Source organism: Theropithecus gelada, chromosome 16, assembly GCF_003255815.1.
Source record: "Theropithecus gelada isolate Dixy chromosome 16, Tgel_1.0, whole genome shotgun sequence".
In the NCBI taxonomy this organism is placed as follows: domain Eukaryota; kingdom Metazoa; phylum Chordata; class Mammalia; order Primates; family Cercopithecidae; genus Theropithecus; species Theropithecus gelada.
In genome coordinates, this window is record NC_037684.1 from 86,785 (window position 1) to 158,873 (window position 72,089).

The window sequence follows — 72,089 nt, forward strand, 5'->3', positions numbered from 1 at the left end:
ATATGTGTCTTGTGTTTTCCAAATGTTTCACAATGAAGATTGATTACTTTTATGATATGGAAAAACAAATGTTATTTAGAAACCTAATCTATAATGGCTGTAATATTAAAATAATTTAGTCTGGGCATAGTGCCTCACACCTGTCATCCCAGCAATTTGGGAGGCTAAAGCAGGAGGATGGCTTGAGGCCAGGAGTTTGAGACAAGCCTGAGCCACATAGCGAGTCCCCCATCTCTACCAAAAAAAAAAAAAAAAAGAAAAAAATTAAAAATTAAAATAAATAAAATAATTTAAACACTTTGATAAAAGAGAGTAAAAACAAATTTGGGGAGTAGATTACATGAAGGCTGGGAATCCACTGGGCTGAGTGGCCTTTTGCTTAACATCCCAAAATGGAACAACCAAACCCGGCTTCAGGAACTCTTCCAGCACCTGCCAGCATATATGGCCTGCACTTCTCTGGAGAGGAAACCCACTGGCCCAGTTTGGAAAAGAATCTAGTATGAGACTGTATCTGATTTATCTGTTTATTGAGACAGGGTCTCACTCTGTCACCCACGCTCGGTGCAGTGGCACAATCTCAGCTCACTGTGGCCTTGACTTCTTGGACTCAAGCCATCTTCCCATGTCAGCCTTCCAAGTAGCTGGGACTACGGGTGTGTGCCACCATGCCCAGCTAATTTTTTAATTTTTCTTTTGTAGAGATGGGATCTTGCTGTGTTTATCAGGCTGGTCTTGAACTCCTGGCTTCAGGAGTTCAAGCGATCCTCCCACCTTGGCCTCCCAAAGTGCTGGGATTACAGGTGTGAGCCACCACACCTGGCCTTGTATCAGATTCAGTACTGATTATCTTTTTAACTATTGTAAGTTTAGTATGTCATCATTTTAGAATACACTGGTTCTCAAAAGAATGAAGGCTACAACAGCCTGAGTCTCTGTTTTTCACAAATTCCCCAGATGATTCTGAAACACACCAGCTCGAGGCCCTCTGCTGTTGCATGTTTGAAAGTAGTGGTTCTCAAACTTGGCTGCAACTAGAATCACTTGTGCAGCCTTTAAAACCCTCAGTGGCAAGACCATACTCCAGACCACAAAACTCAGGGGTGGGGTGAAGGGGGCTGTTCATCAGTAGTGTAAATGTCCCCAAGTGATTTTAATGAGCAGCCAGGTTTGAGAACCAGCGACCCCGATGGGAGCAACCTCATATCCAGGTGTGCCTGAGCTCTGGCAAAACCTTGCGTCTGAGTAACTTTGTGTTCTCTGTCTCCATCTGGTGGTCATCCCCCTACATTGCTGTTACTTACCTGTGCAACTTGGGATCTTGTACTTTTAAGATCAGTTTGCCAAAAGAATCAAAAAGAACCAAAAAGACTTGAAATTTCCAGAAATAAAAATGGCTACAAAATATGCCATTATAAAGATCAGAATGATCTAAGAGTTATAAATGCATTTTAATAATGCATCTGAATCTTTTGTAGTACTTGGCAACTTAAAAAGCAGTCAATAAATGCTACTTATTCCCATTATAATTAAACAGAAGTTAGACCCCATCTTTCGGGCACCAGTGATTCATTTTGAATGAATGGCTTTAATTCAACCAAAAAACATACTTAGTCTTATTATTACCTGGCATACTGTTGGCAGTGGTGAACAGACACATCTGCATGGTGAGAAAGAGATTGTGTGTGTGTATGAGAGAGAGAGACAGAGCGAGAGCGAGCGAGAGAGAGAGTATTATTTTAATAAAAAGACTGTTTGGGAGTATACCGCTCTATGAGTGTTGTAGCCGCACCCCAATCAGGATTCCGAACAGTTTGATCATCCCCACAAAACTGCTTCATGCTTCCCTGTCGTGGCATGCTTGCCTCACCCCAATCCCTGGCCACCAACCGATTTGTTTTTTGTCCCTGTAGCTTTGCCTTTTCCATAATGTCGTGTATCCATAAATATGTAACCTTTTGAGAGTGGCTTCTTTAACTTACCAACATGTCCTTCCTTCTGCTTGTTTTAAGATTCATTTTGCCCTTTTTTTCTTTAGTTTATTAAAGCTGAGGTTTAGATCGTTGATTTGAGCCTTCCTCCTTTTCTGAAACAAGCATCGAATGCTATACATTTCCATCTAAGCTCTTCTTTAGCTGCATCTACACATTTGGATGTATTGTTTTCGTTTTTGTTCAGTTTAAAGTATTTTCTAATATTCTCATTTCCTTTGAGACTATCTCCTTTGACCCATGGATTACTTAGAAGTATATTATTTAATCTCCAAGTATTTAGAGATTTTTGTCAGTTGTCTATCTCTGGTTTAATTCTATTATGGTCAGAGACCTTGCTTTGTATTATTTCAGTTCTTTTAAATTTGTTAAGATTTGTTTTACGGGCTTGGAGCGGTGGCTCATGCTTGTAATCCCGGCACTTTTGGGAGGCCAAGGCGGGTGGATCATTTGAGGTCAGGAGTTCGAGACCAGCCTGGGCAACATGGCGAAATCCCATCTCTACCAAAAATACAAAAATTACCCAGGTGTGGTGGCACAAGCATGTGGTCCCAGCTACTTGGGAGGCTGAGGTGGGAGGACCATTTGTGCCCGAGAAGTTGGGTTTCAGTGAGCTGAGATTGCATTAATGCACTCTAGCCTGGGCAGCAGAGCAAGACCCTGTCTAAAAAGGAAAAAAAAAAAAAATTTGTTTTACGATCCCGAATGTGATCTATTTGTTCTAGGGATTACTGAGAAAGGCAGGTTGGGGTCTCCAACTATAATTGCTGATTTGCCATTTCTCTTTTCAGTTCTGTCAGGTTTTCCCTCATGGATTTTGAAGCTCTGTTGTTAGGTACATAGATACTTAGGCTTGTTAATGTTTTCTTTGAAAATTGACCCTGTTATCATTGTGTAATGTCCCTCTCTATCCTTGGCAAATTTCCTTGCTCTGGTCTGTTTTGTCTGATGGTGTATAACTACTCCAGATTTCTTTTGATTAGTATTTGTATATCTTTCTTTTTTGTCCTTTCATTTTTAATCTATACTATTTACTTAAAATGAGCTTCTTAGACACATATAGTTGAGTGTTGGGTTTTTTGTTCATTAGTTTTTTACATTCAACAATCTTTTTATTAGCATATTTCAACTTTTTAAATTTAATATAATCGTTGGTATGTTTGGATTTATGTTTACTATTTTATTGTTTGTTTTCTATTTGTTTTCTATTTTTCCCTGTGTTTTTCATTCCTGTTTTGACTTTTCCTGCCTTCCTTTGGATTATTTGAGTTTTTTTGAATTCTACTTTAATTCACTGATTTTTTTAATCATATCTTTTTGTGTAAGTTGAAAATGTAGTTGCTTTAGGGATTACAAAACACGTAGGTTTTTATAGTCTATTTAGGATTATATATTTAGTGCTTCACGTGAAATGTAGAAACCAGCTTGACCAACATGGAGAAGTCCCGTCTCTACTAAAAATACAAAATTAGCTGGGCATGGTGGCGCGCGCCTGTAATCCCAGCTACTCGGGAGGCTGAGGTGGGAAGATCCCTTGAGTACCAGGAGTGTCTTCAGGAAATTGAGGTTCTCTGTTTTCTGCATGTCAAGTAATTATGGACGGTATCTTGAACATTTGAATTTTGTGTTATGAGACTCTGGGCCATGTCGGAAGTCTATGCTTTTGCTTTAGCAGACAATCATCCTGGTTAGGTTCGGTTCACAAGTTCTTACCTGCCTCCTGCGGGTTGTGGTTCAATGTCAATAAAGCTTCAGAGCCTTTTTCCATGCTGTTCAGATCCGCCCCGTGTGCGCCACCCAGTGGCTGGTACGAGACTGGGCAGTGGTTTGTCCCACGGTTCTGTTCTCAAAGCCTTTGGTCAGATCCACACATGTAAAGCCGGGGCGTGAACCCAGAAGTTCATATACAACTTGAGGGTATTACCTTCCTGCCTTCCCTCCTTTCTGGAATCTCAACACTTTCCAGTCTCAGGGGTCCCTCTTTTGGGTCCTCTGGCTAGAAAGTCAGGGTTTTAACTGTACTGCTCTGTCCTAGTTTCTGTGACTGTCTGCCTCACGACCAAGCATAGAAGGATATGTAGAGAAAAAAAAGCCATGGGCATGGCTCCCTTGCTGTTGGGACCATTCTTCCCCTGGCAGAGAGACGAGTTTCCTTCCCTTGAAGCTCTAGGCACCTGCCTGGCTGCCACTGCCGCAGTGAGATTGCCTGGGGGCTGGTATGGGGAGAAAAGAGACAGCAAACACAGGATTTCGCTGTATTGCCCGGGTTGGTCTAGAATTCCTAGGGTTCAAGTGATCCTCCCGCCTTGGCCTACTGGGATTACAGATATGAGCCATAGCACCCTACCTCAGAAGAGGTGCTTTTCTTGAGTTCTGGAAGGGGGTAGGAATTAATGTGTGTGTGGTTTTTTTTTTTTTTTTACTGGTCACAGAAAAGGTTCAAAGAGTAAGATAAGCAATATCTCTTAATGCTGTAGTCTAGTGGACAAGGGCCCTAGCCATCTGTGCCTGGATGACTCTTCCTCCCAAGTTTTAAGTGTCAAAAGATAATTTAGAATCTGGTATTCTGCATTAGAAATCTGCATCAGTGGGGCTGTCTGCTGATTGTCACCAGCTTCAGGTGTCTTTATTGTCTGTGGCTTCCTTTCCCCACAGCAGCTCTATGGAGGCGCGTGCCCAGGCATCTGAGGAGCGTCTGTCCTCGGGTGTGCGTCCACTCACAGCGCTGCAGAGAAGACAATCAGCGTACTGTTGGGACACAGCAGGTACCACTGCCCTCTGAAATTTCTTTTTTTTTTTTTTTTTTTTTTTTTTTTTTTTGGAGACGGAGTCTCGCTCTGTCGCCCAGGCTGGAGTGCAGTGGCCAGATCTCAGCTCACTACAAGCTCCGCCTCCCGGGTTCACGCCATTCTCCTGCCTCAGCCTCCCGAGTAGCTGGAACTACAGGCGCCCGCCACCTCGCCCGGCTGGTTTTTTGTACTTTTTAGTAGAGACGGGGTTTCACCGGGTTAGCCAGGATGGTCTCGATCTCCTGACCTTGTGATTCGCCCGTCTCGGCCTCCCAAAGTGCTGGGATTACAGGCTTGAGCCACCGCGCCCGGCCTGCCCTCTGAAATTTCTAGAGGTGCTATGCCTTGGTTCTTTTTGTGCACATGAACATGAACATCCACATCAGGATCTGGAAACCTTTACAGAAGCTAAAGTTTTAAAAAGAAAATGAATGGGATTTTATTCAAGATAAGGAAAGGACAAGAGTGAATCATCAAATGAAACCATGAGGCCACTTCGCAAATATTTTATCAAAAAACTCACCTGAGAAAACTCAAAAGAACCACAGTAATAAGCTACATATGCCATATTTTTCCTTTTTTGAAAAGCCAAGAAGCTACTACTAAGAATGTATTCAAGAGAAGGAAGTTCCAAGATGCGTCACAGGGTCAAGTGGGCTCAGCTTAGTTTCCCGGGCCCTCTATAACACTTTATGTTCAGAATCGTCTCTAAAGAAAAGCAGTTTAAAGGACCATTCATTATGGGTGTCTTTGCTGTGCTTGCAGTCTTAAGTCTGTGGACACTGATACTCTATCAATGGAAAATTGAGCCTTTAGTGAACTTGAATACCCTGTTCCCCAGTCACTGCCCAGAGAGCAGTTCCTGAGCTGCCAACATGTCAGAGGCAGGAAAAGTGCAGCTAAAAGGCAAAGGAGAAAAACAGAAGACACACGCCTTTACACGTGTATGTTAAGCTAAATAACCGTGATTAAATATCACCAAAACCCATTTTTTGTATCTTCTTAATTGTCCCACATCACGTTAAGTATGGGCTTTAATTGGTTCTTATATATCCCTAAATTTCTAATTGAAATCAATTCCAATAAATTGTCGGTGCTCAATAGAGAAATGCAAAATTTAACTATACATATTCAGTAGAAATTACTTTCATAACTTTTGGGGCATTATCAAAATATAATTGGAAACCCCTCTTTGTAACCAACTAGATTAATCAAATGATCTTTTCTTAAAGGCACAAATTAAAAGATGGCAAAACTATAAATTTCGTGTGTGGGATCACATTCTCCTAAAGGGCATCAGGAAATTGAGGTAGAGGTCGATGTTGTGGCCTAGGTTAGAGGGCCCTGCTTGCTGGGAGTTAACTCTGGTTATTGGATTGTGGGGAGGTGCGGCAGGGAAGGCGGTCGGGAGAGCACGGGCACTCCAGCAGCTCAGAGCAGCAGCTCCTCATCCACTGTGAGGAACTGTCAGTCTCCTTGCATCCCGTGCAGCTGCGCCAGTACAAACCGGCTGCACTGCAGCTCTGCTTGCAGCTTGCCAGAAATACAACTTGGTAACAACAGGAGATTGTGGACACATAATTCTTCATTAGTTTATTACAAAACTACAGATACAATATATAAAATTCTAATTCCTAAATCCTTCTACTTTTTTTTTTCTGAGACTAAATGCCCTCAAAGCCCCTGTCTGCTTAGCCCATATTATAACCTGACTCCTCGGCTCCTGGATGCACAGGTCAGACGTTCCAACCACCCTGACCATGGCCAGTGCCATGGAACCACTCCAAAGGTGGTTGAGCCCTCTGTAAAAATTTAAATTGCTGCTAAGTCATTCTAAATAAATAGTGAATGGATTGTTTCTGCCCCTAAGATGAAATCCCACAGATCTTACGCTCAAGCTCAGGTCTTCCTATTGCCACCTTCGACACCTAGAAAGTATGGTGGGATCCTCACTGATTCCTTAACCCTGGGAGTGCCCCTTGTGATCCAGATGACTCAAAACAAATGGCCAGGATCTCTTCTAAAAAGCCCATGATGGTCCTTCTGGCTGTGTCTCCAGCTGGTGCCTGGATGCTGCCCACGTGCTTAAGGGCCATTCTGACCATCTGGTCTGTTTCCTGTGGACTGTGAGGTGCTCCAGTGTCATCTCCCTCTGCTCCAGATTTTAAAAACTGTACGATATAGGACTGGACCATATTCCCATTCAGTTCAAGGATTTCTTTGATACAAGGGAGGTCCGAGGCACTGGCCAAGCTCAAGAGGTGAATCAGTGCCTCGCAGATTTGGGTCCGTAGGCTGGCACAGTACTTGAATTCCAAAAAGTCTATGGTGTCTTCGCTCTTCTGTAAGGCGGTGACCAATGCATTCCAGATCCGAGCATACTGTTCAACAGACCCATACTGCTCTCTCTTCCCCGGGACGGAAAGGGCAGCGGCAGATCTGATGCGCACTTTGAAGTTCTTGCATGATGTCACGACCGATGTCAGGGCACTGTAGGCCTGGGAGGTCCATGGGGCTGTCCCTAGAAAGAATCCACAGTCACTAAAACAAATGCAGGCTTAGAACTAGGTGGGGTGAGAGGGAGAGGGGCGGAAGGCAGCATAAACACTAGTGCCCAAAACACTCATTTTATATGTTCACTTCATTCTCACAATCATCCTGTAAGACAACGGTGGTGACTGACTGTAGGATCCTAGGTAAGTGGCCAGGTGCCAATCCCCAAACCTCCCTCTTTCCCTACCTCAGCCTGTGACATGCTTAGAGCCTCTGCTACCCGATATAGGGCCTTTGGTGACTCAGAAAAAGGCTTCTTCTCTGGGAGGATTCTGTCCCATGGGGTATGGCTTCGTGGGCAGAGCGTGGACTGAACTGCAACCCCACCTGTCCTCTCAGTTGGGCCCTTCTGAGCTGTGTGCAAAGCACACACTGCATGTGGCAGTGCTGTTCATGCTGGCAAAAAGAATTATTTCCTCACTTGCAACAGCATCCAGACACTGTTCTGGCCATAGCAAGTCATGCATTTTATTGCAAAGAAAAAGAAAACTTACAGTTTCAAGAATAACATGCCCAGATTTCTATTCTTTCTCCATACCTGTAGGCCCTAGGAAATCAGCCTGCTTTCCTCCTTACCAGAGCTACTGCTACCCACTCCATTTTGGGGTGTCCTTACTCAAGATGGGTGACAGAGTAGAATGCAGCTTCTCTTAACTCACCCAGCCCCTCCCGGCTTCTCTGTTGCCTCCGAAGACAGGCAAGCAGGCCCTTTCCATTTGGTGTTTGCCACTGCCATTGACAATGGGCCACTGCTAGACCTACAAGACACTCACAATCTGACCCGTCAGAGTTCTTTATCAGTTTCTGGCTCCCTTTTCTTATGTGGCTCTTGACATCTCTGCTACTGGATGCTTTCTAGTTCTCAAACTTCCTGCCTCTTTGGAGCTTCCCTTTCCCTCCAAGTCATGCAGGTCAACTTCTCTCTCTAGTAGGCTGAGGGCAAGGGCCATACAGGAAGGCAGGTAGGAGCCAACCACCACTGAGGTGCCCTCGTTTCAAGGACTTCTTGGCTCTCCAGAAGGCAGACATCCACCTCAATGAGCTCCAACCCCAAAGGTCACCCTTAGGTGACTTCTCAGTGGAAGAAGCCAGGAGGCTACTTCTCCACCTGCTCCCAGCTGACTGGTCGGCCTGGACGCTCTGGGCAATAAAGGGGAGCAGAGCCAGACTTCCCTCACTTGATGCATGAGCTCCTCTCCAGGAACACATCCTTAGGTCTCAAATCTTCTGAGAGAGAGAGAGAGACACAATAAAGTGAACACTGGCATTCAAAGTGAGCGAGGTTTGGAGGCTCCGATCCACACACCTAAGCAGCTACTGGTCCTGAATGACATATCAAGGTGCATGGCATGCCGCTACTTAGAGACAGATGCCCTCCTTACATTTATTAATGGCATCCACTTCTGTACATAGCTCACAGGGGATTTCCAGTTTATATCCCCTCTCATTCCAGTTTTGTTTCCTTCCTTTTTTCTTGACCATTAAAACAATATATGCTTATTGTAGACAACTGAGAAAATGAAAACAGAAAAAATCCTACTCAACCAGAGGCAATCACTGTTAATAATTGGTCCAATTTCCTTTCAGTCTTTTTTCTACCCATCGATTGAGGTCATTCTGTAGAAATGATTTAATACCTGCTTTCATTTGTTTAACATCAGAAGTATTTTTCCAGATTATAAAATTATTGTAAGTAATTTTAAATGGCAACAAAATATTCCATTATAAATCTCATTGTATAGGTAATGATGTATTTCAATGTTCTCCTAAACTTGTTTTCAGTATGTCTCCATTTTTTCCTCATACTGTGATAAATGACATGTGACAAACATCTTTAACAACAATGTAGATTGGTGTGTATTGTCCAAGAGGCTTTCCACCAGGGAGGGAAGGGAAACTTTCTTACCTAATGGAAGGGCAGGATTTTTAAATACATTTCCCATTGCATAACAAGCATTCCATCGGACTTTCATGGCAGCTTCTGTTAGAACAGTAGAAATTAGGGCCTGGATAGACTCCTCAATTATTTCTGCAAATGTGGGTTTTTCTATATGAGAGGGTTGCAGAAAATGAAGCAAATTTCCAAGGGCCCGGACTGCATTGCTCTTTACCTAGAAAAAAATGTAAATGCTTTAGAAATCTGTTTTGCCAAAGAGATGTTTTCAAAAGTCTAATTTCAGCTTTTAAAAAACCCAGGAGGTCTTCAACTTCTTTTTTTTTTTTTTTTGAGACGGAGTCTCGCTCTGCCGCCCAGGCTGGAGTGCAGTGGCCGGATCTCAGCTCACTGCAAGCTCCACCTCCTGGGTTCACGCCATTCTCCTGCCTCAGCCTCCCGAGTAGCTGGGACTACAGGCACCCGCCACCTCGCCCGGCTAGTTTTTTGCATTTTTTAGTAGAGACGGGGTTTCACCGTGTTCGCCAGGATGGTCTTGATCTCCTGACCTCGTGATCCACCCGTCTCGGCCTCCCAAAGTGCTGGGATTACAGGCGTGAGCCACCGCGCCCGGCCGTCTTCAACTTCTTAAAGCAAGTCCTTGGAACTCACAAGGTCTGCCCTGGTTAACATCCTGAGCCATCAGAAAGGTGAGGTTCTACAAAACTCCTCTCTCTGATTATTTATTTATTTATTTTATTTAGTGCTAGAGAGGACCTCAGAGAGGTCCATCTTCCTTGTTTTACTGAGATGGAGTATAAGGACCGGGGACAACAGGACAAGGCTGGCTGATAGCAAGATGACAAGGAGAAGGTAGGTTCCATAATTCCAGTCCAATACTCTTCTACTAGACTAGAGTCTCAACCTCTGCAGTCTACCAGAATCATTTGGGGAGGTTTTTCCTTTTGTTTTAAAACCAATTTGTAGGCCCTAACCTCAGAATTTCTGATTGAATTACTCTGAGGCAGGGCTTCCTGGGTGATTACCAGATTTTCAGAAGTAGTATTAAAGTGAGCACATGGTATGGGTCAGGTATTGTGCTAGGTGCTTTAACATAAGGCATCTTCATATCCGGTGAGGTATATAACTTCCATGTTACAGGTGAGGAGCTGACCTTCAGAGAAGTTACATAATATACCAAAGTCACCCAGCTACTAAAGGGCAAGCCAGGGCGTGAATCCATGTATGTCTGACCTAAAGCCCAGACCTGTGCTTTTTAAACTGATTAGTTTAACAGGTAATATTCAAAGCCAAGAGCTACTCATTTTTCTGACTTGTCAATTCTACTTAAAATTTTTTTTGGGGGGGAAATAAAAAAAAGTTAATTTAAAAGGAACCTGAATATGTCATGTAGTATTACAACGGGCACTGATATTTTTCAGGAGGCAGGAGACAGTAAAGAAACCATACATGTGTGGAATGGGCCGTTTACATCCTGAGCACACGCTCAGTCTCCTTTGAAAAGGAGTACATTTGGTGGGATAGTCTGAGGAGCATCAAGTCACACTAAACTACCACACTGCAGCTACAATACATTGATTATCTGTTTGGGAGATACCGGGTTTTGTTGTGAGTCTACCTTGTCTTTATCCTTGGATGCTTCTATAGCTGATCGCAACATTTTCAAGAGCAGGAGACCAGAGAACTCTTCCTGGAAACTTGGGTCTGGTGTTTCCCTGTTCCACCCAAAGCAGGCAACACATGTTAAAAGGTAAATCACTTAAATATATACATATAGAAATATATTCACTTAGTATAAGCATAACAGTTTAGGAAAACAGTTTAACAGATCTGCTTAGATTGTATCAAGAAACTTACAGTATATATATTTTGACCCAATAGTTCCCCACCTAGGAATGTCTCCAAAAAAAAATCTCAAAATGCAGATTTCGTGCACAAAAATATTCACTGAATATAAAAACCTACAAGCCTAAAGCCTAAAACAAATGTTCAGAAATAGAAAAATGGTTAATCATCACACAGTGATAATTATGTAATCATAAATAAGGGTTTCTAACAAGGCAATAATAAAAGAGAATGCTTACACATGTTACATGTCGCTTATATGGTGCAGTGACGAAAAGCAGGACACTTGCACATGAACAACCAGCTACCTCTGGGGAGGGAACTAAGGTGTCAGGGTAGAAGACAGGCTGCACACCGAATGCTGCTTTGTACTGTTTGGCTTTTTTTTAGCCTGTGAATATACCACTTTAAGAAATTTTTTAAAATGCATTTTAAAAGTACAATAACCATTACTAAGGTTTTGCTTTTATGTTTTCTATAATGTGGACATATTACTTATATTGGTATACAGTATTTTTAATACATATATGTCTTAATATATTCCTAATATATATTAAGAACAGCTTATTTTATTTTCTGAAAAAATATCAGAAAAAAACAAAGCAGGATGCGGGATAATAAGCGGGAACTACTGTTGATTCTTTCATGGTAGGGATCGAGGACATTCTCTTGGGCCCTCAGTCTCAGAAGTCGGCTGGAGAAAGCAAGGTGAGTCACCTACATGTTGACAATCAGAGTGTCTGTCAGGTTGCCCAGGGACCAGGCTGCTTTGGCTCGAACATTCAGAGACTTGTCTTCAAGTGACATCAATATTGCATTTGCTGTGTCTGCAACAAATATGACATCCTATAAGACAAAACAAAACACTGCCATTACTTCAGCAGGTCAAGTCGCTACCTTTGAAATTCTCAAACTTATTTTCAGATAAAGCCATAAGCCTTCACGCAAATTTCTACTTGGAAATAAAAATTCATCTACTCAATCAATTTACTGTTCTTATATTTTACAATTTGGACACTCAAAAAAATCCCAGGGGAAGCTCCTATGATTTTGGTATGTGCCATGGACACCCGAGAAGCCTATGGATTTTGCCCTTATGAACATCGAATATATAACCTGGCCTGGGACAGTTATCTGTGAACTCTGTGCTTGGTTGATTTCCATTTCAGGAAATAATGTTCTGAAAAAGAAATGCATTTATTTCCAAAACACATCCTATGTACTACACATCTCTCAGTGAGATAAATGTCACAAGTAAGAGTGAAAGAGGACATTATGTCTTTTTGAATAAAAACGATGTCAGCTTTCTAAATGATGACTACCACCTGGTAATGTCCCATTTCATTTTTATTATATCATTCATTCATTTAAGCATTTATTGGACGCCTAAGGTCCCAGGCAATGTGCTAAGCAATTAAAAATTAAAAATAAATACCATATTTATATATGGTAATGCCTCAGTTCATTTATATATATGATCTATGTATGGTAATGCCTGTAGTTACATATATACAATTATATTTATGTATAACTATATATAGAGAGTGTGTATCTGTGTGTGTGTGTGTGTGTGTCTGGCTCTGCCACCCAGGCTGGAGTGCAGTGGTGTGATCTCTGCTCACTACAACCTTCACCTCCCAGGCTCAAGTGAGCCTCCCATCTCAGCCTCCCAAGTAGCTGGGACTACAGGCGCATATCACCATGCCTGGCTAATTTTTTTATTTTTTGTAGAGACGGGGTTTCGCCAAGTTGCCCAGGCTGATCTCAAACTCCTGAGCTCAAGCAATCCACCTGCCTCGGCCTCCCAAAGTGCTGGGATTACAGGCATGAGCCACCATGCCTGGCCCATGACTGTATTTTAGTAGCAATTAAGGAAATCAGATTACAAAGCAATTTAGTTTCCTTTACTGTCCAATGCAGGAGCTCTATATCCACAGAATAGGGGTGTCATGGACAATAAAGGGGCACAGAAGAGCTAAATAGGCTCACTCTGACCTGTCTGAGACAGGGGAAAAGCACATAGACTCCCAGGGCCCGTGAGGTTGCAGCTTTCACTAAGCGATTCTTGCTGTCATTCAGTCCGAGCAGCACTGTGATGCACAGGATCTGCCTGTCATTCTGCAATGAGAAGGTTGACAAGGGAAAAATGAGAATGAAATAACTACGAGCCAAAGGCTTCCATAAAAGATGTGAAATATCTGTGTCTGAGACCATATTCAAGAGTTGAATACCAGTGCAACCTTGAGGTTACCCTGGTAAAGAGCAGGTTCAATGCAGATTCCATGATTATCTGAGCACCCACTTTGTGCAAGACACACACAGCATCTCATCACATTTAACCTTTATTAAAGTTGCCTTCTTTATAGAAGCTCATTTATATAAATAAGAATGGATGCAAATGTCACTGAGGACTAAAGAAAAAGAGCAGTCTGCATACCGCTATTCTGAATAGCAGTATTCTGAATGTTTATGCTCCCTCAAAATTCCTATGTTGAAATCTTCACTCCCAGGGTGATGGTATCAGGAGGTGGGGCTTTGGGGAGGAGATCAGGTCATGGGAACAGAGCCCTCAAGAAAGAGATGAGTGCCCTTATGACTGAGGCCCCAGAGAGCTGCCTTGCCCCTTCCATCACATGAGGATACGGCTTACATGGTGCCACCTGTGAGCCAGAGAGTGAGCCCTCCTTGAGGCACCAAATCTGTCAGTGACTTGATCTTAATTCCAGCCTCCAGAACTATGAGAAATACATTTCTGTTGTTTAGAAGACACCCAATTTATGGTATTTTATGACAGCAGCCCAAACAGACTAAGACAAATACTATATGTGTTGGACAACGAATCTGTGTTTTCACATACTTTGTTATTTTTCACATGACTGCCATCTAATTGATGATAATACCACGTTTTAGAGAGGCTAAGAGTCAAAGAGCTAGCAAGTCGAAGAGCTGGGCTTTAACTCAGGCCTTTCAGAGTTTAGATACGAAATCTTCCTGAAATCTCCCTGCTTTCCAAGCTTCTGCTACCCTTGCCTCTACCACCTACATTCTAACGCATGGGGGAAACAGCTTTCCTGCTATATTAAGGCTTCAAGTTTTCCTATTTGCTGTTCCCCAGTGCTCTCATCCCCAACTCAAGTAGAATTAGCACCTTTTCATGAGAGATGATGCTCTATACTGGTTCAAAATGCAATAGCATCAAATTCTAGCTCTGCTGCTCCAGCCATGATTTAAGGGTGAGAGAACACCCTGACGTTACCGGCAGACTGCTGAAGGCCTCTGGCAAGATGGAAGACAGGGCGTCACAGGCGCTCGCCTGGAGAGTTGGGTGCTCCGAATTCTGCAGGGCTCTGGGTAAAGGACCATTCAGCATCATAGTCCAGAACATCACCACCTGGAACAGAGGCAAAGGAAAAGCTGCAGCCCAAGACATAACAGGAGAACCAACTCGGAGCTAAGCCTACCAGAAATGGCCTTAGTAGTGAAACATTTTTCCTTAACGTAGCAGCTTTCTGTAAATGTTTTCATGGGCTCTTCTTCCACAGTGATGGAAAGGACTTTAGAAAACAATGGCAGTGTTTAAGCCTTCCTTTCAACTCCTATTGATTAGGGACTGTGGTCTGATAAAGTTACGCAACAACAGTGATAATAATCAAGAGGAGGCTGAAGACGGTGATGACAGTAAGAGCAACAGCAGCAACAGCTCATGTTCTTCAGAGAGCTCATTCCATGCAAGCCATTGCTCTAAGTATTTACACGTATCAACTCATGTTATTCCTTGGCACAAATAAATGGGGTCTGTAGCATTATCCCTGCTTTTTCACAGAAGGAAACTGAGGCACAAAGAGACAATACAACTGCTAATCAGCAGCAGGGGTGAACTAGAATCCAGATCAGTTGACACTCGGCTAGGGCTTTTTCAACTACTTTGCAGAGTCTGTGTGATAATAAAATGCAATGCTCTGTGTAAGGTTTCTAGCGCAGGGTCTGATACACAGTGGACACTCTTAAACTGGGCAGTAGGTTCTGTTTTCAGCACTTTGAAGAACTATCTCACTTCACAGCCTCTAAAGTAGCCATGTGAACAGTTTCCTTTCCATGCTTTATACATATCCTGTGATTTCATGTTCATTTGCGAATCTCTATAGTTTTGGTATGTTTTGTTTCTGTCCCATGGACCTAGTCCAGGGTTTTGCTGTGTATTTCACGCACCAGTTCTGTCTTTCTCCTACTTCAGCTCCTGGAAACCCAGTCTGGGCCCTCCCTACCCCACTCTAGAAGAATGTGGACAAAAAGTGGTTGCCAGTCTCCAGGATGGCACACAATTACACTCACCTACTAATATTTACACCCTTGTGTAGTCCCCTCCCATACTGAACAGGCTGACCTGCGTAACCAATAGGATGTTGTGGAAAAGACGGCATGAAACCTCCAAAGCTAGCTCATAAAAAGCACCACAGCTGTCTTGCTTTCTTTCCCTTGGATCACCTGCTGTGAAGGAAGCTGGCTGCCATGTCAAGAGGATACTCAAGCAGCCCTCTGGAGACGTCCTCATGGGGAGGAAATGAGTTGAGGTTCTGCCAGCAGCCAACACTAATTTGCTAGGTCTATGGGTGAGCCACCCTGGAAGAAAATCCTCCAGCCCCATCAAGTCTTGCAACCCATCAGTTGACTGCAACCCTGGGGGCATCTTGATCCCAACCTCATGTGAGAACTAAGCCAGAATCACTCAGTCAAGCTAATTCCTGACCCACAGAAACTGTGAGGAAATAAACATACATTGCTTTAAGCTGCTAAATGTTTAATTTATTACTCACTAATAGACAAGCAATACAGAAAACATGTCTTTTTTTTCCCCACAGATGAACAATACCTGAGTGTGAACAGTTAAGAGGCTTGCCTAAAGTTATTTATCTAGCAAAGGGAAAAGTTTGAATTCAAACCTAGTTCTGTCTGATAACAAAGCTCAGCTCACCTCCCTGCATATGTTACATGGAAGCTTTAGTGGCAGTCTAAGGCAGGGACTAGGGTTAGAATCTTTAACTCATTGCAAGGATGGCAGAAACTGTGAACGGAAAAGAAGAAAAGAACAGGCAGCATGTGGAGGGCAGAGGAAGCAAAGACCACCAGCACTGAGCTGATTTGGCTTTAGCACTAAGTAGAAGCCTTTTCTGGTGTGGTCACGTGCCCTTCATCCATCTTTGGAACTGGCACAGTGTGGGGGTAGCAGAAACAACCTGAAATCACAGGAATTTAATAGAAACATGGTGGGGCTGGTGGGGGGCAGGGAGGTCACGGGTACCAGAATTACCTCCTATGTGTTAGCATCTTTACATGTCATTCGATTTTTCAACAGCCTTGTGACTGAGGGGTTATGATTTATTATTCCTTTTTACAACTAGGAAACCATGCCTATAACCACATATCCATTAAGAGGCTGATATGGTTTGGACGTGTGTCCCCTCCAAATCTCATGTTGACATGTGACCTCCCATGTTGGAGGTGGGCCTAGAGGAAGGTTTTTGGGTGATGTGGGCAGATCTCTACTGAATGGCTTGGTGCTATCCCTGTGGTAATAAGTGAGTTCTTACTCTGATATTCAAACGAGAGCTAATTGTTTAAAAGAGCCTGGCATCTCTCTCTTGCCTCCTCTCTTGCCATGTGACATGCCTGCTCCCCTTTCGCCTTCCACCATGACTGGAAACTTCTGGAGGCCTCCCCAGAAGTAGATGCTGGCGCCATGCTTCTTGTATAGCCTGCAGAACTATGAGCCAGATAAACCTCTTTGAAAAATAAATTGTCCAGTCTAAGGTATTTCTTTACACAGCAGAAAAGAGACTAATACAGAAAATTGGTACCAAGGAATGGGGTGTTGGTATAAAGATACCTAAAAATGTGGAAGCAACTTTTGGAACTTGGTACTGGGCAGAGGTTGAAAGAGTTTGGAAGGCTCAGAAGATAGGAAGACAAAGGAAAGTTTAGAACTTCTCAGAGACTGATTAGATGCTTGTGACCAAAGCGCTGATAGAAATATGGAGAGTGAAAGCCAGGCTAAGGGGGCCTCAGATAGAAATAAAAAAGTTGGGAGAACTGGAAGAAAGGTCACCTGTGTTACACCTTAGCAAACAACTTGGCGGCATTATGCCCATGTCCTAGGGATTTGCATAAAGTTGAACTTAAGGGTAATGACTTAGGGTATCTGGTGAAAGAAATTCGAAGCATCATTCAACAGGTGATGTGGCAGCTTCTCACAACCTATAGTCGGATGTAGGAGCGAAGGAATGACTTAGAGTTGGAAGTTACCATTAAAAGGTTAGCAGAGCATAAAAATGTGGAAAATTTGCACCCTGGCCCTGTACTGGAGAAGGAATCCAAGCTCTGAGCAACTACCTGCTAGACAGATTAGCATGACTAAAAGGGAGCCAGGTGCTAATAGCCAAGCCTTGAGGGCATTCTAGAAATCTTTGAGGCAACCCCTCCCATCACACACCCAGAGGTCCAGGAGGAAAGTGGTTTTGGGGGCCACGCCCAGGGCCCCACTGCTCTGCATAGCCTTGAGACACTGCTCCCAGCATCCCCAGCCTTGGCTCAAAGGGCCCCAGATACTGCTTGGTTTTCGGCTTAGTGGGTACAAGCTGTCAGCCTTAGCGGTCTCCATGTGGTGTTAAGCCTGCAGATGCACAGAATGCAAATGTGAAGAAGGCTTGGGAGCTTCTACCTAGATTTCAGAGGATTCCCTAAGCCTGGGTGCCCATGCAGAAGCCTGCCACAGGGATAGAGCTCCCACTGAGAGCTTCTACTAGGGCAGTGCCAAAGAGAGATATGGGGTTGGAGCCCCCAAACAGCGTCTCCAACTGAGCACCGCCCAGTGGAACTCTGGGAATGGTCACGGCCTACACCCAGCAAAGCCACAAGGGCAAGGCTGCCAGAAGACTTGGAGGCCCACCCCTTGCACCAGTGCGCACTGGATGCGGGACATGGAGTCAAAGGACTGTTGTGGAGCTTTAAGGTTTAGTGTCTGTCCTGCTGGGTTTCGGATTTGTGTGGGGCTTGTTGCCCCTTTCTTTTGGCTGATTTCTCCCTGTTGGAATGGGAGTGTCCACCCAATGCCTGTACACCACTGTATCTTAAAAATCAATAACTTGTTTTGGATCTTACAGGCTCATAGGTGGAAGGAACTTACCTTGAGTCACAGCTGAGACTTCGGACTTTTGAGTTCATGCTGGAAAGAGTTAAGACTTTGGGAAACTATTGGGAAGAGATGACTATTTTGCAATGAGAGGAACATGAGATTTGCTGGGGCCAGGGGCAGAATGATATGGTTTGGATGTGTGCCTCCTCCAAACCTCATGCTGAAATGTGACCTCCAACACTGGAGGTGGGTCTAATAGGAAGTGTTTGGGTCATGGGGGCGGATCCCTCTTGAATGGCTTGGTGCTGTCCTTGTGCAAATGAGTGAGCGCTCACTCTATGACAGCTGGTTGTTTAAAAGAGCCTGGCATCTCCCTCTTGCTTACTCTCTTGCCATATGACATGCCTGCTCCCCCTTTGCCTTCCACCAGGATTAAAAGCTTCCTGGGGCTTCATCAGAGGTGGATGCTGGCATCATGCTTTTTGTACAGCCTGCAGAACTGTGAGCCAGATAAATGTCTTTTCTTTATAAATTGCCCAGCCTCAGGTATTCCTTTACAGCAACATAAAATGGACTAATACAATCATGTTCCCTAAATTTGATCCCATGGCTTTGGATACAAAATTCCTGGCTCTTTGTCTCTTGGGCAGGCTGAGTAACCAGACTGGGTTTTATGCAAAAGAAATATTAGTTTTACTATTGCTGGTTATATGTTATACACAAGCCTACCACATACTAAATTGCAAATAAACTGAAATGTAAAATAAAACCCATTTATACTAGTTTCATGTTTTCCTGGATTATAAAACACAATTTTTGACACTGGAAGAAACCATATCATCTACTCCACTTATCACTGAGTTTCAAAATAAAACTGTAACTGAAGCACTAATAAAAGAAAACTATGAATTGACATTTATTTACCAAGAAGACTGGCACTCTCTGATCAGGTGCTACAGTAGAATCCGGTTTATACTGCTGTATTAAGCCTATGCCCAGTTCTTCCAGAAGCTGCCAAGAAAAAAGAATTACCAAAGCAGAGAATTAGGACTAACAACTTCACTTTAGTTTGGAGATCACCTCAAATCAAGGAGAAACATAATTTGCAACTAATTTTCTTCCTTTTTTCAGTCACTCTTAACAGAGGCATTCTTTCAAGGACTGAAATCAACAGCTGTATCTTATTCATTTGTTACCGAATCAATTCTTGGGGTTTACATGTAAGAGCTGAAAACAGAAGAATGTATAGTCTTCCTCACCTGAAATCTCTTTAAGAAATCTCAGAATTGAAGGACATGTGGCAGAAGAATGTAAAGTGAAGAAAAGGAGGGATATAAAGTGATGAGAAGGAAAAAGCGTTGTGGTTTTGATGAAAATTACCTTTGCTCCATGAAGCTGAATGGATGGATCTGCTTCCCCCATGCACTTGCAAATCACCTCTCCAAGCTCCATCAAGTAGGCTTGAGTCATTGAAAAGTAGCCCCTTGCCAGAAGAGCCAATACCTGCAGAGAGGGCATGGAATTAACCCTCTAAGACCTGAGTGCAAGGCTGCAATATCCAGAAAAATGTTATAATATTTCAGAAATCGCTTATGTTTAACACGGGTTGAAATCTGTTGAATGAAATTAAGAACCATGATCTTTATTTCATGACTAACATCAATTAACTGTATCATAGTTTTATGGTGCTTTAGTATATGATTGCTTTTCATTAATGGAATCTCATTTAAGTCTTGGAACTATTCTTTAAGTTAGGTATTAACTGAATTTTACGGCTAAAGAAACTAAGCCTGACAAGGTTAAAGGACATGTTTCATATTGTCCAGTTAATTAGCAGCAGACCCCAGGACCAGGCCTAGTCTCAGACCATATTTGTATAGAAAAAGTAAACTCTTTTATCTAGGATTGTTTTCTTTCTTTGAAGGAACAATTATTTTGTTGCTCTAAGCAGGTACAAGACCAAGGAGAAGCTGATAAAGAATTAAACATTTAAGTTGCAAAAATCGAAAATTAACTGTACAATTTCACTCAGAATTATTCTACCATCTATTACATCCACCTGTCATGTAATACCTGAAGTGACTAAAATAATTTGCAATCAAAGAACAAAAAGGAATGAATCTGCTATTTTGCAACCACGGAACACCTCCCCAAAACAAAACAACAAAAACAATAGACCACCCATACCTAAAATACGACTCCCGCAAACACAATTGACATGTGGCTTGGTTTTACCTGCTTGCTCCTCACGGGCACTCTGAAGGAAGAATGGTTCCTTCCACTTCAGACATGAGGAAATGAAACCTCCTACCTGTAAGGCCTCCAGTCGCATGGGGGATGGTTCGTAGGCACTTCCTGCTGCGGAGCCAGCATCGCTACCCGAACAGGAATCCTCCTTGGGCAGTACCACAATGGAAATGCAGAGTCGAATGAGCCAGCAGGGCTCTGAAGACCCCTTAGGTGAGCTAACTGACGTTTCTTCCAGAGAGGGTCCTGCAGGGGCTTTCTTCCACCAATCAGGAGGGCTGAGGTGAGGGGTTGCTGAATTGCTATTACCGAGTCCAGAAGAACATGGCTGTTGCAGAAGTAGCTGGACCTCAGGTAAAGGTGCGTGGGTGGACACTATAGCTCCCAAGAGTGTGAGACTTGACACACGAACATTAACATCTGTCAAAGGAAGCAATAAGAACTTATCACCATGGGAACAGCTACCGTAAAGATGGTAGTTATCCCTGCAGGCAATTAAGAATAGTTCCTTGTGTAACCTGAATCTAATCAAACTTCTAGACCTCATTTCCAGTTTGGAAATACATAGGACAGGAGAATAAGTTAACACCATAAAGAAACAATCTGACAAATTGAGAATGTGGTTTATTTTGTTATCTTTGGTGACGAGCTTAGAGTTCACATTCTATAAGACAATTGGGTTGGATTCTTTCCTAAGTCCGTTTGATGTAAAAAAGATGGGTGGGGGAACTCTAGATGTAAAAAGACTACAGTGATATGATAACTAAATGCAATGCATGTACACTGAATGAACCCCAGATTTTAACAAGAAATATTTTTAAAAAGCTAAATAAAAGGTCTGTGCCTAAACTCATTTTTTTTTTTTTTGCATGTGATGTCCAGCTGTTCCAGCACCGTTTGTTGAAAAGTATCTGCTCCTTTGTTGTAGATCAGTTGACTATATTTATGTGGGTCTATTTCTGGGCTCTCTATTCTGTTCCACTGATCTGTTTGTCTCTTCCTAGGCCAATATCACACTGTCTTAATTACTGTAGTTTTATAGTAGATTCTGAAGTTAGGGAACGTCAGTCCTTCAGTTTTGTTCTTCTCTATCAATATTGTGTCGGCTATTCTGGATCTTTCGCCTATCCATATACATTTCAGAATCAGTTTGTTGATATCTGCAAAGTAACCTGCTGGAATTTTGATTGAGACGGCACTGAATCTATAGATCAAGCTGGGAAGAAGTAACATCTTTACAATATTGAGCCTTCCTATCCATGAACATGGAATCTCTGTCCATTCATTTAGTTATCTATTTCATCAGAGTTTCACAGTTTTCTTCGTATAGATCTTGTACATATTTTGTTAGGCTCATACCTAAGAATTTCAGGGTTTGAACATTTTAATGAAAAAAAGTTACTTGAGGATAAAGTCAGATACTTGAAAGGAACCTTTAAGACATGGTGCACTCTCTTCAGCTGAAGATGCAGATAATGAAAAGCTGGTACAGTGGAATGAGCAGGGGTTGTTTTCATCTTATTTCTGCCATGAATGTGATGGGAAACTTTAGGGTAAGACTTATCTTTCTGGGTACCTTTTTTACACATTAATGTAAGTAGTGAAGTGGACTTAGTTTACACCTCTTATCTCATTTGAGCCTCATAAAAATCTTATGACATAGTTATAATTCTTGCTGTTAGCAAGAAATTAGGGTTCAGAGAGGGCCATGGCCATGAGGTGGCAAAAATGGGAGTGGGCTCCAGACCCTTGGATTGACTTCAGGTCCCATGCTCTTCCCACTATGTCACCAAAAACAGCCACTATTCCTTCCTTGTTACAATCCTGTCTGAAAAACTGAACTCATCAGAATGTGGTGTGATGTGAAAGCTTGCAAACAAAAGAAAAGCAAATCTACGAAAGGCAAGTGTTTATAGCACATACACATTATGTGTGGGAGGAAATAATAAGGCTGCAGTTAGTAAAGATTTGAAGTTCTGGGATTTTATCTGAACTTACAGGAAATAATGTCAAAGAAGTTAAATTCTGTATTTGTTTTTCTTTCCAAAAAGTAGATAGTATCTATCTGTCCGTCTGTCTGTCTATCTAACCATCTATCCATGCTCTACTTATGCCTAAGGGATATAAACTATCACACCTCTGAGTGGGGCTGCTTGCACCCGGCTCAGTCTTAATTGTAAAGGGATACTCTGGTCACTGCCCTGAACATTAAACAGGCATTACACTTTACAATTAATTCTCTAGCTCACTTCCATTGGGACTTGAGGGGTCAATTCTTGCAACAGCTGATACCCCTGAAAAGTTGAGAAGAATAAGCAGAGATCTCTTAAGAGTTGTAAAAATGCTTTGAATATATACATATATCTATATCTATGTATTTTGACTAATAGTCTGTATCTGACTGATATAAAGAAGCCATCAGGTTTAAGACACTACCAACCTTTGTGGCGAATATAAGGCTTTATCTGGTTCCAGACTTTGGTCAGCAGGCTGAGTTTTAGACGATTATAAGGTGCATTTGATACTAAATTTGCAAGGCACTGTAAAACACAAAAAGTAGTTCATCAAAAGGCTTGATTAAACCACAGCATAGAAACAAATTTTGCAGCGTTTAATTAGAAAAGTTTTCACACAACTAAAAATTAGTTCTTTTTTTTTTTCTTTTTTAAATTAATACTTGTATTCTCATTGGTACAACTAAAGATAAAGTATTATTTTTAGCAAATCATTTATTAGGACATACAGAGATACAGAGATTATAGGTAAGATCACACAAGTAGGTACAGACTTCCAAATAGGGTATTTTTAATAAAACTATTACTTAGTTATATTCTTAAGTCAAGTTACTTTTGGGCTATGTAAAACAGTATACAAAATTAAAACAGAGAAGCCCCCTCTGGAACCCGCAGTTGGTACATTACCTTAATTATCTGAGTAAGGGTCTGTGAGGATGACTCTGCCACCAAAGCTAACAAAAGACATCTGTGCAACTCTCTAATGCTGGAAGCGATCATTACAGAGAAGGGGGTAAAAGCCCTTCTGTGGTCACTGGTATCTTCAGCAACAGAAAGAAATTGCTTTGAGCCTTCCAAGATGGCAGATAAAACTTGCAGAGCACAGGCACGTGTCTGAAATTTCGGGATGATTCACACTGATTAGTTGAAAACTAGGAGTCAGATTCCCTTCTTCCTATACATGCTTAATGTTCAAAGTATTTACTATCATTTTAATTAGAAGAATAAAGGTAATGGGATTATCTGTTAGTTCCTAAAAACTAGGCCACTTGCATCCCACACCTAAGAAAAGAATCTTTATTTTATTTTTATTTTAGAGACATAGTCTAGCTCTGTCACCTAGGCTGCAGTGCAGTGGTGCAATCATAACCACTGCAGCCCCAAACTCCTGGGCTCCAGCAATCCTCCCACGTCAGCCCCACAAATAGCTAGGACTACAGGTGTGTGCCACCACACCTGGCTAAAAAAAACTCTAGAAACACATTGCTGTTAGATTTCTTACAGTAAGAAGTAAATCTAAGCTACACCATAGCACAAAAATCTGAAATCCTGAGCATGAGAACAAGGATTAGAGGCCTGCTTTATTCAAGCAGAATGCCAACTGAAAAGTTAGAACTAAACAGCCCACGGGGTAGAAAAAATACAAGTGCCTAGAGTCTGTTTCCTATCAAAGTTCCTGAGAACATTATGCCTCATCTTCCACTCTTACGTATGTGTTCAATGTTAACTTAAATAGGACTTTAGGAACTTGGTGTACATACAACTTGGCAGACATCATTAGTGATCCAACTTTTAGAAACAGTCTCAGGTACAGGAAATAACACTGCCTGCAGTGACAGTATTTGACAATTCAAAAAAGGAATACCGTTAAGTACAATCTTATGAATGGAAAGGACAAAAAGTACATCTTTGTCATGGACTGCTATATTTGTCAGGAAAGGTGTCACTGGCACCAAGATTCTTAATAAGGTTGAAAGATTACTTTCAATTGGTACTCTGACGATTTTGCAGTATTAAAAATCAGAAAGGAAAAGAAAGTCCAACTTTACAAAAACAGGATACAGGTAATAAGCAAAGGACTATTAATACAGAATAATATTGTACTCTCTTTGGCCAGCTCATCCAAAAATGACAATTAACATTTTTAGTCAAAAAATTTAAAAGCAGGGAATCAACATTACAATTCTAGAATCTAACCTAAATAGTTACCCAATATGAAGCATATCTGAGTTTGGAGCAAAAAAGCTTTTCCCAAAAGCCTTCAATTATATTATCTCCAAACAACCAGATGATAAATCACCAGGCAGGCCTTTTATAGACTGGAATCGTAGAAATCTAGACTTACTGCTCTGAAAAGAAATTTGAAGTACAGTAGCATCAGACTTCAGAATGAAGCATAATCCCCTAAGGTGGAAATCTGACAATGTATTAGGAAACCGTGTGTATATGTGTGAAAAAACGAGACAGCAAGAGCATGAACACAAGTCGGCTGATCCAAAAAGGACTCAGATCAGGGGCTGGCAAACTTTTCTGTAAAGAGCCAGTGGTATGCATTTTATATTTTAGACTCTGCAGGTCAGTTTCCGTCACAACCACCCAACTCTATGATTCTAGCATAGACACGTAAAGGAGTAAATGTGGTTGTGTTCCAAAAAGACTTGATTTACGGACAATGAAATCTGAATTCCATATAATTTTCACATGAGATATTATTGTTTTATTTTAAGACCATTTAAAAGTGTAAAAACCGTTCTTAGCTCACAGGCCATACAAAAACAGGTGGTGGGCCAGATTTGCCCTACAGGCCACAGTTGGCCAATCCCTACTAGAGGCTGGTCCGAACTCAACAAGATAGATCTTATGCTAAACTTTTATTTCTTTAGAAGACAATTAAAATTCACAATTCCAACAGCTCACAAACTGAATAAAATTAAAAATCGAATGGAAAGAAATGAACTAACATTCCAAAAGTCAAAAATTTTAGCACAATTTTGGCATCTTAAGGGGAAAATCACGACTATCACAGATGCAAACAAATGTCATAGAAATTGGTTATTTTTTTCCACCAAGTTATAAAATCTACATAGAAATGTGATACTACATCATATTGTACTTCTCACAGTTCTGAGTTAATTTCCTTTAAACTCTGTTTAACATATCTTTGTTGTTATAATTGTTACTTAAGATACTGAATCTGGTACAAGTTTTGCTTTATTTATTCTTATATCAACATTTAGTATCTTGTTTGCCAGTTCTAATCAGCACTTTCAGCAGAAATTACTAATGTGCAAGCAAATCATAATAGGTGTAGCTCTCCAGGGAGCTCATTTTGTTAAGTTCTTATTGTCTGAATATTTAAAATGATGAATGAAAGGCTTTTCAGTCTTACAAAAGTCAGTGTGCTTGGTTTTACTAGTGTAGAGTTTCATCTCCTTGGTCATGAAGGCTTATCTAAAGCTAATAGAACAGAAAAGTACTTTTCCTTTTTTGCTACTTAAGAACGTAGCAGAAATGTTTGCTGAGGCAGCTTAGTCAATCCTAATTTGTTTTCTTCTTTATGTGTGTTTGGTCTCAGAATATTTCTGGAAGGGTGACAAAGAAGTCCTTGCTGGGAGTGGGTACCACTGAAGTTTCCATACAGGGCACCTGACTGTTTACATGTTATTTTATTGGATCTCACTTCCAAAGTCAGTTGTCTTTTACGTAAAGGCATTTCAACATTGTGTCAGGGACTCTGGATTGGGAGGTATCTAAGTGATATGGTTTGGCTGTGTCCCCACCCAAATCTCAACTTGAATAGTATCTCCCAGAATTCTCACGTGTTGTGGGAGGGACTTGTGGGAGGTAACTGAATCATAGGAGCTGGTCTTTCCCCGGCTATTCTCGTGATAGTCTCACAGGATCTGATGGGTTTATCAGGGGTTTCCGCTTTTGCTTCTTCCTCATTTTCTCTTGCTGCCGCCATGTAAAGAAGTGCCTTTTGCCTCCTGCCATGATTCTCAGGCGTCCCCAGCCATGTGAACCTGTAAGTCCAATTAAACTGCTTTTCCTTCCTAGTCTCGGGTATGTCTTTATCAGAAGCGTGAATACAGATACACTAATTAAAGACTGCCTGTTCTTTGCTAATACACTAAGCAAAGATTGCCTGTTCTGGGCAGGCCATATAAGAGAAAATCTACCATTCCATAACGGTTAACAATTCCAACCTTTTCATTCTCTTTTCTAGTTAAACCATCTATTATCTTTTTTTTTTTTTTTTGAGACGGAGTCTCGCTCTGCCGCCCAGGCTGGAGTGCAGTGGCCGGATCTCAGCTCACTGCAAGCTCCGCCTCCCGGGTTCACGCCATTCTCCTGCCTCAGCCTCCCAAGTAGCTGGGACTACAGGTGCCCGCCACCTCGCCCGGCTAGTTTTTTGTATTTTTAAAGTAGAGACGGGGTTTCACCGTGTCAGCCAGGATGGTCTCGATCTCCTGACCTCGTGATCCGCCCGTCTCGGCCTCCCAAAGTGCTGGGATTACAGGCTTGAGCCACCGCGCCCGGCCTACACCATCTATTATCTTGATTTCTATTTGTTTTCACTTTTTATAGTTATCTAAAAGAGCAATAAATCATCATCCTAAAATTTGTAAATCAGGATAATTCTCAAGGTACCAAGATAAAGGTTTGCCCTGTAGTTTGTTTCTTAGACAAGTCTTGATGATATTCTCCATAATATGCCTTTATAACACCTAAGAAAATCATATAAAAGAAATTATTAAATTAGTCTTGTTCTTTTTATTGATAATTTGCTCTGTCCCTTTTGGAAGCATATAAGATGTGCTCTCTGAAGCACATTTCCAACATGGTGATCATTTCCCAAGTACCACAACACTGCCAAATCCTAATGGACATTTCTAAGTTTTCTTCTCCCCAGTTAACCATTCTAGCATATCATGTTGCAATTTCCTAAAAGTAGCCTCTGTTTATTGTTGGCATTCTGACTGGAAGAGTCTAATCACCTTTCCTTCTGTCCATTAGTCTTTAGAAAACTTCTCAGTACACCAGTTAAAATTGTGCTTTCAGCTGAGTATGCCATGGGTCATATCAGACCTGCCATAAAGTCAAAACTAACCACTAAGCACTTCAATGACAAGATAAACTATTGTTGTCTTATTTAATCCTGGCTAAAAGGAACTCCAGCCATCTAACTCTACATGCACAAGGAATACCTGAGATGACCACTTGGCCTGAAATCATGGCAGCTCTTTTAATCTGGTCAATCCAGAATGCTGTTCTATTCTAATTACATGATCTGTTATTTTTAATTTTAATGCACATAACTTTCTAGAAGTCTTTATTTTAAAAGCCTGTCCCACTGGGCTGGGTGCGGTGGCTCACGCCTATAATCCCAGCACTTCGGGAGGCCGAGGCAGGTAGATCACCTGAGCTCAGGAGTTCCAGACCAGCCTGATCAACATGGAGAAATCCTGTCACTACTAAAACTACAAAATTAGCCAGGCATGGTGGTGCATGCCTGTAGTCCCAGCTACTCGGGAGGCTGAGACAGAATCACTTGAACCCGGGAAGTGGAGGTTGCGTTGAGCCGAGATCCCACCATTGCACTCCAGCCTGGGCAACAAGGGCGAAACTCCATCTCAAAAAAAAAAAAAAAGGCTGTCCTATGACATCACCTACCACAACACTTCCTTCTAGTATATGTCTTGGTGCACAGTTACTTACACTATGGACAGACTGCAAAGGTATGTTCCAAGCTTTGTTGTAAACAATAATCTCCACACTTATTTAAACCCTTCCAAGTTAACACTTGATTTTAAAAATCTCTCAAGTACAATCATTTCACTTGCAATTATACTGAACTAATTTAATTTCTTTCATCTTTTAAAATCCTCTTTAAGTAGGACGACTGTTTTTTTGTTTTGTTTTGTTTTGTTTTTTATTTCTCCAGGAGTTCCTTGTGGCTTTTTGTACTGGATCTATGACATCTCCAGAAGGAAGTTCTGTATCTTTTTTCCTCAGCACATTTCTTGCATTCACCAAACTTAAGTACCTAGAACAAGTCTAAAAGGTACGTAAATCAAGGGGATGGATAAGACCACTTTGCAATATGTGAAATTTCTCATGGCACTTTAAGTGAAATGTAAACATTTTTAAAAATATGAAGATATAAATGTCAGGAAAATTATTCCAATTCATTTTCATCAGCTATGACCTCATAACCTTTATGTATTCATGTTCCAAACCCCCACGTCCCGCATCCCCTTGGCTGGGCAGCTGTGATACAGGTGATGAAGCTGGGCTGCTGCTTGCTCCACAGCACCATCTCCTTGGCCACTGCTGGCAGCTCCCCCAGCTGGAGTGTCTTCAAATATATGTTCTCAATATTTTTAGCAGCTTTTATTTCAATTACTCTAATGGCTTCATTACTGATTTATTTGCCACCACTCATTTTCCATTTTTCTCCCAGGTTCTCATTCACTATTGATTTAGTTAATTTGTAAAATTTCTGCCAGTTTAATTTCCTAGGATAAGGAGTATTTGAAATACCCCACAAGTCATTTTTTTGCGGGGGTATAAAATTGAAGCTAACTTATTTTTCTTTACCTTGTAAAAGCTTCTGATGGGTCATCCAGAAATGTTCTTATATAGTAAGTTACTCAAGGAGATGACTCATATGGAATTCCAACGTATTGTGGGTTACCACCCCTGACCCCTTAATAATCTTTAAAATAGAAAAGGAACAATATGCTGTTGGCCTAATTAAAACTTCTCTCTTTGTGGGTAGTTGGTTACCTGAGGACACCCAGATGCCATTCGGCATGACTTTTTAATATTCACTGTTGTAAACAGCAGGCTATTTTCCTTACTTGGTTAAGTGGCTAAATTCTGGAGAGGAATTAACATATCTAAGCAGAGGCAAATATTTGATCAGCCGTGAGATATCTTGCTATAGGTATCCATGCCTGCCAATCATTTTCTTCTTCTTTTTTAAAAATAAGTTTTTCTCATTAAAATATGTAAATATTTATTACACATGATTTGAAAACTGGAAAAGTTACAAGGAAAAAAAAACATGTTTGGGATCCTACTGTATATTTAATTCCATATCCTGTGTTTTCACAGAACATTTTGAGCATTTTTCTAAGCCTTATGCATCCTTCATAGCCATTAGGTACCATAATATTCTACTGAGTTGTTTAAGCCATTTCTGATGTTTTCTTATTATAAATACCACAGCAATCAACATTTCCACAAAACGAAGAGAAGCACAGCTGCTTCAGTGCAGTTCAAGGGAGACACCAAAGGTAGAATTCAGTGTGCTCAGGCTTCAAGCAAGCCCTGGGGCAGAAGTGATCCTATATGATCAGCCTCAACATATTATTCACAAAAGCCCACTTCCTATTTTCCTGTCTGTCCAGTGGTTCTCAAGTCAGAACTTGGGTCAGTGTTACTAAGAGCTATATTCAGATCAGATAGGATAAGGCAGGGAAAATAATAAGGATCTGTACATTTTTTCTTCCTATTATAAAGCTTAGAGTTTAAATTCTCTTACCTTTGCAGAAGGGTCTTTCAACGTAAGAGTCATCAAGGACACTGATTGTGGGCTGCCAAGTTCAGGCGTATCAGGAATAAAGGCTGACCAGTAGCCATAAAGAACTTTTTTTTCTATCGATTTTATAGTAGAAAGAAAACAAACTAAGGCTCCTTGGCGAACTTTGGCTTGGTAAGACCTTTCATACCCAAAAGAAAAAAAAAAAAAAAATTTAAAAAATCATTTTTTTTTCAAAATGCAAACATGAAACGGTATTTGGTATTTATTTCCACTAATTCAAAAGATACATACAAAAATTAAACATTCTAAATAATTCCTAAAGATGTCAATGTGTTATTAAAATTTTTCTTTCAAAGTACAATCAAAACATGTTAAGACAATTTGTTTCTATAACAAGTTATTAAGGCTGACAATTAAAAAACACAACTGGAGAACAAGAGGACAACATTTTGATATCAGGAAACTAGTGTTAGACACGAAACACTGCCGAGTATCCATCCATCCATTCAACGAGTATTACTGAATGACCTGTGTATGTGCCAGGCATCATGCTGAGGCTGCTAGACATAAACAAAGCCCCAGCCTTGACAAGCTAGGCAGCGAGGAACAGTTAAGGAGATAACCATAATATGTCACGAATAACACTAAGGCAGAAAAGGCTTCCCGGGGAATATGATTTCAGAGCCTATATCAAAGATGAGTAGTGGTTCGCAAGATGAAAAGGCAAAAAAGAATATTCTAAGGAGAGGCATGACATGTGCAATGGCAGATCAAGACAGCAAGTCATGTTCTGAATAACACCATGCCCCCAGAAATCAGGCTCTTCAAGTTAAATCACACGCAGCAGTCAAGTTTTTCAGGAAAGTTATAAACTTACATGCAACTTAGAATACAACATATAAAAATGTAACAAAATACTACTACCTCATTTTACTCTGCATGCCTCCTTCAGCATCAGAATAGTCTGACTCACTACTGCTGACCCTTTTCCAACTGGAAGAACTGAAGGGTGAGGAGACTCCATCTTTTCCTGCAGCTCCACTTCCATCTAAAGGCAAACTCTGGACACCCAGGGAGGAGGGAGACCATGCGTTCCCTTCATGCAGGTTCACTCTGCCTGTGCCAGTGACTGAGGCTGCCTCTATTTCACCACTGGATTCCTTTTCCTCCTCCTCTCCTTGCTGGATTTTCTTTGGTTTAACTTTGGATTTTTTCTTTTTATTCTGATTTTAGGAGCAAACGAAGACATACGTAATAGCTACTTCAGAATGGCTTTTCACTGAATCATTACTTCTTCATGTTAAAGTGACTAAATATGTCCCCAACATGTAGTTTAAAGAAGAAAAGAGAAAAGAAAAAAGTGGAACTTCTTTAATACCCTAGGCATCAGGCACGATGCTAAGTGCTGACTGTCTACTATTAGAAAGAAGGAATGAAATACATGAGACACAGTAAAACACGTGGCCTGGGTTTAAATTGTACCTCTCTGACTTGAGGCAAATCATTTAGCCTCTCTTGAGCTTGACCTTGCTTATCTGTAAGTATGCGGCTAATACCACCTACCTTGCACAGGTGTTGGGAAAGTACTCAGCCTTCTCAATTGGAATTTCTCAAAAGCATTAAAGCCTATAGAAAATGACTTGAGTGTCTATTTTATCCGTTCTCCAAGTAAGATACATAGCTAGTATCACTACATGCCCGCATAGAAGAGACGGTAGTCCATTACATACAATGCATATTTCAGGGCCTTGGGTCTCTGTACAAGTAGATACTAAGTAGAAGCCAGTTTTCTTTCTTTCTTTCTCCCTGTTACTCTCTTTCTGATATCCAAGTATATCTGGAATCTGGGTCTTCCTCCACGTTCTCAAAGTCTGTGGCCTTGGGGAAGGAAGCTCCCATTACTTCTATCTTGGACTACTTATTGTGGCCCCAGACCCATACTTTTTTATTTGCTACCACAGTGATTTTTCTAAGACGCAAATCTGATAACGTCATTCCCCTATACAAGATTCTTTAATGAATCTCTATTGCCTACGAGATAAAAACCCAAACTCCTCAGCCTCCTGTACAAGAATCTCATCATTCAGCCTCTGCTACACAATGGCTCCATTCTTTCTCTGCCGCACTGAAACTCTAGTCCTGCTAGTTAACAAATGGGCAATGTGGCCGGGCGCGGTGGCTCAAGCCTGAAATCCCAGCACTTTGGGAGGCCGAGACGGCCGGATCACGAGGTCAGGAGATCAAGACCATCCTGGCTAACATGGTGAAACCTCGTCTCTACTAAAAATACAAAAAACTAGCCTGGCGAGGTGGCGGGCGCCTGTAGTCCCAGCTACTTGGGAGGCTGAGGCAGGAGAATGGCGTGAACCCGGGAGGCGGAGCTTGCAGTGAGCTGAGATCCGGCCACCGCACTCCAGCCCGGGCGACAGAGCGAGACTCCGTCTCAAAAAAAAAAACAAAAAAAAACCAAATGGGCAATGTATACTCTCATTCTCTATGTCTATGCGCCTTTCATTTTATCAGCATGAAACACTCATTCCTCCTTGTCAGTACTGCTACTCACTCTGAAATCTCTGTTTAGCTACCACACCTTTAAAAAGCCTCCTCTTCCTCCTCCATTTAGACTGGGTGCCCTCAACGTGTTCCCAGAGTACTCTGTGAATATTCTAATGAGAGAAACAATAATATTGCATTGTAGTTGTTTATCCATCTTTGCCTTCTCCCTCAAACTCCTAAAAGCAGCCAGTCTATATACTTAGTGCTTAGCACAGTGTCTGGAATACAGCAGACGTTGGGTAAATGCTGAGTGAGTGAATGAGTGAAACAATTTCTAATAAGAAGCATTTTGATCAGGTATGACATTTCTGGAAGTGAATCCTTGGCCATACATCTGTATGCTCCAGGTTCTCCAACCTAAGCATGAGGCAGATGGCAGCTATCTGGAAAGGCTGGGAAATCAGGTGAATGTAAGGTGTGGAGATGGCGCACTGACTGGTAGATGGGCTTCTAACGATCTAGAGAGGGGCTGGCAAATTATGGCCCAAAAGCCAAATCCAGCCCAACACACAGCCTGCTTCTGTAAATAAAGTTTTAGTGAAACAGTCATGCCCATTTATTTACATAGTGTCTATGGCTGCTTTTGCTCTGTTACAATAGAGTTGGCAGTTATGACAGAGACCTAAAGTATTTACTAGCCTTGTAGAGAAAGTTTAGAAAACTTTGTTGACTCCTGGTCTTGGGCATCATGGGGATGACAATGCTTGGTTTGGGGTATAAAGTTGATGCTCATTTTTATAGCTGTCACACTGACTACACCTCTAAGAAGTATAAGATGCTTAACTGGTACTTTGAGCATCAGATGAATTTAAATTTACTATGCTAACAACCCTAAACTGAAATAAAATTCAAGGTAGGCTTTTAGGGTAGTAGTGATGCAAATCACAGAAAACACACATAGCAATCTATTAAAAATACGCCACAACTTAAATCGAAATAAACATAAATGTACCAAAGTTGGTCGAGAAGCACTGGATTCTGATTGCTGTGGTTTGATAGGTGTTCGCCCATCATACTGAGGAAGCGGAGTTGGGTACAACACCGTGGGCATCTCTATGTTTAGTCCGGGGAGTCCGTGAAACATGAACTTCTAATAATGATGAATCAAGGACACACACACACACACATACACAAAACCAAAAAAACCATTAATCATAAAACAGAACTATTTACCATGTCTGGATCAGACCACTCACAGATTAATGTTCAAAAGACTACTAAGGAAATATAAATGAGACAGAAAATAGAAACCTTGAAGGCGTAGGGCTTAAAGAAGAGCTGAAGTTTATCTGGCCTCCAGCTGGATCTGGTTTAGTCAGATCAAATCAGGTCTGGTTTTAGTTTCCTTATTTATTCATAAAATTTATCCAATTACTTTATCTGTCTACAATTTTTTTAAACCAATTTATCATTTTTATTTACCTATCTCCACCTATAGCTATCTCTCTATTTGATGTGGGAGCAAGAGACTGCCACAAGGAAAGAATTACTTCTTACTTTGCTGGCTGAAGAAGCTGGGTCCCCGGAGATGCTGGCCTGACTTTCCGACTGACTGGCACGCTCAGAAGCTGCCCACTGACACACGTCTTGGTTGGCCTGCCTACTACTTGGAGGAGAAAGCCAAGGAGAAGCACTGGCTCTTCTTGCAAGTACAAACAGGTACAACATAATCTATAATTAAATCTTCTACAGGTCATACCCCCCTACCTATTCCCTTCCTAAGATTCAGAGATAATTTTAAAATGTTGATGCATTTATTAAATGGAGATTTATTATTTTCTGTTCTTAAGTGTCTTTGAATATGAACATTTTAGTCTACTTTCTCAAAATATATGTAAGAACTTTTAATACCTCAAAGTTAGCCTTAGAATAAGGATGTAAAGTGGTCCTTGTACCATGGGTTGAAACAGGAAAGACAATGATCATATGAAGACTTGTCTTACCTTTAGCACAGCTAAAAGTGCTCCAAGTTCATCAGTCTGTGTTAGTTTCATTCTCCCACCATTTAGAAGTGACTGTATACCTTTTAATGCATTTTGCAGTAACTAGGGGGAAAAGGGAGACCCAGTTAGAAGGCAGAATAAAATCTGGTTGTCCAGGAATCAACTTACTAGCGCCACTTAGGAAGGAAGAGAGAGAGTCTCTGGATGATGGAAAAAACCTTTAGACACACACATACACACACAGAGCAGAGATGAAGATCCAAGGAGACCTGGTAAACTACCATGAATTCTTTTCTAGAAGAAAAGAATAATGAAGTGGTCTTATTGTACACATTTATAAATCCGTATGTACAAATGGTAAGAAAAAAGAGAGAAGATGTTTAGCAAGAAAAATGTGATAAGTGATAGAAAAGATATAGCACAGATCAGAATTGGGGAAGCTCTGTAACATGGCAAACCCAGCCCTCTTAAAGGAAAGGGGATGTATGTGGGAACAGATGATAAATTATAAAAACTTGGTTTCTGGAGGGCAATTCTGACCAAGATTGATTTCTTGACTCAGTAATCTCATTTCTAGAACTCTGTCCTTAAGAAATACTTCCTACATTGGGATGATATGAACTGTAGTCTTGTTTGAAATAGTGGGAAAATTTTAAAAACTTCAGTTATGATGATTATGATAATAATTAGAAGCTAACCCTCTGCTAAATGTAAAACTCAACAACAAGAACAGCAGACCCTTTGAATGCTTTATTTCATCTACTTCTCTTAAGAACCCCACAATGCGGTTATATCAGTCCCTTTTCAGGGAGGAATATGGAGGCTCCAAGAAGTTAACTAATTTGTCCAAGGTCTTCCAGCCATAGCAGTTAGAAAGTATGAGGTATATTAACAGGAACCGAATAGATGACCCAGATATATTAAGTTTTAACAAAACAAGAAAGTTACAAAACAGTATGTTAAATATGACCCCATTTAAAGTTGTAAATATACTCATTTACATACATAAAAAAAAAAAACTGAGAGCACATAGCACAAATCGTCTTCAGTGGCCACATCTGAGCAGGAGACTAGAAGGAACTTTATCTTAGATATATAACATTTGAAATGTGTTACTCTAAATTTAAAGGATGTTAACAAACTGTCATTTGCATCATATTTTTTAAAAAGAAATAAAATATTGCAGATATATTTGGTGAAATCTCTCTTCACTTCCATCTTAAAGATAGTCACTAGCCTGCAACTGTTGGTTTTATACTCAGAAGGAAAAAGAATAGTTTCCTCTAAAAAGCTAGAATTGTAAAATGTAGCAAATAAAAAGCTTCTTATAATTTAAACCGAAACGGTATGATTTTAGTCTTTCTAGGTTACAAACATTTCATATATGTGTATTGCTCTAGACAAAGCTAATAGTGCAAATTAAACTCATTAGTAACACTTTTCCAATCTGCTGCTAGACACATCCACGACATTCACTAGATCAATGCTAGTCCACTTACCATGCAAAATGTGATATCATCCATATCAGATGATTTTGGAGATTGTAAAATAGTCAGGAAAGCTTGGAAACAGATATTTTGGTAGGGTTCCTCCAAATATGGCTGTCCGGGCATACTAAATGCGTATAGAGAAAACAACTCAAACTCAGTCTCTTTTGAAATGAGGCTTGCAAAAGACTAATTAAAAATAGCAGTAATATGGACTATTAGAGCTGGAATATACCCTTAAATGCAACTATGCTATGAAAAGTTATTATTTTGGTTAATTAGTTACTGCTGGGGGACAGGCACAGGGCTAGAATGAGTAAGAGGAAGGGTGGATTCCATAAGGAAAGGTTACAGAATTTTGTGGCAGAAAAAGTATGGAGAAAGAAAAATCTTGTTTTAGTTCTGCTGTTCAGTCCCAAGAGGGAAATAATCCAGACAGGTCCTGTCAAGCTAGAATCACACATCTGTACCTGCCTTCCTACTCACTGGACAGCACCGTGCCATGCAGAGACGAGTTCACATTTGTGCTGCTCGTTTTCAATTGCCTACTGTGAGAATCTAGGGGGAGCAGCTGGGGCTGTTTCTGTCTTCTTCAAAGAAAAGAAATTGCCCTTTACAGATACATCTCGCCAGCACTGAAATTTGCATGAATATATCCTTTTAAAAACTTAATATCCTTAGAAGTTATACCAATAGAAAACAAAATTTTGACATACTGCACATTATGTCACTATTACCACATTTTAGGAATATGGTCCTAGTCTATTTTTTCCCTCTTTACAAGCAATATTAAAATTAACTAACAACATAAGATGATTTTATTAGTAAAGTACATGGGAAATGCAAAGTTAGCTATTTGTCTAAGTCGGCCCCGGCTTCAGGCAGAGGGAAATACCTACAAAGGGCCCAACAGAGGAACTATCTTATGATTGTTGAGAAACTTGACTGGAGCCACATACCTGAGACATAAATTTGCCATACAATGTACTGCAGCTCTCCTGACTTCAGGATCAGACTGAGCCAAGTCACTCAACTTCATTAAGAGTCCGGTCTTGCCTAGTAGCTCTGGGAGGTACTAAGACAAGTAAGAGTCAACATAGGTCAAAGAAAAGCTTCTAGGAAAATATTATGTTTTACACAGATTTCCTTCCTTCCTTCCTTCCTTCCCTCCCTCCCTCCCTTCCTGCCCCTCTCCCTCCCCCTCCCTCCCCCTCCTCCCTTCCTTTTTCTTTCTTTCTTTTTCTTTCCTTCTCTTTCTTTTTTCTCTCTCTCTCTCTTTTTTTTTTAACTAAATGGCAGTTAAGCACCAAAAGACTAGCTGTTAGATAAATGTCTCAGATGGATATGCAAAGATATGCCAAAAAGCATCAATAAGGATCATTACTCCCAGCCTAGGAAGCAGCTGATGCTCTTTAGTGTGGCCGAATGGCTGATGGGTAATGATAATATTAAGAATAATGGTTACTATTTACCAAGGGCCATGAACTTGACAAGTATTGTCTCACTTCATCCTCAGAGTAACAATTTTATACATGAGGAAACAAGGCCCAGAGTGGCTAAGTAAGAATTGCTAGAGATTAGTAGCAAGATAGAAACCTGAACACAGTGTTGGCACCAGAGCCTGTGCTCCTGGCCTTTCAAAGGAAGGATAAAGCACTTTAAACTACCTTTTGACATTTTGAGCCATTGCAGTACACCAGAGCTGCCAGGGCTTGAAGAATTTCCATGTGTGTCCAGGAACTACACTGATGAATAGCCGAAATAGTATACGCCAACAGGAAATCCAAGTGCTGTTCATCCACAATTACCTAACACAACAGGAAAAGATATATTCTGATCTAAATTTTAAAAGATATTATGCTTTTATGGACATGTATGCTCACCTGAATCAAGCTGTATAAAAGACAGAGTGTGTGTCTGTCGTTTACGTGTCAAAAGGATCACCTCTAAAGGGCCTGAAAGTTTGATCAACGTAGGGGCCTTCTCCCCGCCCTAAGGTCTTGCTCACTTCTTCCTCTTTAGTAAAGTAGAACTTGATAAAGTCCTTGTAACTTTTCCTTGAACTAACCAGACATTGGCAGCTGTGAATACACAGATTTGAGTATTTCAATGCACTGAAATTTAATTAAACTGCCTCATACATAATACACTCAACGAATACACAGTGAACCAATATAACTGCTAAACACCTACTGCATCTCTAACATGACCTGAGTAATACCCCCTAAAGACAGGGCATATCCCTGCTGTCACGGAGCTGATCATCTTGTTGGGACAGACCAGACTAATCCAAGTGTCAATTCATGGACAATTGAGACTAACTGGCACCAAATGCTGGAAAGCTGGTAAAGGGTGATAGGTGCCACAGGTGTTCAGGAACATCTCCAATTGCCAGTGTTACAAAGACGATACGCCTGAGAATAGTAAACATACAGGAGCTACCCCATGTTAGTTTCGACGATTCTAAACGGAAAACAGCCTTACTCCATGCAGCAGAGTTGGTTGGTTACCTACCAGCATCCATTTCTTCCTTCCCTGCTGGCAGAGTACTAATTTAATTTGGAAGTCCACCTCTCCCACATGAGACCTACGGGTAAACGCTAATTAGTTTAAGAGAGTGGGGCAACCTGGGGCAACCTTAACCCCCAAGAAACATTTGGCAATGCCTGTATTTTTGACTGCCACAATTGGAGAGCTGCTACTGGCGTCTAGTGGGCAGAGCCCAAGGATGCTGCTAAACATTCCACAATGTGCAAGACAGCCCCTAAAACAATGATCTGGGCCAAAATATCAATAGTGCTGAGGCTGAGAAACCCTGATGTAGGCTAATTGTTGCTGCACATTGTAAGCATCGAGGGAGCTTAAGTCCTCCTCCAAGTGATTCTAATGTGTAGTGAAGACTGAAACTACTGGCTGGAGCTATTCACTAAGACCATTCTCCTGCTTAAAGACTGGTTTAGAGAGGTATTTATATGACCTAAGTCTCTCCAGCAAGATACTGGGGAGTCTAGTAGAGAGTTTATGGGACACATTTCCTTACTCTTAAGTATAAGAGACACAATATAAAATACAGTTATTTAGCTTCTGCTGAACATTAATCGTTTCTTTGGCAGGGGATGTCCAGAATTGGCATAGCCATCTTATGACTGTGAGAGATGCTAGCTGAGGGTAACCCACATGCTGAGGATGGTGAAGGGAAAGATGAGCCTCTTATTATTAAGGGGCTACAGATGCCTCCCTTGGGACTTGGGACATGGAGTGATTCCTTTTTATTTTTTTTAAAGTTGTTTAGTGACTCTGGGATGGCTTTTCTGTTCCTTGCAGCCAAAAGCATCCTAATTCACATAATGCTAGTTGATACGTTTTGTGCTTTTAAATATATGCACATATTCATGTGGTAATAGTCTTAAATAAATAACTGGGCTCTTTTTATCCTTCTGTCCCCTTGGCCCCAAGCTACTTCTTATATTTTAGAAGCATCAAAAGTAGACCACAAAAATGGTAGCTTCAGGAAAGGGGAAAAATATTGGTGGGAAAGAGGTAGGGAGTTATTTCAATTTATTCTTAGATATATTTTGTTCAAATATATCTTCCATAAGAAATTATAAATTAGCCAGGTATGGTGGTGGGCGCCTGTAGTCCCAGCTACTTGGGAGGCTGAGGCAGGAGAATGGTGTGAACCCAGGAGGTGGAGCTTGCAGTGAGCCAAGAGAGCGCCACTGCACTCCAGGCTGGGCAACAGTGTGAGACTCTGTCTCAAAAAAAAAAAGAAAGAAAGAAATTATAAGGTTGGGAGCCTGAATGATACTGGTTAACTGAACCAAACAGAAAGGCATACTCCTAATGGACAAACTACTAGAATTCGACAGAATAATTTTTTTTTTTGGATCAGAGTTATATTTGCTTTAAAAGTATTATTATTAAGGCATTTGCTTTTCCTACAGCATCTCAAAAAACAGTCTATCATACCTACTACAGATGTAGTATTTCAAAGGTATCTACTTAGTCTCAAAAGTTCATGATCTGAATTCTAGAGTTACACACATGATTACCTGTAATCTGTTAAGTAAATGGTGGATAAGCTGGGACACTTTGCTGACAAGATGATTCTGGTTAAGAGGTACCAGTCGGCAAGCCTGGACAAGAAGAGCACTAACGTCCTACCAAAAAAAAAAAAAAAACAAAGAGGAGGTAAAATACTTATTAGTCAAGTGAGGATCCTCAAAACACAGCCAAATGGGAAAACAAAAGTAAATATTCACATTCAAAATGGGGAAAGAAAATGTGAGGCAGGAAGGAAAAAAATGAAGTGACAGCACAAAAATAGGATGTGCTAAAAAAGAAGGAAAAAGTCAAGCACAGTGGCTCACACCTAATCCCAGTTCTTTGGTAGGTCAAAGCGGGAGGACTGCTTGAGCCCAGGAGTCCAAGACCAGCTTGGGCAACATAGTGAGACTCCATCTCTACAGAAAAAAACTTTAAAAAAAAAATTATCTGGAAATGGTGGTGTGCAGTCCTAGCTTCTTGGGAGGCTGAGGTGGGAGGACAGCTTGAGCCCAGGAGTTCAAGGTCACAGTGAGCTATGATCTTGCTGCTGCGCTCCAGTCTGGATGACAGAGTGAGACCTTGTCTCTTAAAAAAAAAAAAGAAAAAAGAAAAAAAAAGGAAAAGAATCAACATGGTTTTGGTCAGGCTGAAGACTCTGCTCTCTATATATGTAGAGACAATATAATTAAACAACCAAAGAAAGGCTTCTAGGGTATAAAAGCACAAACTGAAAGTTAAAAATACCAAAAGGTAAGTGAACCAGATTTTCAATGTCATTGGGAAAAATCAGACCTAACACTTCTATGGATTTTATGCATAATTAGGGAATTCGTAAAAAAAAAAGAAGAGGGACCTATTTGCAAGTCACACTCTTCATTCGTCCATTGATGTTTATAGAATGACAAGGTTCCGAGCACCCACAACGTGCCATAGTGTGCTAGGTCCTTGGGCTCCAGAGGTAAAAACAAACATGTTCCCGAACCTCAAAGAGCTCACAAACTAGTGACAGAAAGAAACACAACAAATAATTAAAATAAGGTGAATAAAGTGCTGAAAGAATAAAGTACAAACTCTGTCCAGAAACAGTAATTAGGGAGGCCTTGTGGAGGTGACTGTAAAGCAGAACCTGGAATGATTTGAAGGATGAGGAGAAATTTGCCAGATAGGGCATCAAAAAACACTGCAAGCAAAGTGGTCAGAGTATGCAAAAACCTGGAGGTGTGAAACACCAGTAGGTGCCTGAAGAACAGCAAGTTTTAAATGACTGCACACAGGAACAAAAGGAGTAACAGGAGAGAATGGAAAGGTAGGAAGTTTTGTTGCAAAAGTATCGAATTATACAAATACAGCAAAAGTCCCCGACTACTGCCTTAATCTCACTCTGCTTCCTAATGACATACACTATTATTCTGTTGTCAATTCTTTCAGACCTTTTACTTTGCATACATAAACACACATATTTTAAAATCCCTCCTCCAGCTTCATACAGATCTCATTCTGTATGAATTGTTCTGCAACTTGCTTCAACCATTTACCGATACTTATTGAAGACTTTTCCAAAGCAGATTTTAAATTTTATGATCAAATTTTTTTCCTCCTAAAGAAAAGATCATTCTGGCATCAGAGGAATGACTGGCTTGGAGAGGAGCTAGACAGGAGGCAGGAGATCAGTTAGAAGAGACCAGTGGAACAGTCCAGGCATAAGACGCCTTGCCTGAGGTCTAAGGCACTCGCTATGGGAACAGACAGGAGGGGATGAACTGAGAAATATGTATGAGACACATTCTGAAATATCTGAATTGGACAGGATCTGGGATGAAGGAGGGAAGAAACAGTGTTTGTGTCTTGTGTGACTTGGTGGATGGTGCATGTGTGTTGCAAAGTGGGATGGGTTGTGGACGGGAATGTGAGTTTGGAGCTAACGAATTTCATCTTTAGGAACTGTCTAGTTTGAAATGCCTGCGCAAGCAGGCAACTTGCACCACTTCCCTCTTTCCTACGTAGGGCCAGAAGGCCATGGTGTCAACAGTTCAGAGAATTCATTAATTTAAGGCTTTATGTGTGTAAGATTACTCAAAAAGACGGCAGAGGGGAGGAGCCAGTGTGTAGGAACACAAAACGTAGGGGCTTTGTGGCAGAGTTTTGTATACTGTATTTTTATGAGCTTCAGTATTTTCATCAGCAAAAAAAGACCTAATACTACTCAAGTTCTAAGATTCCCACGTGGTCCGTGTACCATGTACCCAATAAACAGTACTAATGATGCATTTTGTCAACAAAGTGTTCTGGGTGCATAGAGAGGGAGTGAAGGAGGGTGCGGACAGATGGAAAGGTGGTATCAGAGAGAAAACCCGAGGCATTATCAGAGCAGGAGTCGTCAAGTTGGGTTTTGAATGAGTCGAGCGTGCCAAGCACTGCAGGGTCTTCCAAATGGAGAACTAAGAATGTGCCAAGGTAGGAGGGGGCACGCCAGCCTGAAACTAAATCATCAGGCGCGAGAGTAGGAACAGCAGAGAAAGGCAGGCGAAGGCCACCAGCTGGGTTCCCGGAGGGGTGGGGCTGGGGCCAGCAGGCGCCGCACCAGCTCTCTCCCGGGCGCGCCGCCTACCTCCGGAGCCACGCCACTGCCCTCGCTGTAGTTCTCGGAGATGAGCTGATCGAAGAGCAGGTGGATCTCCGTGCGGGCGGAGCTGCTGTCATCCGGGCGAAGGGCGCAGAGCCTGGCAGACAAGCGGCGAAACGCATTGCCTCGCTCTGGGATTGCTTCCCGCGGTGCCTCCCGCGGCTGCCCGGAAGGCAAGGAGCTGGCAACTTGCACAGCAGCCATCTTTCCTACGTGTGGGGGAGGGGGGAGGTCCCAGGGAAATACTTCCGGGGCATCCTCCCGCTCCGCGCGCTAGTTCCGGAAGTACTTTTTTTGGACCGGACTGGGACTCAGAGGGGTTTGCGTGACTGCGGGACGCCTCCGACTGGTACCCTGCAAATGCTTGTCAGAAATTGGCTTGGAGGCCGGGCGCAGTGGCTCACGCCTGTAATCCCAGCACTTTGGGAGGCCGAGGCGGGCGGATCACGAGGTCAGGAGATGGAGACCGTCCTGGCTAACACGTTGAAACCTCGTCTGTACTAAAAATAAAAAAAGAAAAATTAGCCAGGCGTGGTGGCGGGCGCCTGTAGTCCCATCTGCTCGGGAGGCTGAGGGAGGCGGAGCTTGCAGTGAGCCAATATCGCGCCACTGCACTCCAGCCTGGGCGACAGAGCGAGACTCCGTCTCAAAAAAGAGAGAGAGAGAGGAGAGAAGAGAGAGGAAATTGGCTACAGAAAGAAAGAATTGGCTTGGAGATTTTTCGCTGGCCACTCCTTCTTGAGCCCTGACTGAAAAGTGAGTTCTCAATTTGTGCTTCCAGAAAGTTTGCCCTCCCAGAATTTGTTCCTGGACAGGGCTGAAGGTACTCTATTAAGTACTAGAGTTTCAGATTCGGCCTGGAGTTGGAGAGGTTATGCTGTGGATGGCAGTAGCAGAAACTGCTAGTTCTAAGACACCCTTCTACTCTTCTAAAATCTTGCCCCAGGCACAAAACCACCCGGAATAAAGGCTACATTCCCCAGCATTCCTTGCAGTTGGCTGTGGCTATGTGATTACAATCTGGCCAGTGGAATATAGGGCAGCTTTCCCTACTTAAGTGACAGCTGGCTGCACTCTTGGTTCCTTTTTCTCCCCTTTTCCCAGTGTGAATCCTGTCATAGATCATGAGGCACCTTGCCCCACTAGAAGAGTAATTTTGGAGTTCAGCTGAATCATGTAAAACATAATCTGCCCAAGGGTGACCAGGTTGAGTTGAGACACCCCAAGATTTTTTGAAGTCAAGAAGCTGGAGAATACAATGGCCATTTAAAAATCTGTGATCAGTTTTCAGTCATCCAGGAAGTGGAGGCTTGGCTTTCACAGTTGGGCAGATTGGGAAAACCGTCTCTAGGGCCTTTGAGTTATGCAAATATAAAGCAAAACCTCACCCTTGGCCCTTAGGGAAAGCCTTGAAGTCACCTGAATGTATATTTTATCCTGAGAATAAAACATTTCTGTTCAGGAATGAAAACTGGGGGTATGCTTTAGCAGTCTTCAGAGGTAGTTTTCTGAAGACTTTAGGCTTGGAAAGAAATGTTAATTTTTTTGTTTGGATTTAGATTCCATTGTGCTGGTATGTTATTTCTTATTCCTGGTCTGTGTCCATATGTGCATGGTATATGTGCATGTATGTGTGTGTATTCGTGTAAAGAAATGTATTCAAGCATTTGTTCAGAGAAGATCAGGAGCTGAAACCTAGTCGTTGGATATTTTAATCTGGGTTCCCTGAAATCAGAGCCTCAGACAACGTTGATAGGTGAGTGGTTTATCCAGGAATGAACAAGGAAGGAAGGAGAATTAATACCAATATGTGCTATTGAGATGGCCGTTGCAAGGGGTGACTGATTGTTCAGTCCTCAGGAGTTTCTGAGAAGCCTTGTGAAGCTCTCAAAACCCTTCTGAAGGAACAGAGAGGGGAAGCATTTATCTGTCAGCTTTTGGCTCTATTGTCAAAAGTTGCCCACAAGGCATTGATTCACTGGTGTTCCTGTGTTGAGCATGTATCTGTGCTTGGTTCCTGCAGGAGTCCTATGTTGCATAGTCAAAGAAGCCCTGAGGCAACAGTGAGGAAACTAGGGTGCATATCTGAGGCAAGGCTCTCACCAGTTAGACCTATGCTAAGCTAGTAGATGCCTGTGATAAACTAGTTGCTGTAGCAAAGGCTAGAATAAGAATGTAAGACCAAGATTATGTGAAGTAGTACTAAAGAGCTGTCTTACACATTGGGCTAGAAGGATGTGAATGGTCATTTCCACAATGCAGGTGGTTCAAAGAGACTGTGGGAAGGATCTGGGTTTGGTGTGGTTGACCTTAAGTTGCAATATGGATGACCTACGTATTGTGTTATTCAGGTTGGAATGGTCCAGAAATTGTAAAATACAGTATACTGATGCCAGTCTGTTGAGTTCTGGTAGAAAATACCCTTGTGGATTAGTGTGGTTCCTTTAAGGAAATGGATATCCCTACTCTGCAATGATCACCAACTGAAGGAAACATATATCAAGCTCTGAGGGAGGTCTTTGAAGGCACCCTACATTGGCTTGAGTTTATACAGTAGCACTCCTGCTCCCATCTCCCACGCTGAAACTGTGAAAACACACCATGGCAAAAGCCTTCTTCCAAGAAAATCTCCTGTCTCCTCAATTCTCCACATTTTCATAGTCCTGCAGTGACTGAGGGGCTTTAAGCGGTGCTAAGCACGTTTGCATCGGATGATCTGGAACCTCAATGGAATTTCACTCCTTTCATGTTTGGAAACCTCTCAAGACTTCATTTTTATCCCTTCATGAGAGTCTGGGTCATCCTAACTCATGTAGGCTTGCATACCCCCATTTCACTCTAATTCACATCTTTGATTATTTCCTTCAGAAAATTTACCATAACCTGCAGTTATCTTGTTTATTTGCTTACTTTATCATCTGTTGCTTCCTCTAGAATGTTAACTCCATGAAGGCACAGATCCTGTTTGTCTCAATTGCTGTTGTATCCCAGGGCTAGCACAGCCCCTGGAGTGTGAATGAACTCACTAATTTTTTATTCAGGGTACCCTATTTGCCATTGGTTGATGCGCAAATCAAATGGGATTTTTGTGAAAATGCTTTGTAAACTATAAAGTTTTATAAGTCTTAGCATCAAATGAGGTAGATATTATTTCCCCCTTTTACAGTTGAGAAAATGGTGCCAAAGAGTATAAACGGTTGGTCAAAGCTGCACAGGCAGCAAATTGGTTGAAATCAGATTGCAGCCCAGGCTGGCTGTGATTGTGAAGAACATAGACAAGAAATTATAAACACATTGTTTTTTACTTCCCACATTTTGTAATAGGGAAAACCAGAAGAGAGGAGCTTGATTTCAGTATCCAGATTACACATTTAACCAGGAGAGGCTAGGAAGGAGGATTGGCCTTGAGTTCTGTTTCAGGGTCATCAGAGTATCTATTTGATTACATAGTAGTCCGCACTTATCGGTAGTTTTGCTTTCAGCCTTTTCAATTACCCGTGGTCAATCACAGTATGAAAATATGAAATGCACTGGGCGCAGTAGCTCATGCCTGTAATCCCAGCACTTTGGGAGTCCGAGACCGGCTGATCACTGGAGGTCAGGAGCTCGACACCAGTCTGACCAACATGTTAAAACCCCATCTCTACTAAAAATACAAAAATTAGCCGGACATGGTGGCACACGCCTATAATCTCAGCTACTTGGGAGGCTGAGGCAGGAGAATCACTTGAACCTGGGAGGCAGAGATTGCAGTGAGCCGAGATCGCACCATTGCACTCCAGCCTGGGTGACCAAAGCAAAACTCCGTCCAAAAAAAAAAAAAAAAAAAATACGAAATGGAAAATTCCAGAAATAATTCATACATTTCAACTTGCTGCTGTTCTGAGTAGTGTGGTGAAATCTTGAGCCATCCCACTTCATTCTGCCTGGAATGTAAATCATCCCTTAGTCAAGCATACCCACACCTTATATGCTACCCACCCGTTAGTCACTTAATAACCATCTCAATTATGAGATCCGCTGTCCCAGTGCTTGTGTTCAAGTAACCTTTATTTTGCTTAATAATGGGTTCAAAGCATAAGAGTAGTGATGTTGGCATATTGTTTTATTTGTTCTATTTTATTATTAGTTATTGTTAATCTCTTACTGTGCCTAATTTATAAATTACACTCTATCATAAGTATGTATTTATAGGACAGAACACATGTATATAGAGTTTGATGCTATCCATGGCAGTATATGTAGAGTTTGATACTATCCACGGTTTTGTGCGTTCACTGGGGGTCTTGGAACATATCCCCCATGGATTAGGGGTACTACTGTGTTAATAATCATTGTAGTTAACACTTACTGAATGCTTTCTATGTGTCAGTACTCTACATGACCCTCTTTTATCTTTGTAGTTTTATGAGGTACTATTATATATATGAGAAACTGAATCACAGAAAGACGAAGATTCTCACTGAAGGCAACGTGGCTGTGTGGTGGGCCTGGGTTTGAAATCCAGAGTCAGGGCTCCTGACTACCATGCTATAATGCATAGGCCTTATGTGGCATTCGACATGAGATTATAGTTTAGGCCCTGACACTTACTTGCTATATGACTTTGCCCCAAACCTCAGCGTCCTCAAATGGTGATGATAAGAAGTGCAGTCCTGTAATCCCAGCACTTTGGGAGGCCGAGACGGGCAGATCACGAGGTCAGGAGATTGAGACCATCCTGGCTAACACGGTGAAACCCCATCTCTACTAAAAAACACAAAAAACTAGCCGGGCGAGGTGGCGGGCGCCTGTAGTCCCAGCTACTCGGGAGGCTGAGGCAGGAGAATGGCATAAACCCGGGAGGCGGAGCTTGCAGTGAGCTGAGATCCGGCCACTGCACTCCAGCCTGGGCAGCAGAGCCGGACTCCGTCTCAAAAAAAAAAGAAAAAAAAATAAAAAGAAGTGCAGTCAAAAGGTTGTTAAGGATACTTAGATAATGTCTGGGAAGAATTTAACATGGTCCTTGTTGATAGTCAGTACGCAACAAATGTCATCTGTCCTTCTCCCCCCTCCTCCTCACCTTTAACCAAAAACTCAAATAGTATGAGTGCTTTTAACAGTGATGATTTATTAAAAGAAACAACCCCTCTTCCCTGCCTCCCATATCCCCTGTAGTCCCTATCCACAGGCTCGCCATTTTCATCCATCTTCCTGGTCGAGGAACTCCAGACAGTCACATCTTGGAAGATAGGAACTCCAGGAAGGGATGCTTATCTTAGAGAAAGATGATCCTTAAGATAACTCTTCATCTGAGAAAAAGACAAAAAAATTATGCCCCAGACCTACTGGTTTGGGGACCTGGGTCCACAGAATACAATCAAGAGGCAACAGTTCCTGACTTGGGAAATCAATCACACCTGCAAAGAGCCAGCCAGGCCCTAAGCACCCCAAGGATTGCAGGTGGATTGGCCAAATAATACATTCTGAACACAAAGGGTTTTTATTTAAAGTGTGTGCTGATTCTTTTGTGTTTAGTGCAACTTAGTTTATAATCAAAACTGAATTATGGTAGCTTTTTATTATGCATTTTTCAACTAATGGCTACTGAAAACAAATAAATTATCCTGTGAGGCCCCCGAGACATTTTCACAGAAAAGGGGTTCTCATAAGTCAACATGGTAATGTACGTCACAGGGTTAAAATGAACATACTTTTTTAGGCTGGAGTACAGTGGTGCAATCTCGGCTCACTTCAAGCTTCGCCTCCCGGGTTCACACTATTCTCCGGCCTCAGTCTTCTGAGTAGCTGGGACTACAGGTGCCCGCCACCATGCCCGGCTAATTTTTTTTTTTTTTTCATATTTTTAGTAGAGGCAGGTTTTCACCGTGTTAGCCAGGATGGTCTCATCTCCTAACCTCGTGATCCTCCCGCCTCAGCCTCCCAAAGTGCTGGGATTACAGGCGTGAGCCACCGCACCCGGCCAATGAACATACTCTTTAGTCATCAATTTTACATCTTAGAATTTGTCCCAAGGACAAATATGTATACAGTTTAGTACTTGTTACAGTCCTATTCATAATATCAAAATAAGAAATATCTTAAACATGTATTACTAAAGGTTGCTAAGTATCTGAGCATAGATGATGAACTTCTATCAAAGATGATGGGATAGAAGCATTAGTATTGACATTAAAGTTGTTTGGGGCTGGGCACGGTGGCTCAGGCCTGTAATCCCAGCACTTTAGGAGGCCGAGGTGGGCGGATCATGAGGTCAGGAGATCAAGACCACAGTGAAACCCTGTCTCTACTAAAAATACAAAAATATTAGCCGGGCACGGTGGCCGGCGCCTGTAGTCCCAGCTACTCAGGAGGCTGAGGCCGGAGAATGGCGTGAACTCAGGAGGCGGAGCTTGCAGTGAGCCGAGATCATGCCACTGCACTCCAGCCTGGGGTGACAGAGCAAGACTCCATCTCAAAAAAATAAAAGGCACAAGATTATCTCATTTTTATATAAATATTATATATTTGTGTATGTTTAAAATATGCACCAAAGTGTTAAGCAGACGTTTTGAGGTGGGGGATTATGTGTGATTTTTATCATTTTGCTTAAATAAATAGTCTGATTTTGCTCCAGGACATACTGAGTTAGGGAATTATTTTAAAGGTCTGGAAACCACCATCCTGTGATGGATGCATCTTTTTCTTGGGAAGGTTGGAGGAAGAGGGAGACAGGTTTCTGTCCTACTCATTTCTGGAAAGTCCTACTGAGGCTAAGTGCACAACCCTCCTAGACTGAACAACGTTTGGGAAAGCAGAGAGGGCCGGGTGTTTTTACCTGTCCTTACTCTGCAACACACTCATGACCACACCCATTGCTGACACAGTGCTCTCCGGGATTGCAGTCCCAGTCACCTGTGCAGAGCTGGATGCAGGTACCTATGGAAGAACAGATGTGCTAAAAACCACTGTACTTTTGGGACAGATGCTACAAGAACTGCCCTTGATTAAGAAGTCAGTTCTACATTTTTCTTTTCATTCAATATGCAGTATGATTTATTACTTGCAGAATAATATCATTAACATCTTATACATTCTAGTTAAAGGCAATGCATTGACATGATCTCAAAAAAGTAAGGCCTACTTTAGAGATGGGGATAATTGTGTTTGTGGAGGGGAAGTGCAAAGAAGCCCACTTAAATGTCTTCACTTTCCCCACTCTGCAGGGAATAGAGTGGAGAAGAGACTCACACTTACCACATGCCATCGGGAGTCCCTTGCAGTCACCCCATGCAGTGAGTCTTACTAGGCCCACTTTACAGGTGTGGCAGTTGGGGCTCAAAGAGGTGACTTGCTAGCCAGTGGGTACAGAAGTGAGATTCAACTGAGATTTGCCTGGCTCCTCGGTCTGAGCACCTTCTGCTATCCCACATGGTGAAGCTCATCCTGACATAAGTGCATATCTCCAAATTTCAAGGAGTCATTCCGGACCTGATTGGAGGCTCCCAAGTTCCCAGAACATCAAGCTCTTTGAGGACCAATGAAGTAGGTTCAAAGAGTTGGTTAGGATCGCACAGGCTTCTAGGAAAACATACTCAGAACTCTGGATGAATATGTACTGTACTTTGATTGGCTACTCAGCTGTTAGCAGGAATTTCTTTACCTGATTATGTCCCTGGATCTTTCTGGGACTTTTCTCATCTGTAAAAAGGGGCCCCTGGAGTCAGCAGGGGTAATGAGTTTTATTCTCCATTGTCAACTTCAGTCAATGGAGGTGGCTGTCTGATGCTGTTTTGAGAAGGGTCAGACACCTTGTCCAGGTTCAAAGAGAATGAGTGCTAGGACTGATTAGCAGTATCTGAGGGGTGTAAGAAGGGGACCTGGTGGGATATCTTCAATGTAGTTGTAGACCTCAGAGAAAATCAATACCATCCCCTCATGCTTCCCGTAGCTTTTGTTGATTTGTGGTGAGCAGGCTGAATATCCCTCTTTACCACTCACAGCAGTTTGACTTATTAAATCAATAATATCTACTTATTAAGTATATATCTATTGATTTCTTACTATGTATAAAACAGGAAATTATTCAGCAAATACAAAGATGTAAGACAAACAGCTTAGAGTCTAACAATATGGATAAGACATATTCAAAGTACTAAAAACAAAGCAATATGTAACAAGTGTCCTAAGAGTGGTATATTTGAAGAATTAAAGAGTCTCAGCTGGGCGTGGTTGCTCATGCCTGTAATCCCTGCACTTTGGGAGGCTGAAGTGGGAGGATCGCTTGAGCACAGAAGTTTGAGACCCAGTCTCTACAGTTTTTGATTTTTTTTTAATTAGCCGGGCTTAGTGGCACATGCCTGTGGTCCTCGCTACTTGGGGGACTGAGATAGGAGGATCACTTGAGCCCAGGAGATTTAGGCTGCAGTAAGCCATGATTGTGCCACTGCACTCTGGTCTGGGCAACAAAGCAAGATCCTGCCAAAAAAAAAAAGACTCAGAGAATATGACATTACTTCCAATTAGATTAATCAGAAAAGGTGAGTTTTGAAGTGCAGGAATCTTTTTAAGTCAGAACTGAGGGACATGGGTGGAGTGTTGTGAGAAGAAAAAAAGAATTACTAGCAACAATTCACAAGGGGAAATGCAGGGCCGGGATTAGGGTGAGGCAAGTGAGGTGCCTAGGGCATGCGATTCCAGGAGGCCCTTGCATAATGCTGGTGGTGAGCACCCGTTTAATGTTTGCACCCTGGGTACCTCATCCACTTCACTCCTCACCCTGAAATACAAGGAACACAGGAGGAGTGGCAAAGGGAGGGCTGGGTAAGTGTTAGGGAACAGCTGGAAATGAAGCAGGAAAAGTAAGTAGGGGATAAAGTTACGGGGCGTGGGGGGTGCAGATCTTGAGGGCCTTAGGAGTTTGGATTTCATTTGATAGATCAAGACAGGGATGTGATTGATGTTTAATTAGGAAGATTATTCTGGTGTGAGAGCCTAGAATGGAACAGAATGCAACAAGCAAGTAAACTGCAGCAGAAAGACAGGGGCAGGGAGAGCTGTTAGGAAGCTCCTGGCATGGCCCAGACATGAGGTCATCGGGGCTGGAAATACTGTGTGACAATGGGAGATGGCAGGGGAACAAAAGAACATATGCAAGAGACACTTTCAGAGAATGGACAGTATTTGGCAACCAGTTTAATGTTGAGGGAAGGAGAGCGAAGAAGAAAAGAAAGTAATAACTGAATCCAATAATCTTTAGAGAGAAGAATAAAATACCATGAAGGATAATGCAGGAGAAAAGAAAGTTTGAGAACTGAGGAGGTGGCAAGCAGTGTCAGACACAAGTCAGAGGTTAAAGACTTGGCGACTGAGGAGTCATGAGATTTGTCCACAGAATCTGGAAGAGAAGTTTCAGGAGAGTGATGGGGCAGGGCTGGAGGCTGTAGGCCATCTTCGAGGGGTCAAGGAATGACTTATTGGCAAGTAAGGACAGAGAACTAAGATTACTCCTTTGAGAATGTTGGTAAAAGGAAAAGAAGAGATTGAGATGATTAATGTTTAACATGATTAAGAAAATATTTTCTCTAGGTGATCCAATTTATTTGTAGCAAGAGAGGAAGAAGCTTATGGAGAGGGAGATGGCAGGAGTCAGAGGGTGGCTGATGAGGGGGTAAGAGGGGAGGTACAGAGAGTCCAAATGGAGCGGTGACCCAGGGAAAGGAGTGGGGGAAAGTGGAGGTAGAAGAAAAGAGATTCTGCTCCGGGGAGCTGGGTAGCACTGGAGGGTCCCTGCAGTGGCCCTTTAAGACCTTTTCTTCTCTCCTTTCTTCCCCTCTCCTCCCCAGCACACACTGGTCCCTGATGTCCTACTTTCTGGCCCCCTCATTCAAGGAAAAATGAACTGGGCTACTTTTTGCCTGGACTTACCCAAAAGTCGCAATGGCCTCACTGCAGCCTGAAGCCCTTGTACCTCTAGGCTGAAGATGATGAGGATCACAAGGAGGAGGAAGGCTGCCAACCTCATGTTGCTGTTAGAAGGCTTTAGAAATCACAGCAGGGCTGAGAGCAGCTGAAATTTATACCTTCCACCTGCTGAGCTGGAATGCAAGGCCAGGGGTGGGACTAGGAACTGCAGACACCTAAGCCCTGCCCAGAAACTGACATTTCCGGAGAACAGCCACCTACCTTGTGTACCCTGGGTCCTTCCACGTTACCTAAGCAAGGCTCTGAGCCAAGGGAACACCCTCCTCTGACAGACAGATAGGACTACTACACCAGGCCGGGTGCAGTGGCTCACATCTGTAATCCCAGCACTTTGGGAGGCCAGGGCAGGAGGTTCACTTGAACCCAGGAGTTCAAGACCAGCCTGGGTTACAAGAGCAAGACCCTGTCTCTACAAAATTTAAAAAAAAAAAAAAAAATTAAATAATGTAAAAGACTCCTAAATTTAAAAAGCTGTGAGTGACTGAGAAAAGGGCTGGCGTAAGTATTGAACATAAGTATTGAATGTCTGCTATGGGCCAGGCATGGGCTCGGCATGAGAGAATCCCAAAGAGAAATTACAGTCTGGGAGCTAGGTGCCAGGTAGCAAGGGTGCAGTCTGCTCTTTCCCTTCTTCCCCCGACCCACCCACCCCCAACTTCCAGGCCTAGCACCTCTGGAAATGAGGGTAGGGAAAAGCAGTACAGTACAGGCAGGGATGTTCCTTATCACCTGCTGGTGGTACAGAGGTGACCTCAGTCTCCCACTGCCTTGGTCTGATTCTCTCTGCTTCTGGGCACCTAGGCAGTGATGGTCTTTGCCTATAGGAGCTATGTAATTTTCTTGAGATAAAGCTCTGCTTCCTTTCATCCAGCTTCATTTCTGAGAACCCAAACTCAAGTTATGCATATTAAACTCTTCTAGGATATCTCTCATCCTGCAGTTCTGGGGTGGGAGTGGGGGTGGGACCATAGTAACCAACCTGCTGGGGAGTGAGGTTTCATTTCCCCCTCCTTGTAGCACTCCTAATCTAGACGAATGATTTTCTTAAACACACACTACCCTTTTTTATTTTTTTTAGGGGGGAGTGGGGGTGGTGTCAGGTAGCGAGAAATATGCCCTCTTCCCTCTCCAATGGCAAGGAAGCTGGAGACATGTATAACCTTTGGCCATGTGTCCTGTGTCCCAAAAGATATATAATGTGAGACAAGGAGGATACCTGGGCTGGTAGAGGGTAGTGGGATAAGTTTGCAACCTTGTGATAGTCCCCCTGGGCCACTTTCTAAAGTGAAGTCAACTTTAGACTTCACTTGTAAGTCTAAAGTAGTTGCTGTTTCACTTCTGGTTCCTAATTCTGGGTCTACAGGAAGAGACCCCCTCTGTACTACTTCATGTATCACAGTTCCTGAAATGCTATTAGTTAGAGGTCCTTTGGGCAAACAACTGACCTTTTCTGCAAATCCTTCTTATCTAGCAAGACCCAGCCTAAATGTCACCTCCAAAACTTGCCTCAACCTCCACCCCTAGGAGAGTAACATTCTCTTAGTACTTATCTTGTCATAGGGCTTATCAGACTCTATTGTAATTAATTATTATGATGATTTTACATTTCTCTCCGGTATCTTGATGGCTAGCATGGGGTCTTGCTGATCTTTCATCCTCAGCGCTCAATCATGGGCACTTATTGTCCTCACTAATGTGTGTTTTGGGAGGATGAGGAGAATTCAGAGAGCCATTGTAATTAGGAAGACACCTCACATGGCTTTCCATACAGATAGGCATTATTATTGCCATGTTACAGTTGAGGAGACTAAGCCACGGAGAGTTTTAGTAGCCCCAAATAATAGTTAAATGCAGAACCACAATCAAACTCCAAAGAGAGTGGTCTAAACTAGTCCACATGACTGTCAGGCTACATCCAAATTCTGAGAAAATAATTTGGACTCATCTCTGGGTACAGATAAATGAGGTTTTGAGGTCAGAGAATTCTGCTGTATCGAGTGTGGCACTCATAATCACGATTTCTTTAGCGTAGAACAACTGCTTTGAGCAAAGCAACTCACTCTAGAGGCTTCTGAGTGCTCAATCAGATTAAAAATAGGTGTCATCCACCCAAAACTGTTACTTTGGATTTAAGTGAGTTGAAGAACAGTATGTTGCCCTTATTGCTGGCTGTTTACTAAAGCCGTTTCGAGCTTGTGAAAAGAAGCCTGATCCAAGTACAGCACAGTGGCTGAGAGTGAGGACCCCGGAGTGTGACAGGTCTGGTTTGCATCTGGCTCCACTACTTGCTAGCTGTGTGACCTTGGGAAAATTAACTTCCCTTTCTGAGCCTCACTTCTCTTTTCTGTAAAGGGAGGAGTATAATTCCTACTTCAATGTTGGACAGACCAAATTACCATATATGTACACGTACATACTCCTGGCACAGAGCCCTCAACACTAGCAGCTACTATGTTTGTGAATTTCTGTGAAAGGGGATGCGTGTCTTTCTATTCCCTAGAGCGGGGCACCTACAGACAGCTCATGCAAAGTGTATCATTTCATTGAGGAAATATCTCAAGATAAAGAAAACTCAGAACCTGTCCCTATTTTATTCTGCTGGATATTGTAAACTGAACCATGAAGAGACTCCAAGGCCGAAGCTAGTATTACTGTCACTTCCATAGCTCTGTATGGGCTCATGATTTCCATATGGAGATCAGGAAGCTTCGTATGTGACCAATTCTGCCTATAGAGTGATTAGCCAGGGGAGGGTCAAAAAAAATCACAGTCTTACATAATTTCCTCACAAGGTGACAAAGAGCATAGCAATTATCTACAGGGGACAGTCACCACCCAAAGGGCTTCTGCTCCCAGTGAGAGCCTTTACAACGTGAGAGGGTCATTATCAGCAATGGCTTGTGAGTACTCAGCTCTTCCAAATATCAGCTCCACTGCTCCTTATGCTCTGAAACTAGAGCATGAGACCAAGACCTGGGTTTCTGGGAGGGGCCTGCAAGAGATAGCTAGACACCACAGTAAGTATGCGTCCTTCCACCTACACCTCTTCATCTTGTACCAGATCTAGATAGTGTAACAGGTAAGCCTAAGAATCTGAGCTCAGGACCCAGATCACCTGGACTCAGATCCTGACTCCAACTTAGTAGCTGCATGACTGAGGACAAGTTATTTAACCCCAACATCATGTTGCCGGGGGAAGTTTCCTTTGATGACAACACAGATGGGCAGAGATGGGCTGAGATTTATGTCTTCCCTCCCAGCATGTGCGTCCTGGCTCATGACACAGGTATTTGGAAGCTTAAGCCACAATAGGAAGCTGACCTTTCTGGATTCTATAGACCTGTGTTTAGCATTAAGTATTTTCAAACAAGCTTTCTAAGCCAAGGGAAACAGCTTCTTCCGCCTAATAATTAAGACTTCTAAAGAATGGTGGCCACTTTGAATGACAGAAACAAACGGGGCAGGGAGAAAGGAACTGGCATATACTGGGCCAATTCCTTCTATGTGCTAGATTTTACCCCCCAACTTTTAAAGATCAAAAACATTGTCAGAGGTTGTCTTCATTTCACACCGGAAGAGACAGTAGCTTGCCCAGGTTTACACAACTTAATTCCCCAAGTTTTTCTGATTTCAAATCCCAGCCTCTCTCCTTCACATGACACTGTTTATGACTCTTCTTTACACACTCCCATTTACCAGATTTAGATCCAAATATTAATATTACAGGGCTCAGGTCTTGGCCTAGGAACAAGGACTGGCATCCTCTTTTCTTCTTCCCCCAATCCTCACAGAACTATCTAGAATTCCTCATTCAATCACACTATCTGAAATGTTAACAAGTAGAGACTTCCTAGGGTAAAAAGCCTCTTGGCATGTTCAGATGTAGGGAAAAATCCCATTTGATTATGATAACATTTTCTTCTTCTTTCCAACTTGAAGAAAACTTAAGTCTTCTTGTATTACAGGTTCTCAGAAATGTTGATCCATCTTTTGTATCTAAGTTTTGTGTTTTTTTTCTCCTATTGCAAAAGCTGCTCCAAATTCAGCCCTGCTGCTCCGTAGGCTCTGAATGTTCAGAAGAACATTCACATTACGAGGATGACTCCATGGAGTGCTTGATCACTAAGTTTGGTAACTAGCTGGTCAATCTTTTTCACTTTAGCCACGGTTGGAGAGGAAAGCCTCTATATGAGTGGCAGAGGCTGGCTGGCTGTTTAGCAGACTCATTTTTTCTTTCTGAGGACACAGTAGCTTACATTTCCTAGCTTTCTTTGCCATTGGTTTGCTACGGCCAAGCAATTGAGTTCTAGCTAATGGAATATAAGCAGAAGTGATGTACCCCACTTCCAGGGTGAGACGCCTAACTCCCCTGCTCCCCATGCACAGCCTTCCGCTCTCTCCTTCCTATTGCTGGCATGAAGCACATAAGCAAGCTGTCTTGGAAGCCACGTGTTGAAGCTAGTGAAGACTACAAGATGGAAGGAGCCTGGTCCCGGAATCACCACTTGGAGGAGGAAAGCTGCTTGCTGTTCAAGTACACCAGTTTTGGATTTCACACGGGAAGGGATAACCAGTAAGGGATAACAAGTTAAACCAGTAAGATTTGGGTTTCTGACCCACTATCTGACCAGCAGATCAGCTGACCCCCTTCTGATCCCGTAGCTGACTGACAGATTCATGAGAACTATTGGGGGAACCTGCCCCCAGTATTTCAACGTAGGTTCTTTCTGTTTTCCATAAGTGTCGGCCAGCTGAGAAATAAAGAGTACAAAGAGAGGAATGTTACTGCTGGGCTGCCAGGGGTGACATCACATATCGGTAGGACCATGATGCCCACCTGACCCTCAAAACCAGCAAGTTTTTATTAAGGATTTCTTTTTTTTTTTTTTTTTTTTTTTTTTTTTTTTTTTTTTTTTTTTTTTTGAGACGGAGTCTCACTGTGTCTCCCAGGCTGGAGTGCAGTGGCGCGATCTCGGCTCACTGCAAGCTCCGCCCCCCGGGTTCACGCCATTCTCCCGCCTCAGCCTCCCAAGAAGCTGGGACTACAGGCGCCCGCTACCGCGCCCGGCTAGTTTTTTGTATTTTTAGTAGAGACGGGGTTTCACCATGTTAGCCAGGATAGTCTCGATCTCCTGACCTTGTGATCCACCCGCCTCGGCCTCCCAAAGTGCTGGGATTACAGGCTTGAGCCACCGCGCCCGGCCTATTAAGGATTTCAAAAGGGGAGGGGGTGTATAAACAGGGAGTAGGCACAAAGATCACATGCTTTAAAGGGCAAAAAGCAGAACAAGGATCACATGCTTCTGAGGAAACAGGACAAGGGCAAAAGAACTCCTGACAGGGGTTTATGTTCAGCGGTGCACGTAATGTCTTGATGAACATCTTAAGAGAAAACAGGGTTTGAGAGCTGAGAACTGGTCTGATCACAAATTTACCAGGGCCGGGTTTTTCCCCACCTTAGTAAGCCTGAGGGTACTGCAGGAGACCAGGGTGTATTTCAGTCCTTATCTCAACTGCATAGGACAGACAGTCCCAGGGTGGCTGTTTATAGACCTCCCCCCAGGAATGCAGTCCTTTCCCAGAGTATTAATATTAATATTCCTTGCTAGGAAAAGAATTTAGCGATATCCTTCCTACTTGCACGTCCGTTTATAGGCTCCCTGCAAGAAGAAAAATATGGCTCTTTTTGCCCGACCCCGCAGGCAGTAAGACCTTATAGTTGTCTTCCCTCATTCCCTAAAAATCGCTGTTATTCTGTTCTTTTTCAAGGTGCACTGATTTCATATTGTTCAAACACACATGTTTCACAATCAATTTGTACAGTTAACACAGTTATCACAGTGGTCCTGTGGTGACGTACATCCTCAGCTTACAAAGATACCAAGATTAAGAGATTAAAGTATGACAGGCATAAGAAATTATAAAAGTATTATTTGGGAACTGATAAATGTCCATGAAATCTTCAAATTTATGTTCCTCTGCTGTGGCTCCAGCCAGTCCCTCTGCTTGGGGTCCTGACTTCCTGCAACACTCTCCCTTTCTTTTTATATAAATGTGCCATGGCGATGAAGGCTTGTTCATTCTCTCGGTTTTGACACAGGATTCTTTGACTGGTCCGGCACACTAAAGACAAGCTGATTAAACAGAGAAACATAATTCCAAAATTTACTACAGTGGAGCCCTCAGTAGACTTAATCCAAGTCGTGGGGTTTAGCCCATATTTTCTGCCACCTGATCTAATGCCTCAGCTCCAGGCACAATGGATAAATGAGCTTAAGAGGCTTCAAAGGCCGGGCGCGGTGGCTCAAGCCTGTAATCCCAGCACTTTGGGAGGCCGAGACGGGCGGATCACGAGGTCAGGAGATCGAGACCATCCTGGCTAACACGGTGAAACCCCGTCTCTATTAAGAAATACAAAAAACTAGCCGGGCGAGGTGGCGGGCACCTGTAGTCCCAGCTACCCGGGAGGCTGAGGCCGGAGAATGGCGTGAACCCGGGAGGCGGAGCTTGCAGTGAGCTGAGATCCGGCCACTGCACTCCAGCCTGGGTGACAGAGCGAGACTCCGTCTCAAAAAAAAAAAAAAAAAAAAAGAGGCTTCAAAAATTTGTTTCTTTAATTTAGTTATGTCCAATGATAAATTATCTTCCCTACCCAGAAGGTGTCCTTTGACCATTTCCTATGAATGATCAGTCTCGTTATAGGAATACAGGGTGATACAGAAATCAGAGGTATTCCAGTCACTCTGCATTTGCATGTGATGTTCGAGACTTATTAGCCGATCCCCAAGCCAAATAACAGACTGTCTTAAATCATTAATTTGATTAGCTAATTTTTGATCAATGCCTTGTTGAGAATTCCACATTTGGGTGGAATTGGTTGGCCAATCATTAACAAAATGAGCCGTTTGAATAGATTGGTGTAATGCCACTCTGGGAGTGGTGGCCAGTGCAGTGACTGTAATTAGGCCCATGATCACAGCAATTAAAGTGAAAACAAATCTCTTAGATCTTTTGAGAATTTGTTGTAATACTTCATTAATTAAATGTACTGAGGGGGAAGATTCCCAAGGTCTGAGTAAAGTTGCCGGTATCTAGATTCCTTCTTGAGCTCAAACCAACGTTACACTTTTCCTGGAGTCAAAACGGGAGTTAACACAAGTGTATAAGTGACAATTAATGCATTGGACAGTTTGATTGTTTGTCCAAATTTTGATACTTCCCACTAACAGCAGGCTTAACACAGCTCTGCATAGGAATAGTCAGGTTGGAGGTAAACAAAGCAGAATGTTTGAATCCATGTTGATACTGAGGGAGAGAAGCGGTGGTGGTCACACCAGATTATCTCCACCATAAAGAAGCAATCTGAGGTGACCAGGGATGCTGAAGAGGTAGAGGGGCATATCTGGGTTGAGAAGAATTATCATAATGCCAATTGGAGTCCCATAAAGGGGAATCAAAAAGAGGAAAAGGGTTCAAAGGGGATTTATCATGGCAGTAGTGGGGACAACAGACAGAAAAGTTTCCCCTTCCCATACTCACAGTCCAGACATGGCAATAGCCAATTTCCAAAGTTCTGGGTGTTCTGGGCTCAGAATGGGGAATATCATATGAGGCCTTGGCGGGGGAGGGGGGGTAATGCCCTTATCTTCCCATTTTTAAGGGAAAGAATGAGCTGAACCTCCTATGCCAAGTAGGATGATGATCCTTGTCCTCCCAATAAGAAATAAAATAAGTAGCCTCCTGGCATTCCTTTCCCCCAGAGGAGCAATTGTTTTTTAAATAGCCCTTTGGTGCCCAGTCTACTACTAAACCGTATGAATCGTTTTTTAATACTACTGCATGTGAGTTAACACAATCTTCCCAAATTAAAGTTTTAGATGGGCCCTCAAAATTTTTAGGACATGGTTTTTCTACAGGTTTATATTGAAAGTATGGGGTATCTCCTATTACTCCCCTTTTCATTTGTCCTAAAGGAGAAAGGGAGAGGCCAGAGACCAAATGTCCCCATTATCCTGTAGCTAATCTCTCCAGAAGATAAGCAGCCCAGACTTGAGTTTCTAGATGGATACAACCAGGTGCATGTCCCAGGCACAGAGGAGGGTATTTATAACCCATAGTAACATTAAATGCAGGGCCTTCTTCTCCTGGTTGAGTGGGGCAACGGTCATCTATAGCTCCAGGCAACAACACACTATCATTAGTATAGATTTCTGCAGAGCAGCCATCCAGGTAAGAGGTTGAATAAGTGGAGGAAAAGGCACAGAAGCCTAATAATAATTTTGTGTAGCAGGTAAATCCGTTTGAGGGGAAACTAGTGAGACAGAAAGTATAAGGAGGAGAATGATTAAATAAAACCTATTGTAAGTGAGATCCAGTGCTGAAAGAGGAAGAGAAGAAGAGAGGGATGTTATTTTCAGGCTAACAGAAATGGTGAGATTTTTAGGTTCATAAGAAGAAAAAGGGAATTAGGAGAAGTGGGATTAGTTAGAGGGGTATCCATGCCATTAGGGAGGATTGAACCAGACGCATTTTGATTTGGCCTGCCAGTTTCTGAGGAGTCAGCACAGATCTCACCAGGTATGAAGGCAGTCTCTGACGCCAATGTCTTTTCCTGGTAGTTTTCATTTTCAGTATTCACATGAAGTTTAAGTCTTCTAGTGGGCACCCAGACAGGGAATTGATGATCTGGTGAAACGCAAACCTACCCTCTTCCCCACATTAAAATTGTTCCAGGTTCCCAGGTATTGGTCTGGGAGTTTTTCCATAACACTGGCTTGCCTTCTTTTAGGGAGAATTTTTCACCTGTATAATGGTGTTCAGCTGCAGTCAGAGTATTGTCTTTAGGAAACTTTAGAAAGTTTAAAGTAAACAAAGCTAAATGTAATTGGGAGTGGGGAGTGGTTGAATTATGCTTTTAAACCAGCCTTGCCTTCTTTTACAGTAACTTGAAGAGGTGTAGTAATTCCTTCATGTTTTGGACCAAGACCGAGTCTGGGAGCAAACCTCATGTTTTCCATTATATGTTGACTGGGAGCACTATAAGAGTTATGTGGAATATTAATTTCAGCCCCCCCATTGTGCCAGCAAATCTCTACCCCAAAGATTAATGGGGATTGGCATGATATAAGGCTGAATTGTACCCTTTTGACTATCAGGGCCAGTACAAGGCAAGATAAATGTGCTCTGGTGAACTTCATCAGCTTTTCCAACACCTACTAGTCCCATGTTAGCAGGACGTTTAAGCCAGGAGGAAGGCTATAAATCAGAGGAAATAATAGAAGAATCAGCCCCAGTATCTGCTAGGCCCTCAAACTTTTTTCCTTGAATGTGTATAGTGCAGGTGGGCCATTGTTTAGAAATTACGTTAATCCAGTAAGCAGGTTTTTCACCACCGGAGCCCATCCCAGGGCTCTATGTCTTATCTCCTTTGTTTAAAACAATATTAGGTAGTAAAAGTAATTGAGCAATTAACTCACCGGCTGGAATGGAAACAGGAACCTTGGCAGACACCATAAGTTTAATCTCATCAGAGGAATCAAAATTAATGAGACCAGTATGAACAGTGATTCCTTTAGCAGAGGTGGATGCCCTACCTAACACCAGGCCCACCGAACCTTGAGGTAAAGGGCCAGTGACCCCCGTGGGGACAATTAAAGGCAAAGAATTAGATAGTAAACTTAGAGGAATGGTACTACAGAGATCGACCGCCCTGCCCCCTACTGTGGAGGTAGACAAGCATTGTACTGAGACAGAAGAAGAGGCTGGGGCCTATCTGGGTTGGCTGTAGGTAAATTTGTTTGTGCTGGGGGCTGTGTTGGGATGGCTTGAAGTGGAAATGCAACATTGGTCTGAGTCTGAGGTGTCCCATTTGATATTGGGGCCTGAGACTGGCCCCGCTTCCCATTTCCCTGGTTCTGTGGCAAGGGATTTCCATCTATATCAGACTTAGAGTGGCAAGTACTTGCCCAGTGTTTACCTTTACGACAATGAGGGCAAACAGTAGCAGGAGGATTTGGCCATGTTTGTTGAGCTGGCTTGGCCGCTTTTAAGTTTTTAACAGTGCAATTTTTTTGTGGTAACTGCAGGGGGTCACAGGATTGGTATGTCACTAGGATGGCACGTGCCAAGGCCCAATCACTCCAAACAGTGATGGTAACATCATTTCCTGTCAGGACCAGTTCCCGGAATTTTGCACCAACATGACCCATGGTTCCATATCTAATGTTCCCTTTTCGGGAAACCAAGGACAGCGCTCTTCCACCACCCTGAATAGGGTGACGATATTTTCCAAGGGCACCAGAACTCCACCCTGTTTTAACAGGAGTTTAATATAGCAGAGATAAGCATAATGTTTACACTCCGCGTGACCCATAGTTACCCCAGACAATACACAGACAACTCACCAATCATCAGGGAGCCAAACAAGCGTTTCTGTGGACTGGACGGATGAACGTTTCTCTGCACCTTCCAAAGGGAATTGGGTTCCCACATGCACTTAGGAAATAGAAAACCACATTGGCACGCCAGATATCAGCAGAACCCGCCCCCAATAGTTCAATGTAGGTTCTTTCTATTTTCCGTAAGTGTCAGCCAGCTGAGAAATAAAGAGAAAGAGTACAAAGAGAGGAATTTTACAGCTGGGTGGCCAGGGGTGACATCACATATTGGTAGGACCGTGATGCCCCCCAAGCCTCAAAACCAGCAAGTTTTTATTAAGGATTTCAAAAGGGGAGGGGGTGTACGAACAGGGAGTAGGTACAAAGATCACATGCTTTAAAGGGCAAAAAGCAGAACAAAGATCACATGCTTCTGAGGAAACAGGACAAGGGCAAAAGTGGAACTCCTGATAAGGGTCTATGTTCAGCAGTGCATGTACTGTCTTGATAAACAACAGAAAACAGGACTCGAGAGCAGGGAACCGGTCTGACCACAAATTTACCAGGGCTGGGTTTTTTCCCACCCTGAGGGTACTGCAGGAGACCAGGGTGTATTTCAGTCCTTATCTCAACCGCATAGGACAGACAGTCCCAGAGCGGCTGTTTGTAGACCTCCACCCAGGAATGCATTCCTTTCTCAGAGTATTAATATTAATATTCCTTGCTAGAAAAAGAATTTAGCAATATCTTTCCTACTTGCACGTCCGCTTATAGGCTCTCTGCAAGAAGAAAAATATGGCTCTTTTTGCCAGATCTCGCAGGCAGTAAGACCTTATGGTTGTCTTCACTTGTTCCCTAAAAATCGCTGTTATTCTGTTCTTTTTCAAGGTGCACTGATTTCATATTGTTCAAACACACATGTTTCACAATCAATTTGTACAGTTAACACAATTATCACAGTGGTCCTGAGGTGACATACATCCTCAGCTTACGAAGATACCAGGATTAAGAGATTAAAGTATGACAGGCATAAGAAATTATAAAAGTATTATTTGGGAACTGATAAAAGTCCATGAAATCTTCAAATTTATGTTCCTCTGCCGCAGCTCCAGCCGGTCCCTCTGTTCGGGGTCCCTGATTTCCCACAACAGAGAATGATCGTTATTTCAAGCCACTGAGCTTTGGGACAATTTACTTTTGTTGCAGCAGCTAATTAAGACAGTGCAGATTCTCATTAGTTAGAATGGCTGACTTTGACAAGTCAGCCTAACCTCTTTCTTCTACCAACACCATCACTACCACCATTGCTGCCACCCTCCTCTATACTCCTAAAGAGAGTGGCTACTTTTGGGGATTCTTAATTTCTTGAAGTCACCATGTGGAGGCCAAAGCAACTCCATGTTAGATGCTAATCTGCCATGTTGCCTTCAGATTAACCTCTGCTCTGGGAAGACCATTAAGATTTCCAGTTTGTCTATTATTCTGTGTGTAAGAGCAAATACTTACTGTAAATTCTGCTCTTAGGTCAAAACAACTTTGATGTTATAATACTTTGTCCTACACATCACTTCTGAATCATGTATACCCTTTCCCTGTGGTATATCAGCCCTGGGCCTGTGGGTTAATGGTGCAGGGATTCACCATCTCATCTCTCCACCACCAGAGACACAGACATGGCTTCTGTTTGTAAAGTCCCTATTAAACATTACCTTTTAAGAGATAGGATTTGTCAGCCTCTTTCTTCAGTCTTTCAGCTTCCTTGTACTTTGGGGGTAGGCTTACATAAATTTGCCCACCATGGAACAACTATAAAGTTTTTCTGAGAAAATGGCATTGTTATAGTTGTGGAGTACTATAATCATATTACATTTAGGAAGTGCCAGCCCTTGCTGTATTTCAGATGTAATTTCATTCCTTCCTATAGGCTTCTGGGGCTGGAAGACTTTGGGGTTACATCATTGTGCATTTTGTTGGCATAGGAGAAGGTAATATTTGTGAGTCTTGGGGTTTCAGCATGAAACTGAGAAAGGGAGAAGAGGGGGAAAATGGTGGATTGGACACTTTTTTTTTTTTTTTTTTTTTGGAGTTGTACCAGCCTGAAATAAGTAAAGATTTCTGGGCCACCAGTGAGTGTCCATTGCAAAGATCCAAGCATACCAGTCAGAAAGCAGCCACTTCCTAGGGAGCATCATGTAGCTTTTAGACTCCAGGGACACCACAAGCCACTGTCAGGTGAGAGGTGCAATTCACATAAACCAGCATAGAGGCCCCCTCTTATTTCTCAAAGTTTTGGAAGAACCCAAGACCCATAGCCTTTATTTTAGGGACTGTTTAATCGGCTTGGCAGAGAAAGAGACTACGTAATTGACTCAGGTCATTTGAGCTCTTAACATTAACCAAGATCCTATAACATAGGCAGATTTAGCCCTTTTGTTTCTATTTCTATATTTAATATAAATTTATATTAAATTTTTGCAAAAATTTAGCTTTTGGCTAAAGTCAGCTTTTGGCCACAGCTGTTGATCAGCAGGGAAACAGAAGGAGAAGAGGGATTTTCACATTTAGCAAGCAACTCATGTGTGCCAGTTGCACAGAAGCAGGGTTATAGTGAGCTGTCCGATTCCCATTAGAGAAACAAGGGAGCTGGAACTCAGAGAATATAAGTGACTTGCTCACAGTCAAGGCTTGTGAGTTGCGGTGCTGGGATTGGAGTCAGGCTAACTTGGCTCTAGGACCATATTGAATAGAAACCTTCTCTAGGATTCCCTAGCAGACACACATACCCATGCCGTTTCAGGTCCACTCTCAGGTTGCTTCTGCTGGGGCCTTATGAGCCTGAGGACAGAAACTCATAATCATTTGAGGACCCACGAGGTGGTGCAGTCCAGCATGAACATTTCAAACTCCAGCATGACATTTCAAACCATATAGGGTAGCCCCCTACCCTACATGGTTCCTAGCTGGGGCCCCTGTCACCAGGGAAATGGTGCTGGTTTTCACCCAGAAATAAAGAGGAAGTGTCTCTGCTGAATAAGAACAGGTATGCATGACTATCCCGACCCCCTGCTCCCTGAATGATGCAGGGCCTCCTGGCATCACTGGATGTTTGCGACACTATCTCAGGTTGCATTGGCAGCAGCCAACACCAGGGTTTTCCAGTGGCTGAAGTCCAACACATGGTTAATGTCATTGCCTTTTCCTCCCTTCCTTGGGATCAGAGGAATAAATGTCTCTTACATAGAACTGTTCCGCACAGACTTAGAGTGACAGAGGAGTAACTTAACCTATCAAAGGCTATTTTAAGCAAAAGCCACCTTGTGTCACTGAAGCTGTAGAACTGAGCCACAGGAGGAAACTGTTAAAAGTCGCAGGGTTATGGACTAGGTACCTATGTTATCCTGACAGCGCAGAAGCACAGCCTGAGTCTCTTCTTTGGCTGGGCCAAGGGTGTGCTGGTGAGGCCTGAGAGAAAAAAGAGTGGCCCTTGTGACCAGTGCCCTTTCGGTTCAGAAGGAACGTCTCCTCTTGTTTAAGTGACTTGGCTGAGCTTGCTACTTCTGCTTTGAGAGTCAAATATCAGGATCAAGACTTTCATTATCCCCAGTTTACAGATAATGAAGCCATACTGGGCAGGAAAGAAAGTCACCCCAGGAGAGCAAGTTGGACCTGGGCACTGGCTGAGGACACAGGGGAATGATCATTTGGGATGTAGCTTGTTAAGGGGCTTCCCAAGTGTTCTTGTGATCCAGGTGTTGAGAGGATAGAGCAGAAAGGTTGCCAGGGAGACGAGGGTAGGGTGCACTGCAAGAGTGAGAGAAATTTAAAGAGAACACACAACAAAGCCTTGTGATACTGGGAGGGGGATGGACCACCCTGTTTTGTGCTGTGAGAGAAGAGAGCAAGAAAACGAATCTGTGTTAAATCCTGAGAGCCTGCAGAAGAAGCAAATGCCCTTCATTTTGTTCATCTGCAGTGAGACTGGCATCCCTGTAGCTTTGGGAAACCAGGCTAGTGTGGATGCCAGCTCACTCCAGTGGGCCTGACTGGGAGACCATGGGCTGGGGTTCTGGTCTGGGCTCCTAGGCCTGATGGGAGGAGAGTTCAGCCCCAGGTTTCCTGTACTTCAGCTCATATCCAGACGATGGTAATTGTTGGAATGAGAGACTCAAAGGAAGCTGGAACCTGAACTTTGTTGTTGTCCCATGTGGACACCTGTGTTCACTTTCTAGTTCTACCTCTTGCTGTCTGTGTGTTCTTATGTAACTCACTTAAACCTTTCTGAGTCTCATTTTCTTTATTTATAAAATAAAAGATGTAACATTTATGTTAGATATTGTCCTGAGGATGAAATGGGAGAATGAGGAGCCTCTTCTGCATTCCCCTGGCATCCAGTGGGTGGAGACTGGAGAAGCTGCTAAACATCCTGCCAGGCGGAGGACAGCCCCCGTCACAAAGAATTGTCTGGCCCCTGATGTCAGTAAGGCAGTATTGAGGAATTCTCCTGTGGGGAAAAGAGAGTAAACTCAGAAGTTTGGCAGATCTCAATTCAGATACTGGTTGTACCACCTCTAGCTGAGTGACCTTAGGCAGGTCTGTGAACTCTCTGAGACTCGGCTTTTTCATCTGTAAAATGAGGGAGATAAAACTACCAAGCTCACCCAGAAATAACCCCATGCATATATGGTCAGCTAATCTTTGACAAGGTCATCAAGGATACACAATGCAGATTCTTTTATTCCTTTACTTTCGTAGTAGACTTGCTTTCACTTTACTCTTAAAAAAAAAGAATGCACAATGTAGAAAGGAAATTCTCTTCAATGAATGCTGTTGGGGAAAGTGCCTGCAAAAGAATGAAATTGCACACTTGTTTTACGTCATATACAAAAAAATAACTCAAAATTAAAGATTTAAGATTTAAAGATTTAAATGTAATATCTGAAACCATGTAACTCCTAGAAGGAAACATAGGGAAAAAATCTTGACATTGATCTTGGCAATAATTTTTTTTGCCATAACACCAAAGCACAGGCAACAAAAGCAAAAATAAATAAATGGGACTACATCAAACTTAAAATGTTTTACATAGCAAAGGAAACAATGACCACATGAAAAGGCAACCTATGGAATGGAAGAAAATATTTGCAACCCATATATTTGATAAGGGGTTAGTTGAAAATATATAAGAAATTCACACCACTCAGTAGCAAAAATTAATAAATACATAAATAACCCAATTAAAAATAGGCAGTGGACCTGAATGGACTTTTTTTTTTCCCAAGGAAGACATACAAATGGCCAGCCAGTGTATGAAAAGGTGCTCAACACCACTGATCATCAGAGAAATGCAAATCAGAACTACAGTGAGATATTGCCACATAGGATAGGACGGCTATTCTAAAAAACGACAAGAGATAACAAGTGTTGGTGAAAGTGTGGAGAAAAGAGAACCCTTGTACACTGTTGGTTGGAATGTTAAGTGGTATAACCTTTATAGAAAGCAGTATGGAAGTTCCTCAAAAAATTAGAAACAAAGCTACCATACGATTTAGCAACCCCGCTTCAGGGTATATACTCCCCAGAATGGAATTAGAATCTTGAAGAGAGATCTGCTCCCCATGCTTGTTGCAGCATTATTCACAATAGCCAAGATATGGAAACATCCTAAGTGTCCATCAACAGATTGAATGGAATGGATAAATTATATATATATACACACACACACACACACACACACACACACACACCATGGACTATTAGCCATTAAAAAGAAGAAACTCCTGTCATGGATAAACCTTGAGGACATTACGCTAAGTGAAATAAGCCAGACACAGAAAGACAAGTTTTATATGATCTCACTTACATGTAGAATCTAAGAGAGTCAAACTCATAAAAACAGATAGTAGAATGGTGGTTGCCAAGGGCTAGAGGCAGGGAAAATGGGAAGCTATTAATCAAAGGGTATAAACTTTCAGTTATAAGATGAAGCAATTCTGGAGATTTAATGTACACCATAGGTGGTAATGGATGTAATAAATTTGTGATAATTAGTACACAATATATACATATATGAAATCATCAGGTTGTATGCATTAAATATATACAATCCTTGTCGACCAAATTTTTGTTTTTAATTTAAATGCCTAAGTCATAAGAATTCTGAGAATTAAATACAATAACATACATGAATGGGCCTGCTACACAGAAGGTGCTAAATAGGTTTGTTTTGTTTTATTTTATTTCAACTCTGGCAGATGTAGACTTATTGGGAAAGAATGTAGAATACACTTGTGCACAAAGCATTATCTGTATGATGACTAAATATCCTGTATACATGCCATGTCATTTCTATTCCTCATTCAATGGATAATAAAAGCAGAACCATCCTTCTGGTGGTCACAAAACATTTTGACATGAGAAAGGCTGATCATGAGCAATTTGGCAATGTACACCCCAGAGCATGCACGCCCTTTGACCCACAGCTACCATGATGTCATGTCTAGCAATTAATACTAAGGAGATCATCAGAGATGTGTAAAGAGATTTCATTCTAACAGCATCCTTTGTGGTGGTACTTCTCAGGGGCTAGCAGACCATGGCCAGAGGAGCAGGCTGCATCTAGTCCACCACCTGTTTTTGTAAAGTTTATCAGAACACAGTCATGCCCATTCACTTACAAATTGTGTATGGCTTCTTTCCCTGCAACTGCAGAGTTGAGTATTGCAACAGAATCCTATGGCCTGCAGAGTTTAAAATATCTACTCCTTGGCGTTTTTGTTTTGTTTTGTTTTGTTTCTTTTCTTTCTTTTTTTTTTTTTTTTAGATAGAGTCTTGCTCTGTCACCCAGGCTGGAGTGCAGTGGTGTGATTTCGGCTCACTGCAACCTCTGCCTCCCGGGTTCATGCCATTCTCCTGCCTCAGCCTCCCGAGTAGCTGGGACTACAGGTGTCTACCACCACACCTGGCTAATTTTTTGTATTTTTAGTAGAGACAGGGTTTCACTATGTTAGCCAGGATGGTCTGAATCTCCTGACCTCCTGATCTGCCTGCCTTGGCCTCCCAAAATGCTGGGATTACAGGTATGAGTTACTGCACCCGGCCTACTCTTTGGGCTTTTACGGAAAAAAGTTGCTGACTCCTGGTGAGTATATTAAGAAAAAGTTAGAAAAACCTAAATCTTTAAGAGTGGAGAATTAGAAAGTAACATGTGTTATATAAAACAGACAGTGTGTGTGTGTATTTATTTGTAAATATATTGTTTGGAAGTAATGTCAACATCTGCTGCAGGTCTTAAAAATTGTTCAATATATAGTGTTAATCAACAAACAGGCAAATTATAAAATGTAGACAGAATGTGATTGTGCATTTTGTGCATCCACCAACAGAAAAGGGTGCTGGGAAGCCTGTGGACCCACATGCTAAGTGCGGCTCTTTTGACGGTGGTGTTATGGATTTTTACAAATCTTGGTTTTGTGAAGATTCTGACTTTCCTATAATGAGTGTGAATAAATACGTATTTCTTTCGAAATGTAAAAATAACTTTGTCTTCCCAGATTTCTCATAATTGAAAATGTTGGAACAAATGTCCTGGGACAGATCTTTCCATTGAGAAGGGCAGAGGAGGGGATTCAGCTGGGTTTCTGTTGCATTTCTAGTAACACACAGTTGTGAAAGGCCAGTGTTGGCCATTCCCCAGGACAGACTGGGGTAGAGGAGGTCAGGACTTAACTACTTGAGGGATCGGGGAACAGATGTGGCCACAGGCCTTCCTGACTCACTGTTTTCCTGTCCACAGTCCCCATCTTCTCTTCACTGATGCACATAGATGCCTGACCAGAGGAGAGACTTCGTTTTCATCTGAGGATTATCTCTTATGTTGCAGTTCTGAAATTCCCATAATGTTTAAACTAGAACACAATTCATTTCATTATCTCCAATGTCTAGGACTTGATAGAAATATATTCCATTGTGTAGCACCTTAAATTCAGATAAAATATAAGGAACTTTTACTCCATGTTTGTATGATCAATGTTAATAATATAAAAAGTCTAAAAAGTAGCTATTTCCTATATTACAGTATGAAATAAATATGTTGAATGATTTGTTTTGGGGGGTGGGAAGGTGTAAGACTGAGGAGGGTGCCTGTGGAGAACAGTGACAGGAGTCCTTTCTTAAGGGTTGGGTTTTATATATGTCTTTTAAAATAGATGATATCATTAATAAATTATATGTGGTCATCATGAAAAAAGTTTATAATATACAACTTTATGAGCCTGACAGTTGGTTAAACACTTTTCTGTTTAAAATTTTATTTGACCCTCCCCAAAAGAAATGTTTGTTTATGAGTATTGGGGTAGTTCCAGTAGCAATGCCTCAAAAGAACCAGGAGGTACAGTGTTGTCTAAAATGTGGACTCAGGAGCCAGACTGCCTGGCTGTGCAACCAGCCTTGTCTTTCCTAGATATGGGGCAAGTTAATTAACTTCTCAGTGTTCTTATCTGTAGAATGGGGATAATCATAATATATATCTCAGGGTTATATTAAAAATTGAAAAAGTTAATTTTGTAAAGCACTTAGAATAATACCTGGCAAATAAGTGTGTTTATAAAAGCAAACAGTATAAAAAGTGTTTACTCATTAAATACAATAATCTGAAACCATTAGTGATTTAAACATTTGTGGCTGACCGGGTACTATTTATGAAAATAAATAGTGTATTTATAATCTTTGACCTTATTTTACTTATTTTGCAATAAACAGGAGTTTATTGTATAGTAAACATTTTCACAGGCAGACAAAAATATTACTATAAAATCATATTTATTACATCTATCTGTGCAAAAGGAAAAAACATTAGGCAAATAAAATGACCAACAAAAGTGGTATTGGTTCAATGAATTATAGTAAGTCCGCTCATTAGTAATCATGTAATCCAAAAAAATGAGGCATATTTATGTGACATGGGAAGATCCACAACTAATGTTAAATGGTAAAAGATATAAAATGTTATGCCCAATAAAATACTTTCTGTGAGAGAATATATGTTAATTTATGCAAGTGTGCCGATGTGGAGGGTTTGTGCTAA

General features: G+C 42.1%; 1 protein-coding gene and 1 long non-coding RNA gene across 3 annotated transcripts; both read right to left on the minus strand.

Moving 5' to 3' along the window:
- Positions 1-6,351: 6,351 nt before the first annotated feature.
- HEATR6 (HEAT repeat containing 6) lies at positions 6,352-43,020 on the minus strand. Of its 2 annotated transcripts, XM_025363553.1 has the most exons (21): positions 42,958-43,020; positions 42,654-42,765; positions 40,051-40,158; positions 37,666-37,806; positions 36,958-37,073; positions 36,011-36,125; positions 34,512-34,613; positions 33,521-33,658; positions 30,937-31,235; positions 30,013-30,190; positions 23,370-23,576; positions 22,889-22,988; positions 20,513-20,868; positions 19,582-19,704; positions 19,126-19,212; positions 14,329-14,463; positions 13,068-13,190; positions 11,794-11,918; positions 10,846-10,942; positions 9,240-9,444; positions 6,352-7,301 (listed from the first exon to the last, which is right to left on the minus strand). In XM_025363553.1, exons 4-21 carry the CDS (start codon positions 37,723-37,725, stop codon positions 6,730-6,732), a joined length of 3,138 nt encoding a protein of 1,045 aa, XP_025219338.1. In that variant the 5' UTR covers positions 37,726-37,806; positions 40,051-40,158; positions 42,654-42,765; positions 42,958-43,020; the 3' UTR covers positions 6,352-6,729. The 2 variants fall into 2 exon arrangements, with proteins under 2 accessions (XP_025219338.1, XP_025219337.1); XM_025363552.1 differs by lacking the exon at positions 42,958-43,020 and having other exon boundaries at positions 42,654-42,883.
- Positions 43,021-47,758: 4,738 nt separating this feature from the next.
- On the minus strand, positions 47,759-52,851 carry LOC112609492. Its single transcript, XR_003116208.1, has 3 exons — positions 52,575-52,851; positions 49,486-49,586; positions 47,759-47,959 (listed from the first exon to the last, which is right to left on the minus strand). It is a non-coding gene; the product is annotated as an uncharacterized LOC112609492 (long non-coding RNA).
- Positions 52,852-72,089: the final 19,238 nt, after the last annotated feature.

Excerpts from the sequence above, each read along its gene's own strand:
- HEATR6 (XM_025363552.1), bottom strand. The coding sequence starts at position 42,872 with ATGGCTGCTGTGCAAGTTGCCAGCTCCTTGCCTTCCGGGCAGCCGCGG. Across the intron at positions 34,614-36,010 it reads ATGATATCACATTTTGCATG|TTACTGCAAAATGCATTAAA; the intron begins GTAAGTGGACTA and ends TTTTCCCCCTAG. Across the intron at positions 11,919-13,067 it reads TTTTCCCCTGTCTCAGACAG|GATGTCATATTTGTTGCAGA; the intron begins GTCAGAGTGAGC and ends TTTGTCTTATAG.